Genomic DNA, 72,089 nt, shown 5'->3' with positions numbered 1-72,089 from the left:
AAATATATATATTTAAAAAAGATCGATTATAGTCTTATACGAAAAAAAAATCGATTTATCGAATCCTAACAAAAGCCTGTTTAATTTAGCCGAAGACGCTTTCAAAAACCTTAACTGTCTTTATCCGGACGCCTGGCAACCCTACGCCCAGCAAATGCGTAGGATATAGGTTTTATATTCATTTTTACTAAAGATAACGTAATATTTAAAAGATCGTTATACATATTTAAAAAAAAAACTCATCGTTTTTCACCGATCTTTTGACTTGAGTCTTGTTATTTTGTATAAAAAAAATAATAAGGTTTATTTAAAATGTCTTCGTCAAGAAATAAAATCAGGTTTTGAACATTATTAAGAGACGAGTGATCGGCACTCTGATGAATTTCGGTTTATGTTCAACGCCGTGGAGTCTTTGTGGCTCTTTCAGCAACACAATAGGGACAAAAGTTATTCAACGACAATGCGAGCACCAAATACCGATCGTCCAGCCCCCTACCCCCCTTTCCCAGTAGGTGCCTAACCATTGTTTACTTTAATACTCTTCTTTTATGTATATTATCGACGGAGCCATCAACGTAATCGCGAAATTGAATAAGCGAACTGAAAATATTAAGATCTAAATCTAAACTAAAATTATGTTAGTTCCTTAAATTTTTTATATTTTTTCTAAAAATAACATGCTTGAACTCATACCTTACAATTAACTGATTCATTGAGAATTTTTAATTTGATATAGTGTTTTGTTTAACTACGCTCTAATAGTCAACTTATAGTTTCAATAAAATTCGCGTTTTGCGAAGTTAAACAAAAGTGAAATTATAAAAGTGAAAACGTCCAGCTTAGTGCTCCACGTTATTCAACTTTAAAAGTATACTATTCTTATTTTCGCCGGAGTGAAATCTTAACTCATTACAGTTCCACGGTTTTGAACAAAGCCGCGTCGAGATGATATCATGCTTAACAATATTTCGTCAGTTACTATTCACGACGGCGGCCCGCTACAAAAAGCGTGAACGTTCCTACAAAAGCTGCAAAGAATGAATGGGTGTGGGTGGGTGGCGGGGGTATGTCGATTCAATAGGAGAAAAGAGGGATGTGTAGTTACGTAAGTATGTTTTGTGGTGCGTGCTGGGGAACGAGCGCAGGAAGCTACTTTTTAAAATGTGAACTGTTTAAATATTTACGCTCGCGTGAGGTGTTACTTACGAAGTGGTTCGTTGTTACCAATGTTTCGAAATCTGCGATGACCTGTTGTTATCATTTACAAATTAGGGTCATTGCGCCTGTTCGCGTCCACCGCCCAATTCGCGTCCATTTTACGGATCTCACTTTGAAAAGTCTCGAAATTAAGTATACTAAGACACCAATAAGTCGAAAAATAATTACCGGCTAATACCTCAATGTATAAGAGGCACGTACGCATAGACAAAAGTTCCGTGCGTCCAAGCAATCCTGGGTAAAAAAATAGTTAGTGAGGGCTGTTCAACAAGAGAGCGCGAAGGCACGGAATAATGAGAAGAAAATAGTGGGCAGTGGTTCGTTTGAAGGTGAGTCTTTTATTGTTTTATGTTTATTTTGGATACATAGCTGTTTCTAGGCGTTGGTTATGATAAAAGGAATTATAATAATTATGAATTTGCTTTTTTTTTTTTTATACTTAATAGTTAAAATAAGGTGGACGCGAACTGCTACACCGAATTTATAAAACTTCCACTTTGCGTCCGCAATGGACGCAAACTATACCTAAAGGGATTAATAAGAAAACTAAATCGCGTCCATTTTTTAAATTAATTCTATAAGTTTAATACATGAAACTAAAAGTTTAATAGAAATTACTTATTTTATTTTTTTCTGTTTAAGATGAGTTCTTTGCAGATAAGAAAGAAGAAGGAAAAAAGAACATACACAAAGGAAGATTTAAGGGAAGATTTGCATGACATCCAAGAGAAGAAGAAATCGGTAAGACAAGCATCTATGCAAAAAATATGCTATTACGATATTGGATAAAATCAGTGGGGGCAGACCAAGAGGGTACAAAACTTATCTACACAAATGAATAAAATTGGAGTGTCTGTTTGTAATATTAAAGTAACACCTTTTTACTAAATGTATATTGATTTATACACGGTACATATACCAAAATAAGCAATCTCTTTACTGTATGATGCCCTAATAAGAAGTCAGCTTGAGTATAATGCGGTAGTATGGTCTACACATGAAGTCAAATACAGTCTCATACTGGAACGTGTTCAAAATAAATTCACGAGGTTTCTTTACCATAGGCTTTATGGCGTGTATCCCTTGTATCCCATGATGTATCCAACATTGTTTGTATTGGGCATGGTTGGATACAACAAGTTGGAGACTAGGAGAGAGCTGGCTCTGGCAACTTATATTTTAAAATTATTTCGCGTTATTGTCAATAATCCAGGGGTACTGCAGTGGATAGGTTTGAGCGTACTCGATAGGTATCATCTACAACGAAGACAGCGACCGAGCTTATTTGCAGTACCCCACGGCAGAACCGAGCTAGTGCGCAACGGCCCCCTTGCTCGTTCAGTCAGAACGCTAAACTTGGTGGCTGACACACTAGACCTTTTTCTTATTCGTGGAGTGAATTCGCAAAAGTTACTTTGTATATAATATGTTATGAGAAATGAATTTAATATTTTTATATTTATTATTGTTTTGTTTTTAGTATTATGTTCAAGTCAGCCAATTCTTTTTTAATTATAGTTTAACATTTTTTTCCTTTCGCTTTTTGTCTCCTTTACTATATCTAATGAATTGGGTTATGCCTGTAATATTAGATGTAAGAAAATAAAATAAATAAATAAATAAAAACATTTTTTAGAATTTTTGTCTGTCTGTCTGTCTGTTTGCTCCGGCTAATTACTGAAACGACTGGACTGATTTTGACGTTACCATCTAGATAGCTAATGAAATAAGGAGTAAATTAGGCTACTTTTATTTCAGAAATTTATTTATTTTGTAATTCTACGAACAGAACAATATTTTTTTATTATAATTATAATTATAATTACACGCGAATGAAGTCGCGAGCCTAGCTAGTATCAAATAAAACCAAGTAACGAAGAAGAAAACAGCGGTATTATTAATATTTAATGCGAATGGAGATATGTGTGCACCTCGTATTTTGTTTCCATAATTATTATTAATCAAGGCTGATATTTGTGGTGCTGTGTGCTTACGGCATGAAAGAATATAAACACCCCCTCTCTTCCCGTGGGTGTCGTAAGAGGCGACTAAGTTCCTGTACTACCTCGGAACTTAAAAAGCCGACCGATGGCGGGATATCCATCCAACTGCTGGCTTTGAAATACACAGGACGAAGACGGGCAGCAGCGTCTTCGGTACGACAATGCCAGGCCTGCGGTCACCAACCCGTCTGCCCAGCGTAGTGACTATGGGCAAAACACAGGAGTGAACTTGTCGAGGCCTATGTCCAGTAGTCGACTGCGAAAGGCTGCTGTGATTGTAATTACAGGCTGATCTTTAGCTTGCTTACATTTCTTTAAAATTCACAGAACAGATAGTTGAATTTTAAAAGTGGAATTACTATTTACTGACTACATAGGTACCTAATTTGTTTTTTAATTTTAAGTTCTATCAATGTTTAGAAGAGTAAATAGGTGTATTATTTTCTTTATAGTGATTTATTAATGTTAATATGTTGATTTTTAAATAACAATAATTCTTCAATAAATAAATTATTAAAATCCAATGTCTCTTCACATTATTATAAAAATATCACCTCTTTATTCCTTTTCTAAGCTGGTGGACGCGAAGTGGTCCAGCGGGTGGACGCAAATTGGATTTTATGGACGCAAACTGGGTAAATCGCCTAATTTTGACGTTTGTATTTAAATAAAATAATAACAAGATGTTTCGAACAAAACTGAAAATTAATCTTTAAATAGACTATATAACGAACACAGTAAATAAATTTTTCATAGAAATTAGTCCGGGAACATTTTTATTTTCTTCTTCAAACTTGCCAACTGCACTAAGTGGACGCGAACAGGCGCAATGACCCTATTTAGACTTTGGGCATAGATACCTCAATTGTTTTATAAGGAAAGTATTAACAATACGTCAATATTGACGTTTTTAGATCTATATTATCTTTCTCTGATTGAATCTGGAGGCCCATGCACAGCAGTGGAGAGCAATAGGCTGAACTGACTGACTGATTGAATCTTTGTGTTCAATTTAGGTACTATGTCTACATTATATTTTTTGTTATTATAAATTTATGTTACTTTTTAAATGTGACTCCCTTCCAATATGTGAATGATATATATATATATATATATATATATATATATATATATATATATATATATATATATATATATGTATATGTTAATGATATATATGCCTTAAGACCATATTAGATTCGTGATTATTATATGGCAATGTGTTGCAAAATACGATTTTGTAAGAATAAAGTGTAAGAAAGCTTGTGACCGCCAAAATTTGATTTCAGTTTTCTTCTGCACTAATAACGCTATAATTTTTTGAGTTGCAAGAATACCTTCCATAGTAACTCAGACTATTACATTTTCAAATAAGCATGACTAATGAGTTCTTGACAAGTAAATAGCAGGTTCTTTTTAGTAGTCCCTCCGTCGCTGGGCTTACAAAAGTCGTATACTGGCGGTTTCACGAACAACTTTGAGTGTGACCCCACAAAGCTGTGGAACGTCATTTAAATGCACACGTTTCATTGGCTCTGAATGCTTCAGGGAAGTTGAAAAAGAACGGGCCAATTACGACGCTTTTGTGGCGACGCGACCTCTCGAAGTCTTGAGTGTAACTTTATTTTGTAGGGATCTAAGGCTCCTTTCATTTTCGATTTCAAAAATGACATATCAAAGACTAGGACAGCCACAAGGGCATGAGTGCTATCATTCTAAAAATTGCGTATTTTAACCAACGTGTTGGGAAGCTATCAATAATAATTACTGGATGGAGTTTTAAATCTTAAAAAATATGATAAAATCCATTTAGTTAAAAATAATGCTAAAAATTTCCTTTCGGTAAATTTAAAGAAAATCTCTTCTTAAAATAGTGCAGCAAAGAAGCTCGCGATCCATTGGCTGACCGACCGACTGAAGCAAAATCTTTGCGGTTACCTTTCCGTTTCTTCGCCTTCTTTGAATCGAACTCTTTTGACTGAAAATGTAGATGGACGTGGTACTATAAATAAATATATTATTGCTTTGGACTTCCATTGATATCCAGCCTTCTTTAAGGAAATACTCTTATAACTAACTATAAGATATTTTCAAAGAAATATTTCTAGAATAATTAAACTTCTTTTTGTACATTTTATAGTATTTTATTTGTATACGTGAATGTTTTCACTTTTATTACTTATGGTTATTATTACGTTGTTAATTCGCAAAGCTTTAATTTAAAGACTAAATACAAAAAGAAATAATTTAAGCTTGTATAACATATGAAGCTTAATTATAGTTGTCTACTGCTTTTAGATGTTATAAATTTTTGATAATAATGTAATCTATCGTAGTGTTTTATAGAGTTTCAGTCTAACTAATAATTAGTAAAAGACACAGATAAATAAAAAATAAAAATAAAAACGCAATATTTTTATAAGAACTTTATTAAAACATCATAAGTACTCGTACATATAATACTGTCGTAATAAATACGAGATAATTGAAGCTCAGTATGTCGACTCAAGATGTGAATATGCTACAGAATGAGATGGCGCCTTGAATTTCGATACATCGTATTAGCTTAGGTGTACTAAATTATTTAGAATTATACTCGTAATAATGAATTGTTGTCTAATTCTGGTTTCTTATTATTTTGAAATCTCAATTCTGTGGTTCGGACTTCAGATGTTTTGATATATACGTAAATACGCTTCTGCGTCTATCGATGTATGCTTCAGTTTTTTTTTAATTTACTTATTTAAAAAAAACATAAAACATAATTTATTTAAAGACAACTGGTAAATTAGAACTTTTCATCAAATACATGCCCAAAAAATTAAAGTAAGTCTTACGGGTGGGAATTTCCATGACATAACTACTTTTACACTGTAGTAATAAATAAATAATTGAACAAAAGTAACTTAAATAATTATATAATTTATAAAAACAAACATTTGATCCCAATCAATTTTTTGATGTAATCAACATGTGGAAGGTGCGTCAACTGCGGACAAGCAAACAATCGTGAATGGGTCAGCGTCATCGATTATGAACGGACCTCTGATCAAAATGCATTTATGGCGTTCGGTCGTTCGTTAGCGGGCCGTCAATGCGGCTCGGTCCACCCGCTATAAATTCCGTATTGAGCGGACACACAACAAAGCACGTTTTGTCTTGCAAATGAAAACGCGCACATTTCGCGGTATTGTGCGCGGCTGTTTCGGTGCCCGCCATTATTAACGGCGAACATGAAAGACAAAAGGTTCGTCTGCAGCACTGAGGCTGGCCTAGATAGCAGATTATTGTACTAACACAATAGAAGCGTTAATTCCCCGAGTCTACCATTATTTTGCTGTTTGCAAGTTTATCGCGTCAATCGATTTCATCGCGATCGGCTTTTGTTTTGCTACTGTTGGCGCCATTCAGATGTACACGGTCAAATTGACCAATTTTATTGTTGATTCGTTGTTGTAATTTTCATGAAATACAATTTAATTTACTAAAACGTTTATACGTATTACGTCAATACATGCAATATGATAACGTAATATACGGGAAAAATGTCATACCTATATTAGTATATTTTTATGAATTATGTAATAAAATAATTTTTAAGTGAATAATCATTTGAATGATTGAAAAAAAAATAAGTAGTATATGTTCGTAAAATATACTTTAATAGCCTTCCCTTCAAACTTTACTTGCAAGTAAAAATTATTTGCTAACTTTACTATTGAGCTTAATTAGAAAACTGATTTAATTAAGCTTATAGAAGTATATTAATCATTTAATATTAAGTGTAAAAGTACATTTTGTAAATTACAATACTGTATTCTTTATCGCAATATCCAAAATATTACAATTATATTTGTAATATTTTACTTAGAAAATAATTAGCGTATAACAAAAATTTTATATTCTATTGTTTTTTTTTTATATAAAATATAATATCTCATATTCTAACTAGACATATAGATCCAATAAGAAACTTACCAATAAAAGTTTTCTCAGCGTTAAATTCCATTATTTCCAATTGGTATGACACAATCACAACACATTTCCACTGCACGAAAATAGTTCTGACCCACAGATTTCGATATCATTTGGCGGGAATTCGATGCTGGCGAAAAAGTTGAAACAGACTAGGGTCGCTTAGCTTACAACCAAGCGAACGCTTTCTGTGAAACACTGCGGTGGACTGTGAGCCGGCCGGCGAGTGACGTACTCGCTTTCCCGCGCCGAATCCTTGCGCACTACGCTTTTTATCTGTTTCAATCCTTAGTATTCAACCTACATGCATTATTGCAAGTATGCATAATTGAAATGAAACTTTTTGGTAAACAGTATTTCTTTTTACTAGTAATATTTTCATTAACTATAAAATTAATATTTTTACAAGTGGTTTCGTAGCATTGAGCTTTTTAATTCGAACTTTACAATAGAGATTTGAAATTATTGTATATTATAAGCATTTAATACTAAAACAATGTAATGTAAAATAGTGTAAATAAATCAATTTTCGCATTATTTGCAAACTAAAATATTTAATATATTAATGTTTTTGGTTATAATATGAATATATTAAACGATTTTGTAAATCTTGCTTATGAAATTTCGTCAATAGACTCGAAGACAGCGGAAGTTGGTATAAGGTGAAAACATTGAGTAATATGTCCGATGACAATGGTGCGAATGCCGCACAAAGCAACGTACTGTATTGTGCTATTCCACACAATACACATTGCATACACGAACATAACGAATTCTCGTTCCTATACAATAACACTGCCCTACAGTTAACAGCCTGACGGTGTTAGAAAAATGTTCAGACTTGTCATATAAGATTTTAATCTTATGTGATTTTTAGTTTCTCTCTTTATATGAGAAAAATTTATTTCTTACGAATACTTAATATTTTTCAATGATTTTTTAGGTAATCATCAAAATAAAATAAATTAGAAAAACACTAACTACGAAATCCTGCAAATGCGTATGCCATTACAAAATTTTATTTCAGTGTTTTAGGAAATAATATAAATTTAATATATTATACGCGATACTCACAGATTTACATGTTTTGTTAAACATGCTTAGCCCGGTACTTCAGTAGTAGTAGTAGTAGTAGTAGTAGTAGTAGTAGTAGTAGTAGTAGTAGTAGTAGTAGTATCTGTTCGACAAAAAAAAATCAACTTTACATATATTTATCTACTAGCGACCCGCCCCGGCTTCGCACGGGTGCAATGCTGATACTAAATATACTACAGAATGGCTTTATTTATAGTGTGAAGCTAGCTTATGACATTGTTATTAATATAATAACAACAACATTCAAATATGCGTCGTTAGATTACACGTTGTTACAAATGCGTTGAAGAAATAAAGATTCACTGCTCGTTCCCCGTAGGTGATAGCGTGATAATATGTAGCCTATATGTTGACCCGACTTCTTAATAATATTCGTGCCAAATTTGAAGTAAATCCATGTAGTACTTTTTGAGTTTATCCCGGACATACATACAGACAAACAGACAAAAATTCTAAAAACTATATTTTTGGCTTCGGTATCGATTGTAGATCACACCCCAAGTATTCTTTAAAAAAAAAAATTCAATGTACAGTTTTGACTTTCCTACCATTTTATTATATGTATAGATTAGGTAGTTCCTTATACTAGTAGTACGTAGTCTTATGGTACTTATTAGCATGATGATGATACGTTAAAAAATTCTTCTGTTTTAAAATGTAACCGACTAAGGGGAATGTATAAACCTCGTCTCAAGATGGACACTATTTCTACGCATTTGGTGACATATCACATGATTAATTTCATATAGGTACGTACCTATATGAAATTAATCATTTAGGAGGCAACACATCACATGGCTGGCACCACTACACCAGAGCGGTGTCATGTGCATGTGCACATGACACTCTGGTGTATCTACTGGATACTATATAATTCTTGAGATGAAAGATTCGTTTTTAACCGACTTCCAAAAAAGGAGGAGGTTCTCAATTCAACTGTATTTTTTTTTATGTATGTTACATCAGAACTTTTGACTGGGTGGAGCGATTTCGACAAATTTTCTTTTAATCGAAAGGTGGTGTGTGCCAATTGGTCCCATTTAAATTTATTTGAGATCTAACAACTACTTTTCGAGCTATATCTAATAATGCGTTTTTACTTGACGCTTTTTTCGTCGACCTACGTTGTATTATACCGCATAACTTTCTACTGGATGTACCGATTTTGATAATTCTTTTTTCGTTGGAAAGGAGATATCCTTAGTTTAGTACCATGACAAGAAAACCAGGATCTGATGATGGGATCCTAAAGAAATCGAGAGAAACTCTTGAAAATCCGCAATAACTTTTTACTGGGTGTACCGATTTTAATAATTTTTAATTTAATCGAAAGCTGATGTTTGTCATGTGGTCACATATAAATTTTATTGAGATCTGATAACTACTTTTTGAGTAATCTTTGATAACGCGCAGTTACTTGACTATTTTTTCGTCGATCTACGTTGTATTACTCGTCGATGTAATTGAAGTCGGTTTTTTTTCGTTTGCGAGCAAACACAATTATATAGATATAATTAAAACCTAATGCATCGTTTTTTAAATTCTTTCATCAGTAGAATTCTACATTATCACTAAGTGATAAAATCGTGTAACCCACGCGGGCACAGGTACGGGCGGAAGGCTGGTATACTAAATACAGTGGCGTAGCGTAGTGGGAGCAGGGGCGACCCGCCCCGGGCGGCACTTTTTAGGGGGCGGAAAAATTGAACAACACTTATAATAAACAAAATAAGTAAATATTTGAATTATTATATTATATTTATCGCAACTACAACTTCGGACCGATCGGAATTTTTCATTACTTATTTTGAGGCGAATTCGGGGAATCCCTTTTCTTTTAATGATATTTTATGGACATGGGCCTCCCCAAGTTCGTACCAAATCCGCATCCTGGTTTTCCGTAATCCTCATCCAGCCCACACCGGTAATCTTACGTAGACCGTCCGTCCAACGGGCCAGAGGACGTCCTACACTGCGTTCGCCAAGACGCGGTCTTTACTCCAGAACCCGTCTGATCCAACGGCCATCGGTCCTGAGACACAGATGACCAGCCCACTGCCACTTAATTCTGTGGACTACGTCGGTTACCTTCGTTCTTTCGCGGATAGTCCATTTCTAATCCTATCTTTGAGAGAAACCCCAAGCATAGTCCGTTCCATTGCACGTTGAGCGACTTTAAACTTGAGAACCAGTCCCTTCGTCAGTGTCCACGTCTCGGCTCTGTATGTTAACACAGGCAGGACGCATTGCTCAAAGAGTTTTGTCTTCAAGCATTGTGGCATATTCGAAGTGAAGACTCGACGAAGCCTGCCAAACACCGCCCAGCCCAATCGAATCCTCCTATCGGCCTCCTTCTCGAAGTTGTTGCGACCTAGTTAGATAGTATGGCCTAGGTAAATATGTATAATCCTGAACAAGAACGTGAACTTTGAGAAGGGTACCATCGACCGAGACCGGTTTTGGTATGACTTGGTTGTTAAACATAAATTTCGTTTTGTCCAAGTTCGCACCGAGACCGACCCGTCGGGAGGACTAGCTTAGGCCGGTCAGCATTTGGCCTAGCTTATCCAACGAAGGCGACGAGATGTATCCGCCGTTGACGTTGATGCCTCGTTCCCCCCAATCCAAGGTCTTAAAGACATCCATCCATTACATCTCCCTGTCTTAACCCATGCTGAAGGGAAATGGGTCTTGTTCTCTGACCCTGGACATGAACGGTCATCGTCACCGCGTCGTACATATACCTCAGTACCTCGATATATCGCCAGTCGATATGACATATCTGCAGAGATTCCAGGACAGCCCAGGTCTCGACAGAGTCGAAGGCTTTTTCATAGTCCATAAATTCCATACGCAGTGGCTGATTATATTGATCTATCTTTTGTATAATCTACCAAACTCTATAATAAAATCTATCTCGTTCCTCGTCATAGTTTCGGGGCTTTGCCATGTCCACCGCCTTTGGGGCTTCTTCTCAAAAAAATGAATTCATCAAGAAGAGCCCCTCTGACTTGTGGTAGTTGACGAGTATCTGCTCTCTGCGATTCCTGCACTCCTAACCCGTGTGGTCCGATCCTCGATTCGTCGCGGTCTTGTATTCCCACTTTAGCGTTGAAGTCTCCCATAACAATGTTGTAGAAGGCCGAAGTAGTCCAATGCATGGCCCTAGTAATATCGTTAGACAAGGCTTCGATTTTATCGTCAGTGTGTGCTGAGGTCAGCGCATAGACCTGTATCACATTCAGGGAGTACCTGTCAGTGAGTTTAAGTACAAGGTACGTTACCCAGGTCGACACACTGCTGACTTTCACAACGTTATTAATGAGTGTCTTGTGGATCAGAAAACCAGCATGCGTCAGTAGTATACATTAAATTGAAATACCTAAATAAGGGGGCGGCAAAATTTTCTTCCGCCCCGAGCGGCCGACAACCACGCTACGCCACTGACTAGATAATTATCGTATCAATAGATTCATAGAAGCCTTCTAAGGTAGATAAATTAAATTTTACGTTTCTTTTTCATACAAATACTTTGGTAGATATAAATTAATACATTCAAAAGAAAAAAGTTGAAAAGAAATCGTTACCTAGGCACTGGAAATAAATAAGTGTTGAAGAATAAAATAAGTTTCGCGGTCCACCATTGTGTGAGGGTCCGCCTTCCAGTCCAAACAGTATTTCTATTGTGTCTGCCATTACCTAGCCCTCTTTTCGCCTTTTGTATTCGCCTCTTCTATTGAAGTGAGACCTTCCCAATGACGCTTTATGGTCGCTTTGAAGTATGCAAGATATATACTTACGTGCTTCCACATAATTCTAAAATATTACGATAACTACAATGTTTTCGAGATATTCATTACTACTAGGTAAATACATAATATTACTCAACATATTATATGCATATAATGTAAAGATTTTTGAATATCATATCAAAAATTGACCGCTTCAGCGAGGATCGAACCCGCGTCTCCGACTGACCGTGTCGGCGCTCTAGCCAATTAAGCTATGGAACGATGTACCCGCTAGATCGAAATTTTTGATATGATGATTTTTATATTCGGTTTAAGCGAACCGTGGCGCCGTCTATAGTGAGTTCTTTACAGAAACCCGTAACTATTCAAAGTTTCATTTACAATGAAAATCTTTGACAAGAGACGACACCATGCTATTTTTAATATGTACGATTTTATTTTTGTGTTACCCACACATTAGGAATTCTAAACATTTTTGAATATCATATCAAAAATTGACCGCTCCAGCGGGCATCGAACCCGCGTCTCCGACTGACCGTGTCGGCGCTCTAGCCAATTAAGCTACCTACCTGGCTTAGAGATCTGAAACGTCGGAACATCTTATTCACTATAAGAACACAATACTACTTGAGAGTAATTTAGTATTATTTAGCTGTGATCTTCAGTAAGGTCCAAGTATTTCCCTAGGCGGGCTGCGCCAAAATTTCAGCAGGACATTTCCTGCTCATTGATTTTTTATTACTTTATAGTATACCAGCTGATCCAGCAAACGTTTTTTTGCCATATATATTATTAACCCCCTTAATTCCCCCTTGTAACTTAGGGGTCTGAAAAATAGATGTTGGCTGATTCTTAGACTTACCCGATATGCACACAAAATTTTATAAAAATCGGTCCAGCCGTTTCGGAAGAGTATGGTAACTAACATCGTGATACCATAGATCAAGTAAAAAGAATAGATAACGCACTTAGAACAAAAAAGTGAAGCCACTTTTTTAAATATGTGTGAGTGAGTGAAGTGTTGACACTTTTTAAAAAAAGTCCCTGAAAATTTTATTAAATGGGATTAAACACAATTAATTTAATATAGGTAAAATGGGTATGCGAAAATAAAAATCTGTTTATAGTTTTAAATATATTTACTCCTTTTTTGCTTCAAATTGTTAAATAAATCTATTGCAGCCGTGTTTTGATTTAATGAATTATATAAATCTGTGTCAATGAAAATTGCGTTTTTAAGTAATTGATGATTCCTCTGAAGGGCAAGTTCCTGTTTTAAAGACGTCTAACTCTTTGCTGTAATGATTTAATTTTTTTACATTTTTTTTTTAAATAAAGTTCCTGTTTTTTTAACTTTTCTCTTAGTTTATGTTTTCTAGGTGTATCAAAGATTGAATCTTGGTTAACGACTAATTTAAGACTCATCCGGTAGGTCCTAGAACAAAAAATTCAACATTAAAATACCTAGCAGTAAGTAGTAGTATATACGTGATGGTACTCTGCGAAGTCCACGTTTTGTACCGTACATGTCAGCTTTATCAAAATGGTTTGAACAAACCACACTAGATGAGGATGGCTGTCGTTGTAGTTCATTTCAGCTCAGTCGCACAGCAGCTACCTATTCTATCTATCTCCTATTAAAATATTCGTTGGAAACCTAAAATCATGATATTTAGTAGTAAAATATGAGTAGTTAATTCAGAAATTTAAACAGACAAAGAGTTAAAAATTCATATTGACTTCAATTTAAGTAAAACATAAAATCACACGATAAAAAAAAACACAATAATGATGTCCACTTTCTACTTAATTATTTTTCTATGATTGCCTACAATTTACTTACCCGCATTTTGGGCTAATGGAAATAAAAATTACTGGTAACATTCCCTCGGTACGTCATTTCGGGGCATAGAAATTATAAGTTCCGAATAACCTCAATATTATTTTGGAATAACAAAAAATATAAAGTTTTGTATGTATTTACGTGTGAAACGATATTTCTTCAGACTTTTTGTTCACTTTGGTATTGTTTTTGCACCATTTAATTACAAAAGAACGGCATTTTATAGGCAAAGTTACTGTACGAGGCCCCGTGAGATACTAACGAAAATGAGCGTAGTTTGATGCATATGTGTGCGTGAGCGCGTGTGTTTACTTGAAGGAGCCGAGTTTTGTGGCTTCACTAACAACAAAGGCCGCGTGTTATCTACTTTTTTTTACTTCATCTATGCGTGATACGAGAAATTTATACATAAGACTAGCTGTGCCCGCGTCTTCGTTAGCGTGGATTTAACAAAAAAGTTATTGTTCAGTTCGCAGAGTTATAAAATAAATTAATTTCTAAAATAAAAATAGCCTAAGTAAATCCTTACTACATCAAGTATCAGTCAGTGAAAGTCCCGTAAAATCGGTTCAGCCGTTATTATTTGTATAGATATCAATCCAACCCGCAGTAAAGCAGTGTGGTAGATTAAGCTCCTATTCTACACGAAGAAAGAGGCCTATGCCCAGCAGTGGGCTGTTACAGGCTGAATAGTTATACTATATGTATTAGGGGCGATCGATAAAATACGTCATGCGGAGTTTTGAGGTTGTGCTCTCCTTGCGTCACTTTGCCACGCTAAAAAACACTTTTATTAACCCCCTAAAAAATATAAGGTTAAAAAAGCTCTAATTCAGTAAATTTTTATTCTAAAATGCCGCTAGTGGGAAACTTTGGGGTAGTTCTGATTTCTTTCATTCTATACGTATTTTGATGTGCTGGATCCAAATCTAAAGTTTGCAGACAAAATTTCGTGACGCAACATTGAAAAAATCGCAAAATAGCAAAAAAAAATCTGCTTTACTCCTGTCTTTGGCTAAAGCTCGAAAACTATAAAATTTTAGTACCCACGGGAAGAGAGGGGGTGGCTATATTCTTTACTGCCGTAACCACAGCTAAAAAAATAGCACATAGTTAAAGTTATTTCGGGCAAGAGTCGTGGCCAAGACTACGTATTAAAAATAATAATTTAAAAAAAAACAAATTCTCGCCTGCGTGAAGAACAACTAGTAGAAAATCAACTGAAAAAGCTGGAACAAGATAAAAATTCAATATGCACACAAAGTCAGCGAAATAAATAGAAACAATATCAAAATTTTGTGCTGTACATTTAAAATATATTAATACGGTAGTCCTTCGAAACTTTATGCAACGTCGTACATAACATGCAGTCGGAGACATGCACAAAGAGAGAATGATTTGACTTATCCTTCAATTTGTTACAGTATAATACAAACATTAAATTACTTACTTTAGGAACAGACGATCGTATGTGTATTGTGTAGATATTAAAAAAAAAGTAACACATATGAAAATAAAGACAAATAAAAAGCAAGCAAATAAAAAACAAACACAGGTTTTCATTATAGCACCAAAATACTACTTTTTAACAGCATGGTGCGAAGTCGTCTGGATATGCCAGCTCAATTTGGAACCCTTCTTATTTGGTACACTCGCAAAGAATTGAGAACATCCAAAGATCCTTCACTCAACATCTTGCGTATACGTGCAGCGGCATCTCTCACAGGAACCCTTACAGCCAGCGCCTAGCCTTCTTTAAAATGCCTGAACCATGACCTCCTTTTCCACAGACTGGTTAACGGGCGGACCGGCTGATGCAACTTGCTATTGCATTTTTCTGTCAATGTTCCGTTCAACTTGCCTCGTTGTCCAATTACTAGGCTTTTTCGTGGCCCCTTCTCCAGAACTAATTTGGGCAAACAAACCTCGATTACAAGAATATGTAATGAGTATAACGTAGTATGCGACGCCATCACCGACATCGACATTTTTCACGACACATTAAGTTGTTACAAAACTAAAATATTACAATATTATAACATTAAACCTTAGATTAATATTTTATCTCCGGCTCAATTCGGTCCAATTGGTATTCCGTGTTTATTATTGTTTATTATTGTTATTTTTGTGTTTGTTTGTTTTACTGTTTGCATTGTCTTGCATTTCTTTGTTAATTTACATTTACTCAATTATTCAAAAATACTTAAATTCTAATCAATTGTTCATAATTATTAATTCTTAAAAAAATATTAATCAATATTGTTTCAATATTAATCAAAATTTTAATCAATTGTTCAAAATTATTAATTAATAAAAAAATTATCTGACTAGCTTTGACATGTGAATGCTGTGTCACCTACAAAGGTGCACACATCAGAATTAATTAGCATTATCGTTTACAAAAGTGTTATCATGTGTGTACTGCTGGTGTTCTATTTAAATAAATAAAAAAATAAAACAATTAAAGAAATCTTTAATTCGTATAATAAATAAATAAATATATTCAACCTTGTAGATATAATTGTAGAATTGTAGAAGAAGATAATAGAATAGATAAACATTATTTTATGCCATCACGTACTTTTTTGTAGACGCAAGGAGATTAAGCTGGGTTTGTGAAGATAGCTCCAATTGGCTTGATTTTTTAAAAACTCTTTAATATTTTTCGTTAAGTATATGTCAACTGATTTTTTTTTTTTTTATTTTTTTTTTTATTCTATTTATTCAGAAAACTAACAGCTTATAACATACTATTCTTATCATAAAGCATATAACAAATAATATAGCCAATACCAGGTTTCCCTAAAGTTAACAAATTGGTATTATGGAGATATCGTTGACATAAAAGAAAAAGAAAACAACCGTCACAATCAGTACATACCGATACACAAAAAATGCTTAAGAGAATTTTGATGTTGAGACACAGTTAACTAACATTTAGCAATACACATATATAAATAACATAGTAAAAGAGGCATATATAAATAACATAATAACATACACAGATACATAATATATACTTATAGTTTATACATTGTTACGGTGACTCACGTAGTATTTTTATTATATTGGCTTTGAATATCCTTTTAGACTTTGTGAAGATGTCGACGTTTTTAAATAATGTTATACTTATGAGGGAGTCTCAGTAACAGCGAGTTTTTTAAATAATTCGAATAATGTTGAGAAACTTTCTAACATAGATGTATTACGGGTACGATATTTAGGAGTTCGAAAACCTATTTTAGATACTAGGTATGGGCAATCAATCTTACTATTTATTATGTCATAGAGCAGACCCATATCCAAAAGAATACGTCTCTGCTCTAACGAAAGCATTTCATATTCCGCGCAACCATCTTCATAATTCTCACAAATTTACGACACCGAAAGTTTAAATGTTTTATGTTTTTTTTTTTTTATATGTTCTAGGCGGTTTTGATAAATGCGGTATTGAGGTGACCATATAGGGCTAGCATAGTCCAAAATGCTCCGTACATAAACAAAATAAACACACTTAATAGCTGATATATTTGTAAACGGTTTACACACGCGAACAACAAATCCCAGGTTTTTATATGCTTTCATTAGTATATTTTCTATATGATCTGATAGTATCATTTTTTGATCAAAGTTGACTCCCAAATCTCTCAAACTTTGTTTTCTGTTAATTTGTTCGCCATTAAAATGATAGCTATATAGAATAGGCTTTGGTTTCCTTCATTCAACATTCACACTTGAAAGCGTTGATTTGGGTAAAATAAACCTAAAAAAATATACAAACAATTTTAAAAACTATATAGCTGCATAAAAATCCTTTTAGCAGCGTTTGAGTTTATTTCGAGCAGATATAGAGAGATAGAAAGATGCGGCGAGGCAGGGTACTTTTATTTGCGACATGTAGTGAAAATAGCTGTAATTGAATGATTTCAATTTCAATTTTATCTATTTGCTACTCTTGTTGTATATAAAGGCCTTTACACACAACATTACAATGTTTAAGATCAAACAAGAACTCTATAAGGGCACTGCATATTTTACAATATATAAAATTCTCGTGTCGCGATGTTTGTAGTTAAACTCCTCCGAAACCGCTTTACCGGTTCTCATGAAATTTTGTGTGCATATTGGGTAGGTCTGAGAATCGAACAACATCTAGTTTTCATCCCCCTAAATATTAAGGGTAGTCCACCCCTAATATTTTTTTTAATTTCTAGATAAATTATTATTTTTTAATTATAATTTAGCGTTGAAAAATACATAAAACCCTAAATTTTCACCCTTCTACCACCAACCCCTATTTTAAATAGCATTTAGCGACAAGACAACGTTTGCCGAGTCAGCTAGTATAATTATAACTTTTAAACTAAAGTTACAAATTTAAGTACAGTTTATTTTAGTTTATAAATAAACAGTTTATTATTATTATTATTATTAGACAATTACAAACAAACTTTTTATTAATTTACAAACTTAAACTAGAGCTAATCAAACATAATAGTTAGTACAATTAAACGAGCTACGTCATAAAAGTTAATAAAAATTTAACAGAATCATTCTTGACTATCTAATATCTATATGATCTTGATATCTTATGGTTGTGATAAAAAAAATTCACCACCCACAAAAAAACTTCGTAATTTTAAACCCATTGTGGCTACCTACCACATCGAACTATTATTACTTAAGTAGTAATAGTAATTCAATGAGGCTACTAACAGATAACTTACCTGATACCGATACCTTTACCATTTAACCTTACCGATACCTTTACCTTAAAAATACCTTCACCATTCATAACCTCAAACCATTACCATTACCAAGAAACATTGACGCGTCCGTGAAACAGAAAGCACATAGCTCTGTAAAGAGCTGTTTTAATGTTCGTGAAACAAGATTTTTAGCTCTGAAAGAATTTTATATAAATATTACCATTTTTTGTTTAAATATATTCGATCAACACCTTCTGATCAAGACTTTCATTCCGACACTACAATAGTCCCTAAACTATTATAAATTTGTTTACTTACAATATATTGTTAGTGTTCATTACGCTTATTATTAATTTAATTTAATAATATTATTTTTATTATAGTATTTTGCGATCGAAGTAAAATAAATAATTGTGTTTGCTCGCCAACGAAAATTACAAGTGATACAACGTAAGTAGACGAAAAAAATTAACAAGCTCAGTAGCCGTCACTATGATTTTCGAGGGTTTACTCGGTTTTTCTGGGATTCCATCATCAGATTCTGATTTCCTTACTATACTGGTACCACACTTGGGATATCGCCTTTCCAACAAAACAAGAATTATCAAAATCGGTTCATAAAAGTAGGTGTGTATCTTTCTATATTATTGGTAACTCTGATCTGAACGCTAATTCCGGTTCAATAGGCATTTTATAATTTTTTTTAGTGTTGATATTTGTAAAATAATATTTAACTATGTAATACAAGAAATTAAAAAAAATATATGCGCCTACATGAAACAAAATTTATATTTCCTATTGTATGCGTTTTATTTATTCGTAGTGTGTTTCTATCATAGATAAAGTAAAAAATATAGATAACGCACCTAGAACAGAAAAGTGAAGCCACTTTTTTAAAGATGTGTGAGTGAGTGAAGTGTTGACACTTTTTAAAAAAAGTCCCTAAAATTTTTATTAAGCAATTAATTTAATATAGGTAAAATGGGTATGTGGAAATAAAAACCTGTTTATAGTTTTAAATACATTTACTCCTTTTTTCGATTCAAATTGTTACATAAATCTATTGTAGCCGGGTTTTGATTTATTTAATTATATAAATCTGTTGAAAACTTGCGTTTTTAAGTAATTGATGATTCCTCTGAGGGGCAAGTTCCTGCTTTAAAGACGTCTAACTCTTTGCTGTAATAAATTGATTTTATTTTTACATTTTTTTTTTAATTAAGTTCCTGTTTTTTTACATTTCTCTTAGTTTATGTTTTCTAGGTGTATCAAAGATTGAATCTTGGTTAACGACTGATTTAGACTCATCCGGTAGGTCCTAGAATAAAAAATATTACATTAAAATACGTAGTAGTAAGTAGCAGTATGTACTTGATGGTACTCTGCGAAGTCCACGTTTTGTACCGTACATGTCAGCTTTATCAAAATGGTTTGAACAAACCAACTAGATGAGGATGGCTGTCGTTGTAGTTCATTTCGGGTCAGTCGTAAAGCAGCTACCCATTCATCTCCTATTAAAATATTCGTTGGAAACCTAAAACGATGATATTTAGTAGTCAAATATGAGTAGTTAATTCACAAATTTAAACAGAAACAAACGAGTTAAAAATTCATATTTAACTTGATTTCAATTTAGGAAAAACATAGAAATCACACGATAAAAAAAAAACAATAATGTTTTCCACTTTCTACTTAATTATTTTTCTATGATTGCCTACAATTTACTTACCCGCATTTTGGGCTAATGGAAATAAAAATTACTGGTAACACTCCCTCGGTACGTCATTTCGGGACATCGAAATTATAAGTTCCGAATAACCTCAATATTATTTTGGAATAACAAGAAATATAAAGTTTTGTATGTACTTACGTGTGAAACGATATTTCTTCAGACTTTTTATTCACTTTGGTATTGTTTTTGCACCATTTAATTACTTATGAACGGCATTTTGAAGGCAAAGTTACTGTACGAGGCCCCGTGAGATACTAACGAAAATGAGCGTAGTTTGATGCAAATGTGTGCGTGAGCGCGTGTGTTTACTTGAAGGAGCCGAGTTTTGTGGCTTCAGTAACAACAAAGGCCGCGCATTATCTACTTTTTTTTACTTGATCTATGGTTTCTATATATATAATAATAATTGTGTTGCAGACGAAAAAAAATCGACTTCAATTATATCGACAAGTAATACGACGTAGGTAGATGAAAAAAATAGGCAAGTAAATACGCATTATCAAAGATTACTCCAAAAGTTTTAGTCAGATCTCGATGAAATTTAAATGTGACTACATGATAAACATCGGCTTTCGATTAAATTAAAAATCATTGAAATCGGTACACCCAGTAAAAAGTTATGCAGATTTTCGAGATTTTCCCTCGATTTCTTTGGGATCCCTTTATCAGATCCTGGTTTCCTTATCATGGTACCACACCGGGAATATCTTCTTTCCAACAAAAAAAGAATTATCGAAATCGGTTCATAAACGACGAAGTTATCCCCGAACATACATTTAATTATATATATATATATATATATATATATATATATATAATATATACTAGTATAACTGTTTCGTCAGTATTGTTTTTTTATAGAAGAGGGGCTAAACCTTACAATTGGCTCACCTGGTGGTAAGTGAAAGCAACATCCATAGACACCCGCAACATCATACTGTAAAAAAACAGTATTGTAAGTTCCTTATATAATTGTGTAAATGTGTGTGTTTTTATTTCATATTTTTTGTGGCTATAATCCTCTAATTACTACATGCTTAATTTGCTTAATTTTACCAGTCTATGTATGTTTGAACTTTTGCGGCACTGTGCCACAGTGCTGTTTCAAAATAATTAACCACGCAAAGGCATGGGCCGATTTTGATAAACAATACGTCATTTTATTCTTCATGACGGTTCGAATGTCATAGAAAGCATAAAATTTAGAAAAATCAAAATGACGATTTTTGACACTGTATTGCGAAAAATAAAAAAAATGAAAATAGACCAACTATGTCAAGTGATGAATGTTGAATAGGGAGGTATATAAAAATTATTTTTAGGTTTCTCATATTGTTTTTAATCAGAATTACCGTTTAGGATCTAAAATTCTCACATAAAAGCATGCCAGAACTGATATTTAGCGTTATTTCATGAAAAAGAAAAAAAAATGAAACAAGTTATTCAAATTTTAAATTTTTATTGGCCTTTGAATATAATCAATTTTGTGTACATATTTCTTATATAGTCAATTTTGTTTTTGTCAAGTTTAACATTTAAATATTTTTTGCTTATTGATTTAACTAAAAGAGAGTAATGGTTCTCAAAAATGGATCGATCTGAATAATCATGTTCATCATTAAATAATTTGAGTCCAATACATTTTTTCAAACATTCCTGTACAAGGTAATGCAACGGGTTTTTTTTTATTTGTAATTTTTTTTTTTTTTTTTTTTGAAAACTCCTTCGGCTATTTCGCAAATTTTTACTACGGATTTTGAGGGATACCGCAGACCACCCTTATCTTTTAGGTATTGAAGGGTGTCCTTCATTTTTTCATTACTGTGCAGTGAAGATATGCATTTTTCGCATTTAATTTGTCCCTCCAATGCTTTGATGACAAAACTTGCTATATAAATTATAACTTTTTGGGAAAATTCCGTCAGTCTTATTGGATCAGCTAAATAGTCATGATCGTTAGGTACAACAAGATCATACGTTAGAGATGGCTGAATATCCTCATTACCTTCTGTCAATCTAATGTGATCCGTTGTGTTGTTGATAGCGATTTCGGGTTTCGTACAAGTTAATATATTTAATTCCATCAGAGGAATGCAATTACCCTTTGTTAAATGTTTCAATTGTCCATGAACAAGCATACGCTTATAAGCAGCTAGGAACTGACTAGCAGTGGGGTTATTGTTAAAACCCCATTTTGCCCGGATAGCCCCGAAAAAAATTCTAGGTGATCTTGGCTGAGTTTGTAAGTAGACAAAAAGTCTAATTTTTTGGTAATTATGTATTCTTCGTACAAAAATATGATACTTTTTATACAAATCTGGAAACCCAAAAATCCTGTTTTCCTATTTGTTTGAAGTATGTTGAACATATCCATTTTTAATCCAAATGCATTGAAACATATTTTCCAAAAAAAGCTTTACATTTTCAATGTCACCGGGATTCAAAGGCTTTTTGAAACCAAATGCATTTAAATTGCGCATGTTCGTTATGTCGAACAAGGTATTAAATCTTTTAATAACATCTATAGTTGGTCCACAGTTACTATATTGTTCTAGTTTAAGTATATCTTTACAAAACTGAAGGGCATCTGCTACAGATTCACTGAACAATTGCGCAGCCAGTTTCACCTTCATTTTTTATTTTTTGAAATGAAGGTGTGCACTTCTGACTTTGTTGGCTAGATGAAATCCTTCATTTTCCTGAAGTTCGACCAAAAGTTTTACGTAATTCCACGAAATAGTCGCTTCTTCAGAATTTTTTAAAAATAACTTATCTCCCAATCCAAATCCAAATTATAAATAATTATCCCCTTACCAACTTTAGCATGTGGCATGGGTCGGGGAATATAACAATTTTTCTGTTGTGGTGATTAAACTGGAGATATTGTTTAAAAAACGTTTTGCAGTAGAGTGGTTTTAACTGATCAGGTAATCAAAGTACTGCGAGTACCTTACCTCGAAAACGCCAGTGCTCACAGTAGAATATGGCGGTGATTTATGACATCATGTCACATTTCCCTACGGTACTGTGACAGTATACTGACAGTCCACAACGGAACGAATTTTTCTACAGTGATAGCACTGAGGAGTACTCGCAGTACAAATCGGAACATACCTTTTCTGTTGCAAAATGAAAATATAGTGGAGCTGGCAACACTGCACCTACTTCTCGCTTTTTTTTCCCTGTCAAAGTATTGAGTAGAATTATGCGTTTCGAATTTCGTTAGACGCCATTTTGATTGTCGGTGTGTGATACGATTTATAAGTGCAAAATGTTATTAAATCTCTAACAAAGATTTTTTTTATGATTTTCATGAAATTGTATCATCCGTAATATAAGAGAAGGTAATACATACATTGACATATATTATTTTTATAATTTTTTAGAATTTGATCAAGATGGCGTATTTAGCCCGATGGAATTAATTTTCACATGTGGTGTGGATTTTTTTTTATAAAATATTAAACACTTACAGAATTTTACTATGGAGACAACCCTGGATGCGTCCTTAGTGGCGCAATCCATTAATTATCATGGACAACAATTACAAAAAACGTGGGAGGGCGAGAGAGGCGAGGAAGACTTAGCAAAGATCGGCGTAGGTCCCCTAGATTTTGCTGTATACCAGTCTAGGCATAAGCATTTAACTTTCCAAGACCGTGGGAAGAGACTCAAGCTACACCAGTTCATTGCAAAAGAAGCTAATGCGTTGTTTGATGCGTCGCTGTTGGAAGAAACTCCATCATCCTCTAGTTTAGGAGCTGATGCTACTACGCCAGAAGATAGTAAGTATATACGTGAATGCTACTTAGGTAGCGTTTGCAACTTTCTTTTTTAAACTTTACATTTTTAAACAAAATTGTGTCAGCCAATAAAAAGATAAGAACATGCTACCATATATGGTAGGCTTTTGGTTTCGACTAACGCCTACATTTATCGACAAATTTCAAAAGATAGAAATCTAGCTCTGAATTTGCTTACTAGAGAGAGAATTTTGTCTCAATAGATTATTGAAAATGAGCTGGCTGAAGGCCGTATAATTTGACATTAAAATTTCGTTTTTTATTTCACTATCCTGTTTAGGTTTTCTGTAAATTATTAAGGATATAGTTGTTATCACTAATATCATTATCATGAATCATATTGTAATCATTACAATTGTTTTAATGTATTTTATTTTTCCTTTTAGATTTATATGCACTGATGCCACCATTTGAAACATTTTTAAATGTTGATAAATCTGCCAGATTGAGACATTTTTTTGATGTGAGTATTCATATAACAGTTGATATGCTTTTGATCATTAATAATCATAGAACTGAAACTAACCTTGATTTTTATTCCAATTAGGTTTTGACCTCTGTTGTAAGATTGAATAAATTATAAAATATTGTTGAGTAAAATTTATATGATAAATAATAAAATAAAATTATTCAACAGATTTTAAGTAAATATATATTATCTTCTAGGTAAGTGTGCTCCATCCTAGACCACACTCGCTTGACATCAGGTGAAATAGTGGTCAAATGCAAGCCTAATGTATTATATATGTAATCTATAATATTAAAAAAAAAATTGAAATCCTGATCTTTCCAGTACTTCAGGGACAGTTGTAGCTTATTGTGAACTATAGTTAGGGAACCCAAACGTATTCAGTGAGCATTTACATACAAAATAATACTAATTTCATATTATTTCCTTTCAATAGAATGTGAAGACAGGAGAGCTTATCATAGGTGCCGTGATCAACAGAACAGCTTCAGGAATGATGTTGAAGGTTTTATGTACGGCAGGGCCTACATCTCGATATGTTGCTGATATAAATGTTAAGGTAATTTTTCTAACAATTATGACAAATTTTTCTTTATATATTAAACTCACTGAGTTTTACTATTGCTAGTATATAGTTTTGTGTTTTGTACCCTGTGGACCTTTCTCAAAATGGTATAATAGTGTTCTAACTAATATTTAAGATATGTTGTTGTAGGATACTAGCACAAATTGTACGAGACAAAAGATACAAAAAAGATTGTCAAACAAAAGACATACTACTACTACTATAATTATGTTTGCAAAGCCTACTTTGGTTTGAGTAACATATAGGAATATATTACATATTATTTATCCAGATTTTCTTTACTTAAAAAATATTTATTTGAAGGTTACAAAGTTAAATCTTTTTGCATGCATATCAAAGAAGATATTTACATAAATATCTGTAATATGTATATACATAATGTTTGAATTTATGTGTTATAACTTGTGTAATTGTAAAAAATCTGAAATAACTAATTATTCTAGTACTATCAGTAGGCTTACTCTTGACTTCAATCCCAATCCCACAAAAACACAAATTCAATATAGTTCCAGTTCCAATCTGTAATATTTTGGTACTCTTGACCAAATCAAGCTTTCAATTGAATTGAAAGTGGAATCGAATTACGATTGGTTTCCGGTGTAGCCAAAATAATAAGAAAATAAAATTTAACTCACGAAATTTTATGTTTTTTAAATTATAATGTGTCTCCAATAATTATTTATTATCTATTATATTGTAATTCCTTAAATTAAACCTAAAACAGATTTTTTTAAGCATAAAAACGCAAGATATGTTATACATTCTGGCATAATGTGTGTTGTTGTTAAAAAAAAAGCTCACGACTGGCGTAATTTTGAGACTTCTAAATTTCAAATTATCTTAATTACGTATTTTCTTAATTTCTATTTATAATTAACTTATCTTCTTTTTTTATTTACATCTGTAATTTATCTTCTTTTTTTAATTTCTGCAATTTTACCAGTGTTAAGCTTAAATTAGTGAATACAAAAGTTTATTAATGTAGTTAAAACAAAAGATATTAGAGACCTTAATACTGTGATTTTTATTTAAATATTAGAAACATAAATACTGTGATTTATATGTAAATATTAGAGATATAAATACTGCGATTTATATTTAAAAATTGCTACCTTAGGTTAAAAGATGATAAAAGGCTAATTGTTAAGTATTTAGTTCTATTTTAATAAATACTGTGATTGTGATATTGTTGATAATATAAAAATATACATAGTTAATATACTGAAAATAAGCACCAGTCGTGCCATTATCTTTATAAAAAACACTTTAAGATACACAATCGAACACTAAAAAGTTAACTTTATTGAAATGAGTAAATTCAATCCCAAACATGATTTCCAAGTCGATAGTCAACGTCAAAATATTGTCAAGAGTGCAAAAAATGTATAAGATCGAGAAATCCCAATTTCTATTAGTTACATAAAATTCCACTGTAATTGAGTCAAACCGTGCACTAGGGTAGTGTTCAAGAGTACCGATCGACAAATTCTCTATCCCAAATTTCAAATAGGACTGAGTTTCAAGAGTAAGCTTGCAGGTCTGTAATATTACAAAGAACAAGTTTTTAGTACAGTATCTTAATATATGAACAGCTTTGAATTACAAAATATTGTGCAATACTTGTTTGTGACTTACTAGGCAACCCATATAGCAAAGTCATGTTCAAATTTGCTGCTACAGATTTACTATCATAGCATGATATGTTTTATCCGTATAACCTCCTCGATAAACAAGCTTTTTAACACTACACTAATAAAGCAAACTTTCAAAGTCTAATTATTAAAACTTTGCACATCAACATACAACTCACTTATTAATTTTGCCTTATCAGTATAATCCTTACATTTTATATACCATTTTTGTCAATTTTTTTTTTGTTGATTTAAGTAACATCTTTATTATGTCGCCCATTTGCGACAACAGTGTGATATATCAAAAAACGTAGTTTTACAAAAAACGACTTTTTAACTTTTGAATGACCATAACTCTTAAATTATGGTCAGAATAGCTTAACTGTGTATGAAGTGATTAAAGATAAACTATTAATGAATTAAAATATTAATAATGGGAAATAAATTTGCGTCTTAATTAATGAAATTATAGCGATTGAAAAAAAAAGAGAAAACATATCGCATTGTTCTAGTAAAAAAATATATTTTGAAGATGGTAAGTTTAGTTGTCACGTTGAAGATGATGTAAAAAATATATTTGCCCGTGTTATTTTTAAATAAAACGTTTATCTTGAAATTTTTATTTTCTTTTAAGAACAATACAATCAGTTAAAATGAGGTAATTATTGGAATAGGCGGACGTTTTGCTTCGCTATTGCAAATTGCACTTGTAAAAATATTATTCAAGTAGGCAGGTACTTTAGAAGGTATATATATATTTACGTTTTCTTATCCTAAAAACTAAAAATTATTAAAATAAACGTCAAACTCTTAAAACTAACAATTTCGTAAAGTTCTAAAAAAACAAAGGAAGAGGAACTGTAGGTATATAATATGTATACCTCAGTAGAAGAATATGTACTTACTAGTTTAATAAGTCAGTATAACAGACTAGTTATCACAATTAAATACTAAAATTATCAACGCAGTCGCACACATTACACACTTAGGACTATTATAGATATTCATCAGTTCTATAAATTCATTCTTAATTGTTATGCTTCGCCTTTAGTATAGTCATATAATAAATAATATAAATTTAACATTTTTAGTCAACGTTAATATAATAGTATCAAATTAAAAAATGTTATAGTAGTTCACTTCAGCTTATCGGAGTCCATTGCTGGAATAAGAATGGCGCAAATATTTTTGGCTCGAACTTGTGGATGCCTATGTCCAGTAGTGGACTGCGAAAGGCTGATGTGATGTAATTATGACGCGAATTCATGTGTTTTTTCCATAGTCACCAAGCTGGGCAGGCGGGCTTGTTGACCGCAGGGCTGGTTTTGTCGCACCGAAGACGCTGCTGCCCGTCTTCGGCCTGTGTATTTCAAAGCCAGCAGTTAGATGGTTATGCCGCCATCGGTCGGTTTATAAAACTTTGTTATCTCATAGTCGCCTCTTTAGACACCTACAGGAAAAGTTTTTTTTTAAAAGCATTCTTAAGTTGGATCTCATTAACAGCTTTCTTTTTTATTACCACAGCTTTTTTTCATTTGATCCGCGTCAGAAGTACAGTAGTACGAGTAAATCGCATTTGGATCATCTTTTTGCACTCGAACTACTTTGATTTTAGGTGTTTTAATGACCTTTTTATCTTGACTCTTGTGAATTGTAAAATTCATTTGATTAAGAACAGCCTTAAAATCATAAATGTCACTTCGTTTACATGCATTGGTGGTGTCTTTTTTCTTGCAGCTTTGATGGCCCTAGGTCTATTTCTTAGTTGCCTTTTGAGTCTCCCTCATTGTTTGGAAGGTTCAGCAGAGCATAGAGGTAAATAGCAATCATGAACTTATCTGTGTAAGAAACAACACCCATTGCTCTTTGCCTTCCAGAAATCTTTTTTAAGTACTCGTAAACACAGATGGCAATCTCATTCACACCGCTATGAATATGTGATTTGAGATCATAAATTGTCAGGCTTAATACGTTTAGTTTTATAATAGTAATAGTATAAGTAATTTTATAGTAGTAATTGTCAGGTTTAATACGTTTAGTTTTTTAGTTTAGGTTTATAGTAGAAAACGGAAATTTCTTCTTGGGGCACTGACATAAAGCTTGTAAATCAAATACAACTACAAAAATATCCTTGTCTTTCTTATCTTTTTTCTTCTCAGTTCGCGACATCTTCTTTTCTTCTAGGTGTCTTAGATATTGCTCTTTTTTACTATCCCTGTCTTCATCTGTACTTATTTTATAAGCTTCGCAAAGTTTGCGTGCATCATTTTGGGAGTAAAAAAAGATATATTAAAATCTTGAGTAAATAAGCGAGAGAATATTATGTAATTTGCGTATAAAACGTTCTGGGTATATGTATATGGGAAATGGGTTTACTTCCATCAATGTAATGTCTCTTGGAATTCACACTGGATGTAATGGGACTTTATTTTTGGTATAGCTTCGATGAAAGCTTTGACACCAATTTTTATAATTTCTTCAACCTAGTCATGATTACTGTGACATCCAAGATTGTATTTAATCAAAAAAATATTTGTATTTTTATTTTATTTTTTCTTTAATGCGGTTTTTATTGGTCTATTGTTAACATTTAGTGTATTTTAAAAAAAAGTTTTTACAATTCTTATCTTAACAATCAATTTTGACATATCGATACTGTTGTGGTTTATTTACAGTTTGTAAATACAAGTTGTTAGAAGCGACTAGGTTTCCACTGAGAAAATCTTCATCCATGTTGCTTTTTGCTGTTTCATGATTTCATCATCATTCACAGTTTGTAACGAACTGATAGAAGAGACCAGGAAACTGCTGCCGAGCCAATCGTCGGCTATATTGCGTTGTGCTAATTGTAATATTCGTTTAGGCCTAGTCCCCATCTGCAAAAATAACTGGAGTTTAGTATTACTGTTTAGTGTATATAACGTGATAAACAGAAATACCATTCAATTTCATTAACATACTTTCTGCAATAACAGAACATCAACAAAAGACCTACAACATTTTTCCGATATAAGAAAAATATTCAGCATCTACAACGTTACTATTCAACATGTCCGATGGTACCTTGATTTTCTTACAAGAATAACGTGACATTAAAAAAATGTTTCGTTAACTATGCTTTTTGTTTTACAAGAGCATTGTGACAAGTATGACGTGCCACATTGTCGAAAAAAATAAAAACATTATAATATACTTACCTTTGTCACCAATATCGCGGTATCCTCGAATATCACGTTTTTTGTTTAAAAACTAAGAACATCTCACATCAAAGTGCAGGTGGCAACTGAACTGTCACGGTGTCGAAGCAAACTAGATCGTCAAACGAGACAGTGCTATAAAGTAACATTTTGTCTTTTTCTCTCACAGTATTTTTGTTTTTGGAGTAACAAATACCATATTTTTGGAGATAAAAGAACACAAGATCGCGATTCAGAATTTCTATAAAACAAAAAATCGTATAATTCGAGATGTCACACTATCGTCGCAAATGGGCGATGTATGCTGTTGTAGTAGAGATCAATTTTTAACCAGTTAACACCACCTCAATTCGAATAAATTTAAATAATATTTTATGTTTGTGAGTTTACACTGTATATAAAACAACAGTAATTTTGTTCAAGGTATACTAATTTCACAGATCATTCAGAACTTTTAAACTTAAAAGACAGTCAGTTGCTTTCGCATTCATAATAGTAGTATGACTAACAATATAATATGCGGTTACGTTTTTAAGTTCGTGCAATGATAATATTAGAAGAGGGTAGCTGGGCTAGTTATAATTTCAACATGTCAAGTGACTATTATTTACTATATCTGTATTCAAGTTTTGTTGTAATTGGATCATTAATCCTTGAATTATCATTAACCAAGCAACTTAATTGGGAACAAAGTGCAGAATTCGGAGAAAATCGAATAAATAATATAGATAATACAAATAAAATTCCTTACCAAGCTAGGAAAGTCTGTTTAAATCATACTGAATGATATGTCATTGGTTTACAAGGACTCTTGCCCAGAAAAACAATGATTTACAAGTGGCATAATATATTTAAGCAGGGCACGGTCACTTGATGACGATCCAAGGCCGAACCACTTTGATGAGGTGACCACATCAAGACTTATTGCAATACTAGAAAATTTAGTATTGGAACATCTTCGTCGAATGGTCTGAAAAATATACTCGTCTCGCATGCAATACTAGAAAAATTAGTATTGGTAGATCTTCGTTAACAGGTCTGAAAAATATATTCGTCTCGCAAGTAAATAATATATTAAAGAGAAAAAACATTTTGTGTTTTTATTTTTACTCGATTCCGCGAATATAAAAACGTGCCCTCATATGTAAATATTTCAACAAAATTAAAATACTTGTAACATTCACTGATATTTATTTCAATGACTAATGTACATAACATTAGAATATAATAGAGTTCACGCTAATTACCTAACTTACTGTACTTATAAAACATTAAAAAGAACAAGAATTATAATGACAACATAATGAAGACCTAAAATTAAATTAAGACCTTAAAACCAGTAATAATCTAATGATTATAATCTCATATATAAAATTCTCATGTCACAATGTTAGTTACAATACTCCTCCAAAATGGCTGGAACGATTTTAATGAAATTTCGTGTGCATATCGGGTAGGTCTGAGAATCGGTCAACATCTATTTTTCATACCCCAAGTTACTATATCGGCAAACAAGCGTACGGCTCACCTGATGGTAAGAGATTACCGTAGCTTATAGACGCCTGCAACACCAGATTTATCGCAAGCGCGTTGCCGACCCAATCCCCCCCCCCCCCCGGAGCTCTGGTCACCTTACCAACAGGAACACAATACTGCTTGAAAACAGTATTATTTAGCAGTGATCTTCTGTAAGTAGGAGGTACCCCAGTAAAAATGTTCAATAATGACTATTTTTAATAATTTGTTTATTATGTATTTTAGACTACAAATTTTTTTTTTATTTTTCTAGTTATAAAAGTTGTCAGACTACTTATTTTAAATAAATTTTGTTCCTAGGCTTTCTTACCGGTGGCTAATATCATACCAGCAGTGGATAAGAAAAATGTGTCAAGAAACTACCTCATGAATGACACTGTCTGCTGTGAAGTTATTGAAGTTATTCCGGACACTGACAAAATGGTGTGCGGCATGAAAGGTGTCACTCGGGGACCGGACGACCCCCCACCTAAGCCTCCTCTGGGACTCCTCAGCACCGATGACTTTCCTCTCATATACAAGTATGTATCAATTTCCTAGATAACATAGGTGGATCACAATTTTGCTACACTTTTGCAGGATGTTCAGATCACATTTTTTTATTTTCTTTTTTTCACAAATTTTATTTGTGTTTGTCATTTCAATTGTGAAGATGTCATAACCACTTATTATTGTAAAGGAAATAATCAAAATACTCGATGAAGACTTATGCTGATCACTATATAAAAGTATGGAATTGATAATTTGAAGACACCTTTCCATTGACTAGTCGTACCACAAGAAAACAAGAGGACTTAAAGTAATGACACTGACACATTCAGAGATTTAAAAAATACTGATTTCAAAATGATGCTTTTTGGAATTTATCACTATTATTTCTGTTTTGTGTTGTGAATTATATACATAGATGCTATTTTTTATTTTTTGAATATTAATCAAGCAATGGATAGGAAATTTCAACAAGTGCATTTTGTGGAATTTTTTCACTATTTCTGGTCACTTTTTTCAGTACAGATTTTATACATGACACCCATTGTGACTGATTGCACATAAAATTGTTTTAAACTAGACAAATTTTTTTAAAACTGGACAAATATGGATGTTATTTATAAACAATCTTTGGATGTATGTTTAGCTTTAATAGAGGATTTAATCTGATTTTGTCCTGCAAAATCAGTTTTTTACTGAAAATAAAAAGGTCAGTACATAAACTAGGGTCACCTCATTGATGTCTGTAAACAGAAACTGTATTCTGTATTAAACTTATATTTAATATTGCAGCATTAAATCAAAAATTCATTGGAATTTAATGTAATCAGCATATGTTGGACGTTGGCGTTATAATTCGTTAAAACTGGAGTAGAACCGGCCATTAATATATTTAGCTGATTGAGGCTCCAAAAGATGATTCCATAGTTTGACAAGCAGCAGCAGTTCACTTCATTTAGTAATGGATCTTTATGCAGGCTATCGAAGGATGCAGCTTCCTTGGTGATTTTAGGGTGTTCTGTTCTAGGTGTAGCAACAATCCCCAAGAATTATTTGTAAAACCTACATTATATTGTGACTAGCTGAAACATTCTATTTTTATTAATGTCACATTATCGACGCAGCATCACCTAATGTATGATGTAACATTTATGTGTGAAAGAAATAAAATTCAAGTAAATAACATTTTTTGAACAGCTTCAAAGGCTCAGGTGAGAATGATGTATGTGTGACATTATGACTGATATAGGATCTTGATTTGTTCAATTCATTTTGAGTTGTTATAGTTAAGTTATAAAATGACTGGGTTCAAAATTAAGAAAGGAATATGAAAATTTTTAAGCAAAATTTCCATTTTTCTAATAATTTTTGTTTAAACAGGAAAACAATGGAAATGAAGGGAGAAAGCTATGAAGCTATTTTGGAGAAGAGCCCTGGCTTCAATAATCCTAACTGCGTCCAATACCTGTCTGAACTTCTTGGAATCTCCAATATGCACTGCACCAATTTTGCATCTTTAAGGTATTTTTTTTTTGCAATTGAGTAGGCAATTGTTTTGTTGTAGACAAATTTTATTTGCTTATACTGATTCATAATATTATCGGTCTTAAAGGACAGCATAAAATAATTATTAACATTCTAGAAATATTCTTATGTATTATTTCTATTTGTGACATGTACAATATTCACAAAAGAGAATATTTTGTAATAAAAATTTATTTTGTTTTAACAGGGGAGGATTCTCAATCACTGATTATGCTGATGAACTTCGTCAGGCTCAAGCAAGTAAATGGGCATTTAGGTCTGTTGCTGAAGGGATTGAGCATTTTAAGGCAGGGAGACACTCGGAAGCATTCCAATGTCTCAATAAAGCTTTGAGTATAGATCCAAGAAATGTAGAAGGTCTTGTGGCAAGAGGAGCACTATATGCAAACAGTGGAACATTCAAAAAAGCAATAGAAGACTTTGAAACATCTTTAAAGCTTAATCCCAACCATGCTAACGCCCGTAAATATTTGGGTGAGACTCTGGTAGCTTTAGGGCGCAGCTATGAAGATGAGAATAAAATAGCAGAGGCACAAAAAGCTTACGAGGATTGCTTAGCTATAATACCATTCCATGAAGAAGCTCAAAATTCGTTAGATTTTCTTAAGAGTAAGACATCTGCAACTAAGCCATTAATTGAGCCAGCTGAGTTACTATTGCCTGGATTGACAGGAGCAAAGTCGTTTGAAATGAAAGAGACTTTAAAGCAGTTGTTAAATTTGACAGAGAAGAAGGATAAAAAGAAGAAAAAGAAGAGAGGAAAAGGAAAAAAGAAGAGATCTAGTAGCTCTTCATCATCTTCTAGTGATTCATCAAGCTCTAGTTCGTCATCAGAATCTTCATCGTCATCTTCTGATTCTAGTGGTGAGAATAGTTTTAATTTTAAGTACGAAATTTTATGAGTATCATAGTGCAGCAGTATCGCAATTTAAACTCCATTTCTTCTCCTCAATACGAAAGACTTTATTAGATAGGGGATTTGAAATGTTTTGCTATCTCAGTGTACTATTTCACAATATCTAACTACGACATACCCTATGTGCTTAAAAGATAATTGTGAGATAAGATAAAGTTCATAAAAATGTTAAATTATACTATAAAAAACTCAATAGTTACTACTACTAATTTTAGTTTCATATTTATACCTGTTTTTAGTTTTGACTGCTATTAACTGGTATGAAATTTGTTTGCTAAATATAATATACATATTTACCAAGAGATGATATAAAGAAAATCTTAATTCAGAAATTTAAACAAAATCTACTACATATCCATTAGTCAGATAAATAGTACATAATTAGATGATGGGTAGACAACCCACTCGACCATCCCATATCATCCATATATAGATACAGAAAGGCACGAATTTCAGAATCAGAAGAGCCGAATCGCAAAAAGAAACGTCGCTCGCAGTCAACGAAGGCCCGTCAGCGCTCCCTGTCGCCGCTCAGCAAGCGCATGGCCGTGCTGGGCGAGTCGGACGCGCGCACGCACAACTCGCAGTTCAACCACCCCTACGGCTACCAGCCGCCGCCGCCCGAGGAGCACGCGCACGCGCAGCACCCGCCTGTGCGCTCGCAGGCAGACATCGACTACGAGCTCAAGGTCAGGGGCTGCACCACACTCTCAGTACTATTTACTAGTTGGCTCGTCTAGTGGTCGAAATTCGACCATAATAATATAAATTTGTTTGAGAATTGTTAAGTTTCTGTTATCAAAGACTTCAAAAATAAGAAACAAAAGAGTAATGTATTTATTATTTTTTTTGCATAATATATCTATATAAACTATAAGTGTGCGTAATTCCATACTCCTCCGTCCGCGCAATTTTCGTTGTTTGCGTCGTTGTTTTGCTTCGCGTATTAATATATAGATAATACTCATGATTTCACTTTATATAAAATCTATGTTAACGTTTTTAGTTACCATAATATCTAAAAACTTATTTTCATCATCATCATTTCAGCCTATCACAGTCCACTGCTGGACATAGGCCTCCAAAAGTTCACGCCAAAAATAGCGTAAAAACTTATTTTAATGTAAACTAATTTGGTATTGGTTAATTGCGTCATATTAAATTTAACTATTTCTTAAAAAATCAAGGAACTAGCAGATTCGGTAAAAATGTCATGCCAGAATTGGTTTCTATGTTTAATATTTTGCCTTTTAATTTTAATTTCTTAATTATAAAAAAATTTCTTATTTATAATAATGTTACAACATTATTATAAATTACTACAAAATGTACATTATCAATGTTACTGAAATTATAATTTACAAAATTTATTTAAATAACTTGTACTCAATTAGTATATGTTAAATAGGTGCGGAAGTTCCTTGATATGACAAAAGAAGATTCCGACTATGAAGAAAAAGTAAGAAACTTTTTAGAAGAAACAGCTCAATACAAACGCAATCGAAAGATGCAGGAATTAGGTCAGCAGACGCAACCTGGCGCGGCTGATCACGATAAAAAGAAGAAGAAAAAGAAAGACAAGTAAGTTAATGTCAATTGTTAATTGTTCATAATATTAAAATAAATTATGTACTAATAAATTTGGATTTCAGAAGAAAAAAGAATGCAAAATATTTATTTCCTCATTTTATTTTGCCCTAAATTTGCATATTATAATATGCTAAATAAGAATACATCTAGGTCCAGTTAGGTTTAAATAAAGAAAACAATAAAAAATATCTTTTTTATTATTTTCTTTATGTACTTTATTTTGCGCATTTAGAATAATTTGATGTCATTAATATTATTAGGAAAAAGAAAAAAGAGTCGAAACGGAAGCGCAAAGAACAAGAGAGAGAAGAAAAAAGAAAAGCAAAACTAGCACGAATGTCAAACAATGCAGATTATAATCTCCGTGACTTGGAGAATATTGGTGACAAAAAACTAAGAGATGCTATAAGGTACGTAATTGTAATAATTATATTAAAACATTTGATAAAACTATCTGCTACTAGTGTAACAACTATCTCATCTTACAGGAAAGAGTTGAAAGGAAAATCCAAGAGAGATTTAAGTTCTGAAGGAGAGTATGAACGAAAACACAGTGAGAAGAGGTAAAATTTAATAAAAAATTGTTATTTTCTCTGTAATAAAAAATAAATAATTTATTACAATCTTATAATTTACTAATTTTTTGTAGAATTCATACATTTGTTATGTTTTTATGAATTTTATAATAATTTTTTTTTTTTTTTAATGTAGCCGAATATTAGATGATATGGATGGTTTGAAAGAGCTGGAATCAAAACTTAGCGCGTATCACGTGATGGTAGAAAAGGAAGTACTTGGAAAGAGAGACGGTCGCAATTCAGTCAGTCCCATCGACCAGGTGCCTCCACCGCCGCTTGAAAAACCTAAGTGGAAAATGTCTATGAACGCTGTTAAAGAGCCGTAAGCGTTTTGTTTGTAGATAAAAGAAAAAAAAACATCTAAACTAAACAAAGTTAAATTTACCAAAAAGATTTTCAAAACATTTTTTTGGATTAGAGAATATTTAAGCCTACTAAAACATCTAGAATGACAATATCAACTTCATATAATTATTATCTGTAATAGTTTTTATACTATGGTTTTTTATGTATGGTTGGTGAGGTTGGAGTTATAATTGCTAGATTGTTTATTTATACTAATCATATATTAAATTTTAGGGGTGTTAAGAAAAAAGACACACCTGTACAAAAAGGATATAAGGAGCGCTATGCTTTTGAAGACAGTTCTGATGATTCACAAGACCATCATAAGGTAAATATTTGACTTAAATTAGTCATATTTTACCACATAATATTTAATTGTATTTCACATAAAAAAAAATTATTTGTTCTTACAATAAATGCTAAATAAAATTACTTTGCATTATTGTGCTTTATTTCAGATAAATAAATAATTTACACATATTATGAAATACTTAAATCAATTTTGATAAATTTGTAAATCTAATATAAGATTATATCGAACATAAAATGCGAGTTCCCTTACAAAATTTCAATCTACATAAGTCATAATCTATCTTTCTTGGTTATATTCTCACGTGTCATACAGCATCAGGTACCTAGTGAATATAATATTGTGTAACATATTTCAGCCATCCCCATCGAGCGGCGACAAGAACGTGTCGGTGCGGCGCGCGATGGCGATGAAGGAGCCGCCGCCGCTGCCGTCCGCACCACCGCCGAAGGGCCGCGAGCCCGACCCACCCGGCACCGAGCCGCACCCACCGCACCCGTCACACCCGCAGCACCAATCGCACTCGCAGCATCCGTCACACGCGCCAGTGAGAGACAGTTTAAATGATATAGATCACCCGCCGCACACGCAATACCCGTCGTACCCATTGCACCCGCAGCACCAGTCGTACGCTCAGCACCCGTCACACGCGCTGGAGAGTGATCATCATTATCAGCTCAGCTTATTGCAAACCACTGCTGGACATAGACCTCCCCAAGTTCGTGCCAGACGTCCTGGTTTTCCGCAATCGTCGTCCTACACCGGAAATCTTACGAAGATCGTCGATCCAACGGGCCGGAGGACGTCCCACACGGCGTTTTCCAAGACGCGGTCTCTACTCCAGGACCCCTCTGCTCCAACGGCCATTGGTCCTGCGACACAGATGACCAGCCCACTGCCACTTTAACTTGCTAATTCTGTGGGCTATGTCGGTTACTTTCGTTCTCTCATGGATAGTCTCATTTCTAATCCTATCTTTGGGAGAAACCCCAAGCATAGCCCGTTCCATTGCACATTGAGTGACTTTAAACTTGTGGACCAGTCCCTTCGTCAGTGTCCACGTCTCGGCTCCGTATGTTAACACAGGCAGGACGCATTGCTCGAAGACTTTTGTCTTCAAGTATTGCGGAATCTTCGAAGTGAGACTCGACGAAGCCTGCCAAACACCGCCCAGCCCAATTGAATCCTCCTATCGGCCTCCTTCTTGAAGTTGTTGCGACCTAGTTGGATAGTATGGCCTAGGTAAATATAATCATGTACAACTTCGAGAAGGGTACTATCGACCGATACCGGTCTCAGTATGACTTGGTTGTTAAACATAACTTTCGTTTTGTCCAAGTTCATACAGAGACCGACACGTCGGGAGGACTCGTTTAGGCTGGCCAGCATTTGGCCTGACTCATCCAACGTCTCCGCAAAGATGACAATATCGTCGGCGAAACGAAGGTGAGAGATAAATTCACCGTTGACGTTGATTCCTCGTTCCCCCCAATCCAAGGTCTTAAAGACATCTTCCAGCACAGTGGTAAACAGTTTCGGCCATATCTTCCCCATCATATCTATCCCTGTCTTACCCCACGCCTGAGGGAAATAGTTCTCGTTCTCTGGTCCTGGACATGAACGATCATCGTCGCCGCGTCGTACATACATTTCAGTACCTCGATATATCGCCAGTCGACATGACATCTCTGCAGAGAGTCCAGCAGGCCTAGCATGCATACAACGAGATATCTCTTGACGAGAGAGAGAGATAATGTCTACATCGAGTATTTTCTCGATTACCCTAACACGCGCACTACGAGAGACAAAATTCTCTTCCGAAGACTTCGCCTTGTCGAGTAGAGAAACATTATCAACCATAATCACAACTGAATATCATTCTTATTTCTTATGTCGTAAAGTTGAATTTACAAGGTTATTGACCAATCGTGCCAAACCGGGATGAGCCAACGTTTGTATAATTTTAAACGAGTGACACATGTTTTATTTAACAATGTTCTCGGCCTTTTGGCTAAGATAAAAAGTGTATATCTAATTTAAAAAATCTAATATGGAAAATAAAACGGCGTAAGTAAATGAATTTAATTATATATGTAAAACAATATGCTCCTGTTGTGCTTTATATCTTGTCGCACATTAGATAATTGTAATTCTATCACGCATTGTTTTTTTTTTATTTTTATTATTGATTTTTTTAATATAATTTTGTTTTGTTTTTTATTCTGAATGTTGTCTTGTCTTGTTGTACTAACCCAATATGGACTTATACTTTGGTCTGAAATAAAGTATTATTATTATTATTATTATTTAGAATAAGAAGCAACAGGGTGCAAATACGTTTTTTTTGTCATTATATGGCACACTTCACTCGACTTTTCGCATTTCCCGCTCTTCGTATACCGAAATTATATAATTATAATAGGGAAACGCCATGGTATACAAAAAATAGGCACCCGGTTTTATTTATTTTTTATTTATCGTCTTTCTCGTCGATAATATTGAAAACGAGAAGTTTCTCTTCCTAAAACGACAAAATTCGACAAAATTACCATGTCATGTTAGCTTCCGTAGAGATAAATATCACAGATCACTAAAATTTAATGATTATCTCTTCTATTGACGTAACGAGAAGAGTATCGCGTGCACGCATGTTAGCTACTGTAGACATAGAGAGATAATACGAGAAAAGGGGTAGACAAAATTTTGTCGTGGCGCGCATGCTAGGCCTGCAGGACAGTTCTCGTATTTCACAAATGCTATACATAATGGTTGATTATATTCTTCTGTCTTTTCAATAATCTGCCGAACAGTATGGATGTAGTCCACGGTGCTGTAGGCATTTCGAAATCCAGCCTGCTCTTGTGGTTTGAATTCATCGAGTCTTCTGGCGAGACCATTCGTAACAACACTCGAAAACAGCTTATAGACGTGGCTCAAAAGTGAGATCGGTCTGTAATTCTTCAACAGAGACTTATCGCCTCTCTTGAAGAACAGCACCACCACACTCCTGGACTCCTCTCCGAATAATGGCGCAACAATGGTGCTCGTGGATCTTCGGTGTCCCAAGTCGCAGGCTTACGTGCGCTCGACGAGTACAGCTGTTCATAAAAATTCTCAACCTCTTCTCGGATTTGAGGGCGAGAGACGGTTGTACCATCCGCTGATTGAGCTTCGCAAAATGGCTTCTCCCCAATGGTCTTTGGAAAACTTTGGACCCCCTATTCTGCTCAATCAGAGTAGCAATATCTCTCGTATTTTTTATGCAGCGGAGGTCTCGGTGTGCAAGTTTCCGTATCCTCTTTGAAAGAGCCCTCTGTTTCTGGTGAAGCAGCGGGCAACTCGCGCCTCTGCCGCATCAGATCCAAGGCTTCGGAAGAAAGTTTGGTCTGCTTCGTTGTCTTTGTTAGTGAAAAGTGCCTGCGACCCAGTGTACACCACGTCTTCACCACGTTGTCGGTGTTAACTCGTCCACGTCGCCAGTAGTTTCCAGCGAATCGAGTTGTTAGTGAGAGTCTTGTGGACCAGAAAACCGACGCCACCGTTTGAAAGCGCAGCACCTTCACGGAAGTAGAACAAGTGCCCGGAGTCCAGGATCATCGTGTCTTCACCCTCTCTTCGGATTTCAGACAACTCCAGTATGCTCCACTTAATGTGACTCGGTTCTACTTCAAGTTCGGTCAGGTGATAGTCCAACCGTAGTGTGCGTCCGTTAAAGTGGTGAGTGATAGTTTACACGCTTTAATTTCACCCGCTGCATCCGTGGCACCCGCGGCATCAGTTACACCCCCAGCACCTATAACACGCGCCAGTGAGTAATAGTTTACATGATTTATTTGAACCGCCGCACCAGTCGCCATGCTCAGCACCCGTCGCATGCGCCGGTGACCGACAGTTTACGGTTTAAAGCGGTCGCAGAACGGGCTACTGGTGGGTTGCCTTGGCAATAACGGGTTCGAATCCTACTAATAGTAAACATTTGTATTAGTTATACAATTTTTTCCCGTGTTCTGACCGTTCAACTTGTGTGTTGTGTGTTTGCGGATCCCCATCTGGAGTAAATTCTAGTGAGTGCCGTTGCTAATGTGACGTTTATTTATTTCAAGCCGGTTCGCAAGGGCAACATAGTCCTGGACAAGTTCGGTTCGTTCCGTATCGCGCAAGAGGGTGAAACCCCGGTCTCGGTCGGTGACGGGCGACCCGAGCAGTTTGTCACTCGCATCAAGCCGCCCACGCCGTCCGGACGCAGACCTCGCTCTCCGCCGTCTCCTCGTCGACACTCGTCTAACTCGTCCGACGAAGACCGACGTTCGCCTAAACGATCTAGAAGCAGGTGTGTACATTGTATATGTTTTTTATGTACTTTAGTTTTTTAAAGAAAATAACCTTGTGTTGTGTAATAAAATAATGAGGGTTCCTTAAACTACTTTTTGTCATTAAGTCATTACCGATTTATACAAGTATCTGATATTATCTTTTGTAATACATAAATGAACAAAAATACTTTGAAAACAAAAATCAAAACTATTTATTTGATTTTGTGAAATATTAACCAACAAAATAAAAACAATATTTGTCAATGATTTTGGTTTATTTCTGGAAACAGCAGAACTATAAGCTAAACAAAACACGGGCTGATAAAGGTTAATATTACTTTCGGCATATAAAATATTGGTTCATTTTTATGAGAAATACTGGTCTTACTTTAAATTACATTATAAACTTGTTACAGCATCGGATCCTACTTTTCTAGTTTGTTCTTTATTTTAGTTCTTATTTTTAATATACATTACACTCATTATGAAATCGAAACTACTTTTATGCCTTACTTTCAATATACGTAACCTTTTATAACTAATTTGATTCTAGTAGTAACACGTAACTTGTTTATCGATCCGCAGGTCTCGTCCGCGCAAGTACCGCTCCCGCTCGGGCTCGCGGTCGCGGTCCGGCTCCAGCGCCAGCGGCTCGGTGGCGTCGCGCCGCCGCCGCTCCGCCTCGCCTCGCTCTCGTTCACGCTCGGACGCCAGTCGTTCTTACTACTCTCGGAGCCGTTCTCGTTCCCGCTCGGGCTCCAGGGACAGGTGACTATTATATATTTTTTTTTTTTTTTTGTCAATTCACCCAGGAATATCTCACAGCCGAGAGTAAGCCTCTTTCTCGATCTATCTTAATGTTATTAGTTCATTTAGTGAGACAATGTACACAATTTTAGACTTGTTGTCCAACTAAAAACCTAAAGAAGATGAAATTGCACGTATTGTGGACAGGATTGATTGTAACCACCATGAGAAAAATCAGAAAAAAATCTATCCCATGCAGTTTGTAAATTATGGACATTTAAGAAAAACCTAGAAATTTGGTCAAACTGTAACCATTTTTCGGTTATTGTGGTTAATTTTTTATTATTTTTGTTCATTTAAACTTTGGAACCGTAACCTTAAATAACATTTCTAGAACCACAGTAAAAAATAATGACATAATTGCCCCAAGTTTTTTAGAATTAAGACTATTAGTCAAACTATGAATTTAAAATTTTCAAAATTTGTCGACTTTGAAAGGCAAGGTAGGAATTAAGAACCTACCTAAGAGCTTGTGCGAATTAAAAACAATTGAACTGAGTAAAATGGGGTAGCAAAAATCGGGTTTCTTGAGGTTTTTATTTTTTTTAATCGTTTTTTTTTTTAGTATGAAACTAACAAGTATTTTAAACATTTTACAATCTTGATTAAATGCGCAAATTTTTAATGGCTCTTGCCAAGGCACTTTAGTACATTTTTTTTTAGTCGACAAATTGATGATGATTACAATCAATCCTGTATATATTTGAAAACCCTACTGAATCTCAGCTTAAAATAAATGTGACGAAATACTCATAAAATACACTACAGGTGAAAATATGGCTGTGTCCAATCTCTTAAAGATAAAATGAAACTTAATTGAAATATGATATAAATACTATGTAGGTACAATATTCTAGGATTATTTTTATTTTACAAGTTTTATTTTATTTTTTTTAAATATATTCAGATTCCGTCGCATCAACCGTCGAGGCAACTGGCGCGGTCGGGGCGGTTTCGAGCGCGGTACATACTATCGTCCGCGCTTCCACACTTACAACGGAGGCGGCAACCGCGGGAGGGGTAGAGGGGGTGACTTCCGGAGGGATGACGGGCGCCGGTTCCAGCCGGAGTGGAGAGACAACCGCTCCCGAGGCGGAAGGCCCTTCCGACCCAGGAGGGGAGGAGGGGGGCGCGGGAGACCATTCAGGTATTGAATGAAAAAATGTAAACTTAGTTTATTCTTTAGTTGAGAATTCTTGCCTACTTTACCTTTCCATACCATGACCATCAAGCTATAAATGTACCTATGTTGTCACAGGATATAATTCGTGTAATATTGTCTCTATTAATCGTAATAACAGATTCTCAGTAAGAACTAAATTTGTGTTTTTTTCATTACAGAGGTGGTTTCCGTGATTTTCGTGACAGACGCGGTGGAAGATATTCTCGTTCCCGAAGCCCCGATAGGACTCGTAGATCTAGATCGTACAGTCCCGAAAGACGTGATAAGGAAAGAGACAGGTTGGTTTAATGTTACAAAAACTACTACTATATGTAACAATTACAAGCTATTTACTCGTTTTTTTTTTTATAACTTACTAAACATATTTTGTTTATGTCTACAGCCACCGTAGCGAAGGCGAATATGAGGAGGAGAGGTACGTAGACAGGAAAGAGTACGACGGCAAATGGGCGGATGGAGGCGAGCCAGAGAGAAACCACGCCGAAGAGAAACAGGAGGAACAACCACCCAAGGAGTGAACACATACAACCACCGCAACTTGGATAGCTTTAGTTTAAGATGTAGATCCCTTTGAATTAAAGATAACCGTATATTAACTTAATAGATGTAAATATAGATACGAATATTCCTATTTTCATTTATTCTAATAATGCAATGTTTGCCTAAATTGACTACTACAAGTATTCAATGTAGCTGAAAGTTTTTTGTGTTATGTGAACAGGCACTATCATAAATAAGAACCATTCCATGTTTAGAATTTAACAGATTTGGGCTTAAAGTTTTGTACACTTCTGTTTTTGTGTGAAAGTGCAAATTAAATAAATGTTTACACATTAATATTTCATAGTTTTATTATATTTCCTTAGCCATTCATAAATACATAATATAAATAAAAGCACACATTCTTATCTCAATTAAATTTGGTTATTACTCGTTCGGCTCATTTCTCTTCCCTTCGCCTTCGAGATAACAAATAGGCGCTGATAAATGTGCTGATAAGATATGCAAATTTAACAATGATACTACTTTATTTTTATACGCTGAATTGTACCATTTTCTTGACCAATAATACAAATGGACAAATGAAGGTAGATATTCAGTTAGCTTTTTTCCTGAGATTTTAAAAAGATCGCTAGGGGCAGCACCGGTCGGGGTACACATGTTTTGAATTCTCTATTTTACGTTTGGTGGGATAGCTGTGCATCATAACCGTAATGTACTGTGTAATTCTCAAGCTTGTATTCTCAATGTAAAGCTACAATATGAGAGCAGTTTTTTTTAACCTTTTGACCGCCACGCCTCAAAACCATTCCCGTGCCCTGTACGCCAAGGCATAAAATAAACAAAAATATCTACGAAAAAAATAGTGCTGCCAAGAGTCGTTATCGAGTACCACACAGTGACTTGTTTTTTGCTGGTTTTTATGCAATAAATTACTACTTATATAATCTAGGAAGGTTTATTTTTTAATATCTTTCTTGTGTTATCTTGCACTCGTTATATATACTTACAACAACATAAATAAAAAACAAACATTACAAAAATAATCGTAGTAAAGCACAACACTCTTTTCTATCGCCATGACGTCATTGTCACGACTGGACGACTACGGCGCAGCTGACCTACGGTTATGAAACTCTCTTTAGAGACGTGCTGTGTCGCACGCAAGGAAGCCGCAGGCTATATATCGATTTCGAATCGAATCGATACATACATGAAAAGTAATTTAGAAAAAAATTAACCAAATTCAAATTTGTAATTTTTTAACCGACTTCAAAAAAGGAGGAGGTTACTCAATTCGACCGACCGATAACTTTGTCGTTTATAAAACGATTTTGATAATTCTTTTTTTGTTGGAAAGGAGATAACCCCGGTATAGTACCATGCTACGGAAACCAGGACTTTATAATGAGATCTCGAAAATCTGCATAACTTTTACTGGGTGCACCGATTTTGATGATTTTTAATTTAATCGAAAGCCGATGTTTATCATGTAGTCACATTTAAATTTCATCCAAACCCGATTACAACTTTTTGATTGATCTTTGATGATGCGTATTTACTTGACTATTTTTTCGTCTACCTACGTTGTATTACTTGTCGATATAATTGAAGTTAGGTTTTTTTCGTTTGCCTGCAAACACAATTATTATCTTATTAGATAATAGTTTATTATCTAAGGTTCATTAGAACAGTATTCCACTGTGCCCCGTTCCATAGTGCCCCATAAGGCCAACGTTTTAAACGAGTTTTATAAAAAATTAGGTTATTTTTTGAACTTTCCACACAATTGTCTCAAATAGACAAAATGATTAAAATTAATGAAAAAAAAATTATTTACCTATTCTTTAAACTTTTTTACTAAAAAGAAAGTACTTTGAAAAGAAATCTCAACTTTATAACAAGAATAATTGTGTTTGCTCGCAAACGAAAAAAAACCGACTTCAATTACATCGACGAGTAATACAACGTAGATCGACGAAAAAATAGGCAAGTAACTACGCGTTATCAAAGATTACTCAAAAAGTAGATATCAGATCTTAATGAAATTTATATGTGACCACATGATAAACATCAGCTTTCGATTAAATTAAAAATTATCAAAATCGGTACACCCAGTAAAAAGTTATTACGGATTTTCAAGAGTGCCTCGATTTCTCTGAGATCCCATCATCAGATCCTGGTTTCCTGGTTGGTACCAAGCTAGGGATATCTTCTTTCCAATAAAAAAAGAATTATCAAAATGGGTACATCCAGTAGAAAGTTATGCGGTATAATACAACGTAGGTCGACGAAAAAAGCGTCAAGTAAAAACGCATTATTAGATATAACTCGAAAATTAGTTTTTAGATCTCAAATAAATTTAAATGGGACCAAATGACACACACCACCTTTCGATTTAAAAAAATTGTCGAAATCGGTCCACCCAGTCAAAAGTTCTGAAGTAACATACATAAAAAAAATACTGTCGAATTGAGAACCTCCTCCTTTTTTGGAAGTCGGTTAAAAATGGAATATTTTTCTATTCACAGTTCCATCGTTGTCAGGCCGCCATATTTCACTACGTCCTCGTTTTGACGCAGGACGCGCTGTAATTGGTCGAAGCGTTACCACACGAAGTAGTTTAGAATTCAAATTTTTATCGACACTGTTCCATAGTGCCCCGTGTTCCATTGTTCCCCAACTCAGTAGTTGATCCGATGAAGCAAATTAATATAATCGGTGCGGTCGATGCCAGCCTTAGTTTAAAAGAAATATTTACATGCGTTAAATATTTTTTTTTGCTTAGGTAGCAAATAGTACTAAAACAGAACTGAGTAAGTAGCAATATTTCAAATCAAATATTTCACGATACACGACACGACATGGGTCTTAGAAAAAAAGCTTTTATGAGAGTGGGGGTTAGAGATGATATTGATGCTGCCAGATGATTTTGAGAATGAGAAAGAAAATCTTAATTTCGCTCCTTAACCTTAGATAAAAAAAAATATATATTTTTTTTTATTGGTAATTGTATATTATTAAAATCATCGACGCCTTCCAAAATGCGACGATGTTCTAAGGTATCGCTCGTCTTGCACTTCACTAGTTTTCTCGCTATTCGCTTATGACGTCATCAGCGTGTCGTCTATACTTGACAACGGCGTGTAGAGAACGGATTAATGACTACGCGCAAGAGATGCGCCAGATTTGAGATATCAGATTTATTATGGCGATTTGATTGATTTTAGTTGATTTGATTTTTTATTCATTTGCTATTTATGTGTTAGCTGATGATAGTTTTATGTTTTTTACCTTTTGTTTTATTCAAATATCAAATTATTTATAGAAAATATAACACGTTTGAGTTGAATTTTGAATAGCTAATTGCAAAAATGACTTGTAATTATGATTTTTTTAAAGTGCAATAAAGAATATATAAATCATCTATACCATTTTGACTAGCCCGTTGGCGCAGTTTGTAGTGATTACAGGTCAGCAGGTGCTTTCTGCTCTGGAGGTTATGGGTTTGATTTCCACCCCGAGTCTGGGTATAATATATATTTATTTATATGTGTATTATTTATATGTATGCTTATCAAAAAAAAAAAAAAAATTAGCTATACCAGTCAGCTGTTACTTATAACAAGCATTGAGTTGCTTACTTTAGGAACAGATGACCGTGTGTGTATGTTGTAAATATTTATTTATTTATTTTTTATTTATACCTCTTGCGTCACATCCCTAGCGGTCAACTATAGACGACTTCGGCGTTCTGGACATATCATTTACGTGGAATAAGAATGCATGTTTTTATTTCAATGTTTCTCAGTACGTGTAGCTCTAAAAGACTTGTTTTTTCTACTCAAATGTTGCGGGGATATTCTATTTTCATAAATGTTGAATTCAAATACTAGAAATATTTTTTTAATAATTTTATTTAATATTTTTGTGGTCCGGGTTTTTTGTCACCTATAGACGTCGCTGGCGCACAGGACTCGCGAGCCCTTGTCAAGTATAGGTGACTACGGCGGTCAAAAGGTTAGGAGAAATGCTGGACACGAACACTACATTTATAATTTTGCTACTCATTTTATTCAAAGCAGTATCTACTTATTTTATACATCACAGTGACTTGAAAAGATTTTACGTCTGCTCGTAAATAATATGCTAAATCATTCTCGTTACATATCTTCCATATTTAAGACTAAGTCACTTAAACAATTTTGTCTTCCTCTTTGCAGAGCTTTCGAGTTTCCACAATTCGGAAGCTGTTCATCATCGTTAGATAAAGTAGCATTTCAATGTAAAGTGTCAATAGGACCGGTAGTAATATATATCATAGCATAGAAAAATGAACGAGGGATAGCTTGGGATGGAAAATTTGCCCAGTTTGAAGAAGGAAAAATGCAGGATGTTGAACTTGGAGTTGGATTGACTAATTTCATGCATTACTATTTATCCGCTAGACATTTACCACCAACAATTACAATGATTTTTTAACCGACTTCCAAAAAAGGAGGTGTGTGTCAATTTTCGTGTCAATTTTTATTCGTTTTTATTTGACGCTTTTTTCGTCGACCTACGTTGTATTATACCGCATAACTTTTTACTGGATGTACCGATTTTGATAATTCTTTTTTTGTTGGAAAAGGGATATAGTTTGGTACCATGATAAGGAAACCAGGATCTGATAATGGAATCCCAGAGAAATCGAGGAAAACTCGAAAATCCGCATAACTTTTTACTGAGTGTACCGATTTTGATAATTTTTAATTTAATCAAAAGCTGATGTTTATCATGTGGTCACATTTAAATTTTATCGAGATCAGATAACTACTTTTTGAGTAATCTTTGATAACGCGTAGTTACTTGACTATTTTTTCGTCGATATACGTTGTATTACTTGTCGATGTAATTGAAGTCGGTTTTTTTTTTCGTTTGCCTGCAAACACAATTCTTGTTAAATTATAACCGACTAAAAAAAGAGGTTAATATGTGTTTCCTCAACTTTTTACTAAACGTACTGATTACGATGATTTTTCTCTTCTTCGAAAGATGGTTCTTAAAGTGTGTTGTTTTTCAAGTTTCAGCAAGATTTGACCAGGGGCGGATCCACCGTTGTGGGCACGGTGGGTATACCCACAACCTTCAGCTTAAACATTTACTCATTATTTTACCTTAACTTGATTATTTTATGGAATTATGGAAAAGCTGGCCTAAAAAAAGGTCAACAGGATTATATTCCGGATATTTCCCTCGATTATTTTATGAAATTGTAAAACGGTTGGCCTTAATGAAAAAAAGTGAGAAAAGTCATGATTGTTCATTATAAGCGATTTCGTGCTCCGACTAGTACTTCACCGATTTTCGGATCGCTCTGACCACAACTTTTTTTGAGGGCTTTGACCTGACTTTCTGTCTCTATCTCTAAACTATAAATTCATCATTTTTAAAGCTGAAAACATCAAATTTTAGTTCTGGACTGCTAATTACAAATGAGTGAACACGTATAGTACATACACGTACTAGCTGTGCCTGCGACTTCGTCCGTGTTTTGGGTATTTATATGTTCAACGTGATTCTATTTTTTTATTTTTAAGCCGATTGACATGAAACAAACACTACGTATATGTTAAGTGAAGCTTATCACAATATATTAGTGAAAACTGGTATTTGCGTTGATAAAGGTTCCAGTTATATGTATTGATTATTATGGATTGCGTCATCGCCGATATACACTCGCGTGTAACTGAATCGACTCAAGCCGTATATTGGTACATAAGTTTGATTTTTCGAATGGCTTATCCGATTTTTGTTTTTTATTCGAAAGACATTTTTTTTTCATAAATATAGCAATTTTCAAATAAACAATGACAAAACTTTTTAAATAAATACGGTCAAACATGAGCGTTACAGAAATTACTCGTTGCGGTACCCACGAGTTGCGAGACTAAATCATGTATAAAAGCTCACGTGACCCAGATTTCTTATCGTAGGTAGAGGAAACTTACAGACCGTACAAAGACGTCCCATGCACGTCTTAACCGACCCTGACGATAGGATCACGGCGCTTAACGCCATATACACCACGCACAATACACACACACACCGCCCCCGCCGGCGAGGGCGAGATCCCCGCGTTCTTACGGCTCGCACGCGCCTAGGCGCGTAGCGGACCGTCCGTAAGCCGTCTCAGCGCTCCGCATAGCGCCTCCTTCACTCCGACGACGCTCTAAGCCGAGGTGCGATCTCGCTAGGAGACGTTAGGGCGTGCCTCTTCCCCACGAGCCCTCCCCTTCTTCCTTCACGGCCGGTGTCTTTAGTACCCGGCCCCCCTCACCGGTGACGCTGTAAAGGCCGCTAGGGCCAACAGCACTCCACAATTCGAAAAAAAAAAGATTTCTTATCAGTCACTCGTCAGACGTTGACACACTTCCAAGCTCCCAGTATTTTAATCGCGATCCATTGGACACTAACTCAGAAGTAGCGGCCCAAGTTGTAGCATTGTTGCATGCGGGCCATAATCAACGGCAAGTCGCTCGTGAACTTAACATGTGCCAATCAGCTGTTTCACGAGTATACAGGTTTCAAGAAACTGGTGGCTTCGTTCGGAGACTACAAACCAATAAACACCGGAGCACATCTGAGACGGACGACCGCTTCATTGTCTCAACTTCGTTGAGAAATCGTCATCTCACGGATCGGATAAGCCATTTTCCTAAAAATCGAACTTTTATACCAATATACGGCTTGAGTTGATTCAGTTGCACGCGAGTGTATATAATATATATTGCGATTACCAATGAAGTTTTCACTTCTGCCGGGCGGTCTTAAAAACAGACTATTTTTTTTGAAATAAGGTTTTTTTCATCTTTATTATTAGACTCGGTTAGGTATTGGTTAATATAATATACATCCATAAATATATAAATAATCAAATATAACTTTTTAGTCTTGATGTAATTTTTACACATCAATTTAACAAGCGTACAGCACCTTACTCACAAACAGGAACACAATACTGCTTGAAAACAGTATTATTTAGCCGTGATCTTCTGTAAGGTCGAGGTACAACCCCAGTCGGGCTGCTCCATATTTTGAGGAAATTCCTGCTGTGCCCTACCTCAGTTAAAACTAAAATATATTATTTTAAACATTTTCGTCATATCAGAAGTAGAAATTTTAGAAGCTATTGAACATTAAGAAAAAAGTGAGTCATAGCTGTCACTTAGCTTTGCCAAACACCTTGGCCAATTAAGCATAGTTACAATGCTGTGTTCAAATTGTCTATTTGAGTAAGCCGTTCAGATAGGCTACTACTTTTTCCGGCTAATCAGAATATTAATCATTTTGAAAATGACTTGATTTGAACATTTAACAAAGAGTAATTAATAGAATAACTACTTGTTAATTTTCTTTTTAACTCACTTTATTGACTCCAGCCACAATATGCCTTATGTCTGTCTAAAATATGATTGTAACTAATAAACCTCATGATATGGGTTAACCTATGAAATTCATGTTTCAAAAAAGTTTTTCATCTACTGTAGGTACTCATTTTCCTGCTTGTTTTTGCATTTTCTAAACGAAATACTTTTTAAATCTCATTTGTATTAAAAGTTACATTTTTAAAAGGGATTGTGAAATAAATAAATCCAAGTGATAATCAAAGTATTTAGTCAACCCCATAAACAAAACTCAATTAAAAAAAATGATATAAATTATGCTTAATAATATCAATTGACTATGTATTCTTCTTCTTTTTCTTACTAATATTTTTGGCAGTCTTGTCAACATTCCAGTACCAGAAAAGTTGCATAACCAAGGCACCATTAGCAATTGTTGTTACACAGTATGTTAATATGATAATGGAGTCTCCAGTTTCTTGAACAGACGTAAATATTCTTGCAATGCTGCCACCAAACAGCAACATACAAGTGATAGCTGAGAGCTGGCCAGTACTTCCATTTTTGTAGTTTGTTATAATTTGAATTGACTAAAAATGTAAACAAGACATAAATTATTATTTAATAAAACAAAATCTTGTACGATAAAATTAGATTTTTTTTCTTTGATTTTAGATTGATTGATTGGTTTAATGGCTTTCAGTTGTGCCAGAAAGGCATGGTTGGTGTTCAAACTTATAATTATGAACAAACAATTTGCTTATTATTTGTTTATCATTGCTAATCATCATTACAAAGATAAAATACAATTGGTATTTACACTCCAATATAAATTAGTAATATGTTCAATCAAAATAAGGATAAAGTTATGGTAAAACTTACTTTTGCTGCCAATATAATAGGAATATTAACAGCTTGCATCATCCATAGCACATCCTTTGGTGTATATCCACCGACTAGTGCCGATACCAGCCCTACATATGTTGCTAGGAATATAGTAGCTTTTACTGGAGCTCCTCCATAATGCAACACTAATGCAGCAATTATAGCCGTTTGAATAGCAAGGAATGTTCCTTCACCCCAAGCACTAAAACATGATTTATATATAATTATTTGAAATAAGAATAAACTAGGCATATTGTATTAATTTCAAAAAAGTTACAATACATACCTAAAAGGAAAATTCATAACATAACTATATGCAAAGTTTGCAGTAATTGCAAATAACTCTAAATATACTCCATAAATATTAATGCCTTCAGCACTCTTGCTACCAAGAATTTTTAAAATTTGTGGAACTTTAACCAATATGGAACCAAGTATTATACCAATTCCAAGGCCTTTGCTTAGCGTTGCCTTAAAACAGGGAACTAAAATGATAATAAAAAGTTAAATTCAATTTCATGAGATGGGTCAAAAAAATGTATTGTCTGTTGTTTTATTACTTCACTACTTACGGTCAAAAAAATTATACTCATTGAAATATTCATTGTAACACTTTTCAGATAAAACCGACAATATTAACCCCTTTAAAATATCTGCCATTTTTAGGTGTTGTATGTTAAAATGTTTATCCAATCATTAAAATAAAAATGAACTTATACATGTATATCAACAAATTACTGTATGGATAGCGTAATATACTTCTTTCTTCTTCCTTCTTTTATAAAACCGTAAAGCAAGACACAATAATTGATAAATCGTTTTGAAGTTTGAACTCTGATAGGAGTAAATCAGTAAATTGACTTGACGTGACATAAATTTGACAAGTGCCATTGGGACGTTGACGTGGTAAAACAACCATGGAGCTTAGAGAGAATGCTCCATGAGAAAACCGAAAACGTAAAAGTACAGACTTAGTCTATGGACTTAGTGACCTTAGCGTAGAAAATAATATATTTTATTATGATTTATGTCACTTTTTCAATTTATTTACTATAGGATTTTTTTTGATTCTCACTATTAAGTACAATGCTCGACTTTATATAAATGTTCGACATTGTACAAGTGCTCGATAGTGTACAAGTGCTCGACAGTGTACAAGTGCTCGACAGTGTACAAGTGCTCGACAGTGTACAGATGCTCGACTGTGCATAAATACTTAATTCCCATGATGTCAAATCAGGATGTCTCAAGTCTTCCAAATAAATAATTATGTTTGCTCGCAAACGAAAAAAAAATCGACTTCAATTACATCGACGAGTAATACAACGTAGATCGACCAAAAAATAGTCAAGTAACTACGTGTTATCAAAGATTACTCAAAAAGTAGTTACCTATAAGATCTCGATAAAATTTATATGTGACAACACGATAAACATCAGCTTTCGATTAAATTAAAAATTATCAAAATCGGTACACCCAGTAAAAAGTTATTGCGGATTTTCGAGAGTTTCCTTCGATTTCTCTGGGATCCCAGCATCAGATCCTGGTTTCCTTATCATGGTACCAAACTAGGGATATCCCCTTTCCAACAAAAAAAGAATGATCAAAATCGGTACATCCAGTAGAAAGTTATGCGGTATAATACAACGTAGGTCGACGAAAAAAGCGTCAAGTAAAAACGCATTATTAGATATTACTCGAAAGTAGTTGTTAGATATCAAATAAATTTAAATAGGACCAAATGACAAACACCACCTTTCGATCAAAAGAAAATTTGTCGAAATCGCTCCACCCAGTCAAAAGTTCTGAAGTAACATACATTAAAAAAAAATAGTCGAATTGAGAACCTCCTCCTCTTTTGGAAGTCGGTTAAAAAGGGAAGATATAAAATAGATATAGTAGTAGGGCACAGCAGGAATTTCCTGCTCAAAATATGGAGCAGCCCGACTGGGGCAGTACCTCGACTTTACAGAAGATAACAGCTAATACTGTTTTCAAGCAGTATTGTGTTCCTGTTGGTAAGGTGATCAGAGCTCCTGGGATTAGGGATTGGGTCGGCAATGCGCTTGCGACGCTTCTGGTATTGCAGGCGTCTATAAGCTACGGTAATCTCTTACCATCACAGGTGAGCCGTACGCTTGTTTGTCGACCTAGTGATATAAAAAAAATATTATTTCTAAATTATGAAATAAAACACTTTTTTTTATCTTGTAACTTTATTTTGATGTTTTTAATCTTTGACACAAATGATATTGTGCCTTTTTGCAGAAATGTAAGCAAAATATAATATTATTAAAATTGTGTAGATTGTATAAGCTGTAAAAGGAACAAAATGGAATTTAATTAAATTTACTTTCGAAAACTATTATGATTAAGAAAGATGGAAAATCTAATTTTACGTGGAATAATTTATGCAATTGGAAATAGGGGGACAAATAGCGTCTTTTACGGAATAAATATTCTAATGACAATGAATATATAAAAACTTGACTAAATATAATCTAAGATTATTGATATTTTAATGTACACCGAAGATTTATCTTCGGTTTACAGACAACAGACCAGACAAATTTTTGAATATTCACTGATTTGTAACAACCCTTGATCACACCATTGTTTATCAATATTTTTAAATTTATTACCTATTTACTTTGCAGTAGGCTTTTTTTATTTAACAAATATCTATATCTACATAACAACTATCAAAATATCTAAATTGTCTGAAGTAGTACATCCAGTCAAAAAAAGTATCGGGAATGTATAATTTGTTTATGGTTCCAAATTCAAATTTTTGTTTTTTTCTTGTTGTTGTTAGATTGGCACAACTATTTTCCATTTTGGCGCGGAGTTTGAGTTGCATCTGTTATTTATATTAAATACAGTGCTGTTTTTAGTTATATCATATCTAGTATGTATTTCGAATTTCATAATGGACAAAAACATCGAAGAAAGAGTGTCTTACATTTTGCATCACCAATGGAATTTGTCCGAGAATGTTGTGGAGATAATGAAAATGTTACAGAAGGCTTACGGTGAATCGGTTTATCAAAAACTCGTGCTTATGATTGGTACAAAGCGTTCAAAAGCGGTTGAGGTGTGATGGATTTGCCTCGCTCTGGTAGGCCATCAACGTCTGCAACTAAAGTTAACATCGCAAAAGTGAAGGAAACAATGACTGAAAATCCTCATTCAACTTTTGAGAGAGATAGCCGCCTAACATTCCGTATCTCATGAGTCGATCCGTACTATTTTAACTAATCATTTGGGTATGAAACATGTTGCCGCTCGGCTAGTTCCAAAAGATCTGAATTTTCTCCAAAAACCCAATCGCATAGAGTCGCTAAGGACATGCTAGAACGAGTCAATTCCGATCCAACACATGAAACGCATTGTTACTGGTTGACAAGACGTGGGTTTACGAGTTTGACATGCAAACTAGTCAACAAGCGTCGGAGTATCGTCTTCCAACTGAACCGAAACCGAAAAAACCATGCTGAACTCGTTTTAAAGTCAAAGTCATATTGAGTGTTTTCTTTGACTATCGCGGGTTTTGTGCACTCAGAATTCTTGCCAGAAGGTCAACTGGTAAATAAGGAATACTATTTGAGCTTTATGCGGCGTTTAAGAGAACAAATTCGACGAAAAAGGCCACATTTGTGGAAAGAAAATTCTTGGATTTTGCACCACGACAATACGCCTTCGCACAAGGCCATCATTGTGAACGAATTTTTGACCAGACACAACAAATACCATCGAGCAACCACCATATTTATCAGATTTGGCTCCAGCCGACTTCTTTCTTTTTCCTAATCTCAAATTACCACTTCGTGGCACACATTTTCAATCGACATAAATAATAAGACATAAAGAATTCACGGCGAGAACAACTCAATTCCGGAAACAGCGTTAAAAAAATGTTTTGATGATTGGATTATTCGTTGGCGTAAGTGTATCGTTTCTGCAGGAGCATACTTTGAAGGTGATAAAATAAATTTGCATGTATAAAAAACCGTTTGCGTATTATTGATCTTTTCCCGGTACTTTCTTGACAGAGTGGTATAATTCTCAACTTTTTATTAACTCTTTCAAAATTTTAAGGCATTTGAGAACTGATTTGTTTTTGAATTCCATTTGATGAATGACAAATTTTAAGTAGACTCCAAACATTGCATTCAAATATATTTTTAACATGAATTGTGCATGGAAGTGAAAAAAATCCTTTAAATTTAATAAATATTACTTTGACAGGAAATAAACAAACATTCTGTATCAATAATTCATTTCTATACATAAAGAACCCATAACATTCTTGTTCATTTTAGTTCTAACCAAAATCAAACCAGCTACTTTGCCTATGCAAAAGTTATTGAATATTGCAAGATTAAAAAATCCGAAGCACTTTTTTTTTAACTAACATTTTGTATGAACAAAAGGAGATAGGCCTTCTAGTCTTATCGCCTATTTAAATATTTTTAGTAAATGCTGAAGTTTTCAAATGAATAATTTTTTAATACATTTTTGAAGTTAAAATAATAAACAAAAGTTTATCCATCTGAACTACATGAAAAGTTTCTATGTGGACGGATCTCAATGAAGATTTTATTGTTCTTTCAGTTGTCGTGATGTTATATTTTTTTTTAAATAAAAACACTTTGTATAGATAAAATAATGTACGAAAATCACTTATTTTGTCATTCTTATTCTTTTTCCCTTTTACTGTAATTTTTGAAATTGTGGGCTTGAATGTACCTATATTTATAACATAATGAAAATTTGTAGCAATGATTTTTTTAATGAAATATTATATTACAATTTTATAAAATGGATAAGTAAGCAAATATAAATTATCAAGTTACTAGTGTAATTATCAGTAACCAAGAATGTTGTCTAGGGTTCCCATCTCAAATCATATAATTTTTAGGGTAATGAAAATGTGACATTAATTTATTGTAGTTTTAAAGTAACTCTCATTACCAATGGTATTTTTTTTTTGTGTTTTTAAATTATGGGATTGACACCCTCCACCCATTTTATGACACATGGAAACTCTACCTAACTCAAAATTTATATTAGTTTAACTTAGCTTAAATCCAAATTAGCATAACCCATCAAAGTGGCTTCAGTGAAAAAGACAATTTGGGTCTTGAATTATTTTTCCCTAAAATTTTCTTTTGTTCTTCTTTTATTCTCTTTTCTTGTTCTTTTTTCAATTTTTGTCTTTCTTCATCCATTTTTCTTTGTTCTTCAATCATCGCTAGTCTTTCTTCAGCCTAAAAAAAATGATTATTTTTTATAATTATTACTATAGTTAAAATTGCTGATTTTTGTCTACATTTGATGGTTAATAGATTCAAATATCTGTCCTTGTGAGTCTTCCCACCGTGCCTCGGAGAGCACGTTAAGCTGTCGGTCCCGGTTGTTATCATGTACGACTAATAGCGATCATCCAACAAGAAGCTGCAACCACTGCAGTAAGACTAAAGACTCACAAACTACTGTGTTCAACAGGCACACCACACATTAAGATTCTGGAAGACATAGCCAAAGACATTCCGTTCATGGAAGCACCAAATGACGGAATACAGATCAAATATATTTTTGATAAAAAATACAAAATACAGCTGGAAGAGGATTCACGTGTAGCCTCAATTGGGCGAGACCTGAGTATCTTCACGGATGGCTCAAAAACGAAAACAGGGTCAGGAAGCGGTATCTTCTCCGAAGACCTAAATATTAATATATCACTACCCATTGGTACCTATAGCACAGTGTTTCAAGCAGAGTGCTTGGGTATACTTGAGGCAGCCAGAACAATCGGGAGGAGGAACGTAAAGGATTCCCACATCCGTATACTATCGGACAGCATGTCAGTATTACAGGCACTGGATAGTAACTCGACCACGTCAGGTATAATCTATGAATGCCATAACACCCTGATGCAGGTAGGTGAAAATAATGACATCACACTGCAATGGATCAAAGGTCACAACAACACACGCGGTAACGACAAGGCAGATGAGCTAGCAAGAAGGGGGTCAAGTATGACGGCTATAGGGGCCGAGCCGATTATACCGTTACCTTCTTGCTGGCTCAAAGGCCAAATTCGACAACGCATGAAACACAAACATATCACACTATGGTCCGAAATTGAGGACTGTAGGCAAGCCAAGTTGGCGCTGCCAGAAATTGATGCCAAATTGGCAAGAATTCTAATAAATCTGGACAGACGCCAACTGAGACTAATAACTGCGGCACTGACTGGACACGGTCCGTATAACAAACACCTATTCAATATGGGCATTACCGACAGTCCCCTGTGCAGAGCTTGCATGGGAACAGAAGAAACGGCTACGCATGTACTTCTTTACTGTCCAGGTGTAGCGGCTTACCGGGCACAACATCTTGGCACCCTGAAGACACTTCCGGAGATCTTCAAGAAGCCAAAAAAGCTTCTGAAGTTTCTGGAGGAGCTTGGGTGGCAAGAGTGAACCGAATCACTCCCACACACGCAAAATAGGCGCAAAGTCGTCGAGTTGCGGAAACCAGCCCGTGTTAACCATACCATACCATACCATACCATAGCGATCATTACTATTGTAAGGAATATATTCGCCAACCCGCATTGGAGCAATGTGGTGGATAAACTCTGATCCTTCTCCTACATGGGGAAAGAGGCCTATGCCCAGTAGTGGGATATTACAGGTTGAAGCGCGTTAAATTTTACTTACCAGCTTCCGTTGGGCTTCCTCAATCTTTCTGTTATTTTCCGCCATGATTTCCTCCAACTCTTTCCTTTTACGTGATTCTTCCTCCTGTATGATAGAAACATTATATTAATACAATATTTAAAACATATTTAAATGCAACAAACATGAAATATTGTATGTAATATAAATTATCAAAAATTATAAGAACATCAATGTTTACATAATTATGATTGTAGACAAATCATTTTTATTTTTATATTTTTGAATTGCCTGCTCTAAAAATATGATTTTGTCCCTAAAACTATTTGTATTTGTTGTGCAATACAGCAAAGTGTTATCAATAATTTTATTTTACATACCTATAAAATTTTTGTGTCCTACAACACCAGTATAATATATGACGCTACTATGCAATCTGCCTGAGTATAACATAAACAGTATTGGTTTACAAAAAATATTTAACAAAAATACCTTCAGCTGTCAGGCCTGGGTCCTCAAGCTGCATCTCCTTAAAACGCTTAGCTCTTCTTGCTCTTGATCAGTCTTCTGACCTGACTTATAGACTACGTGACTGCCAAGGACAGTCAAGTGAACAATTTAAAAATGCTAGCCGGTCACCTTTATGGCATTTACGATACAACAGTTCATACAAAAGGAATCTGTTTCGTAGGTGCAAATGACATGCATGTTGTTATTGAATGTAAAAAATGGCAAGACATTAAGATTTTTCAATGAGTGAACAATTAAGAATTCAATAAAAAATTCTTGTAAGCACTCGAACTACACCTGACTGGACCTTTAACAGATATGATCGAAAGAATACTTTTATTAGTCTCTTCTGTACAAAGTTGGTATAATAAACATTCAACATTATATGCAGTTGTGTAGGCTGTGAGAACAAATCAGATTGTTCCCTCAGTGTGTCACATGTAAGAGCAATGTATCATTGCTTTTACAGATGACTGACGGGTGGAGAGCATAATTACCTGTCGTGCGAGCTCCTCCTGTCGCTGCTGTTCTCTCTGTCTCTCAAGTTCTTCCATCATCTCTTTTTCCATCTTTCGCTTTGCCTCTTCTACTCTTTTTGCAACTTCTTGTTCTATTTCATCTTTACGCTTCTCTAATTCTTCTTCTACTCTCTTCTTTACAAGTAGTTCTATTCTTTTTGCTGCCTCCTCTTCAACTACCTGAAATTAAAAGAGATTAATTGATTCTATTTAATTTTATATGATTAACATAAATTATTAAAACTATTTTATGTTTTAAAATTACAAACAGAGAAAGTTTTGAATTTATTTATATGTATGTACATATTATGCAATGTATAAAAATATTTTTAAGAATAATTTTTACAGAAATAAGAATTTGCACTTATATAAGAATGGTTTTATTTTAGCTAATTTTGAAATTTTAAATTTAGTTTAAAAAATTAGTTCATCAGATTCAGTCAGAATGTGAAAATGTGTTACAAACGTTTTTCTCAAACATGCCAGGTGAAATTTAAATTAAAAAAAAAATTAGAATAGTCCAAGAAGTGTCCTTATCTTTTACTGACCTATTCTTATAGCTACCAAATATACACGATAAATTTCATATAAATCGGTTGAGCCATGTTTTTTAACATATTTCTATACTACAGTAGATTATAGATTACCTCAGAAAGTTAGTCAAATTATTGCATTTCTTCAATTGGTATTCAGTTAAAATTCTTCATAGCAACTTTTACTGATAGTAGGGAATATATCCATTAGCCTACATAGGAGCAGCATGGTGGAATAAACAATGAACCTTCTCCTACATGGGGAAAGAGGCCTATGCAGTGGGATATTAGAGGCTGAAGCTGAACTATTCTTTAAATTCCATTTTAACTAATTTATCACACATATAAAGTGAAATGAATCAAATGAATACACTTTTAACACACTAACTGACACAGAACATGAAATACTAGAATTTTAACTTGTATTTCACAACAACATTTTAACATATTATAGATGATGGCGGAAATTTTTTATTAAAAATGTTTATTACGCATGAGGAACAGATTTCAATGTAAACTTTATTTTATTAACAAAAATAGCCTTAATAGGTCGTAAGTTATAACACAAAACAATAATTGTTCAGTTGACTTAAAACGAAATGTTTGAAATATGAATGTTTTTATTTTTAATATTAGTGCAAATATGTAAATATTGTCATATGACATCATATACTTGTATGTTGAGGTTAAAACTGAATACAGTACCTTTTGTTCTGCTTCTCTTATACGTCTTTGCCTTTCCATTTCAGCCAGTCGGTCTACTTCGTCCATTTTACTACGTCCTTTGGATTTCTTTCTACTTGTTCTATTTCCATCGTATGAACCGCCACTACTTGTCGTCGATGATGCAGAGTGCGATCTCTTTCTGCAATATTTTAAGTATATCTTAAAGTAATACTCAATTAGACGTATTTATAGAAATTTAAAACTAGTTTATGCGTTTAATTACCTTGATTTGGAACTCCTTTCTCTAGTTTTCTCAACATGTTTAGAACTTCTACTTCGTGATGATGAGCGATCTTTTGAACGGCTCTTCTTTCTTGAATGTTTGCTGCTTTTATGATGCCGTCGTGGTGTTTTACTTCGGGACCTCGATCGACCCATTTTCAGTATATTATAATTCGTATAAACTTTAAACTATTCACATGAAATAACAAATTGCCAAAACACAATTATTGAGACAAATCAACGCTTCCATTTTTTACAGCTTAAAACTAACTTCACTTTAGATAGTTGTACTAGCATAATATAGTAGGTATAACAAGAAAATCTATTATGAATAAAGCTGAAAAAGCGCGGGTAATTATAAAAAGAATAGTATGGCAACATTCATTTAACATTCAGTTGAATACTTTTTGATTAATATAAAGGTAAAAGCCTAGTAATTAAATGTATTTATTTTACTCATTCTTTTTACCGAATAAACAAAATAAAAAATATATAATATAAAATAGAAATTTGGTTTGGTTATTTGCATATTTCCTTAAAGTACATAATTATATATTGTTTAAGATATAGTTTAAATACTAAATTTCTAATTACACAAAACAAGAAGTTTTAACGTTTAGTAAATTTGTTATTTTTAACGTCAGACAATAATAAACAAATATGCCTAGATTAGCATCGAAATTAAATTCGTTATATTATAATGCAATGTAATCTATGACTAAAATATAGTAATTGTTGTTTTACTTTACAAATCTGACATTATTGAGAATGAAGTCTGATTTCAAAGGCTCATAATTTTAAGTCAAAATACTATAAATTATAAGATAAATCATTCTGGTCCACCGTCCATTTATTTATACTAAAAAATAATTAATGATTAGATAACAATTTTTAATAATACGAAAGAATATAATTTCAAAAGGATAAAATATATTAGAAATAGCAAAATACATTTTAAGATAATAAAATTTATATTAAAATTAGTTTGACAAGATAATTTGAACTATACATAATTAATATAAAACAAAAATGTGGACTGATGTCTGCAAAAAAATGATTATTATTATTAATAATAATAATGTCTTGATATGTAATAGTATTTTATTTATTTAGTAGTATTTTCTATTTTAACAAATAAAAGTTCTTTATTTATATTTTCCGTTAGAACATTCATAAATAAATAAGTTTTACTTGTTACGTCAATCTTTTATGAGCGCCTTTCGAGCTTTTTAAACTATATAACTCGTACGTTCATTATATTGTTTATAACCTGAGAGAGCTTACTATGACGTTAATAATTTTACTGTATCAATCTGTTGACTGTCTCGCAGCAGGGTAAAGGTCACATTTTCAATTATTTAACAAGCCTTATATTCTTTTTCTTTCTTATTAATTAAATGTACAATTTTCTTTGTAGTACTAATACTTCTTCGGAGAAACCAACGCAATTGCTTTTAAGTAGCCATTCTTCAATTTTAGAATAACAGGTCTGATTTAACATTTCTTCACTTGAATCTAATTCTACAATACTACCTTTGCCCTTTGGTCCATCATCTAGTCTACTAAAATTAAAACGATTACATAAAGTTTTAGAAGATGTTAAAGGACTGTTAGTAATCTTTGATAAAGTTTTGCCGTCCAAGATATGGAAAGTATTCTGAGTTGGGTTAAAATATTTATTTAAAGTTTGTGGCAAATGTGAAACTCTTTGAAGAAATTCCTTAGTAATCACATCCGCTGTTTCATCTATACCATGTGCCGGCGTAGTTTTATAGGCGTCTCTTTCTTTTAATAAGCTGTTATCTTTTGGTAGATCTTTAGTATTATCATCATTATAAAATTGTTTAATCTTTTTAAATACGTCTTTAATGTCCCTTTCGTTCGTTAAATTAGAATCGATACAAGATTCTTTAAACTTTTTATTACTATTATTTTCTCTAGAAAAGTACTCATTTGGGAGAGAATACCCGTATAACACTAACTCTGCGGCATTTCTATAACATGGTAATGTTAGAGGCTGACGATAAATACATTCGAAGTTCCCAGTAGAAGCCTTAGGATCTTTCGCATAATCAATTACAACTGAAACAAATTCACTTTTAGTTACATTATTCAAGTAGGTTTATTCTATTCATTCAGATTAATGGCTTCCAACAGTGATAAATTAGCGAAGATGATTTGTGCATACAGATGAAGTAGGTAACTCTAATTAATAAAGTAACTGCGATTCAGTCAATCCATACTTAATTAATCGTCCTTATCCTATTTTTTAAGTATGTTTGAATTAAGCACCAAAAATTATTGTAAGCTACGTTTCTTTATTATAGGTATTTCTTTAATGAATTTAGATACTTGATGAGCGTAACGATCGGTATATTTACCTTTTATTATATCGGACACTACTGCGGGACAGATTTTTGTTGTAACAGGAGTTGTATGGTGCAAATCAGGACATGAATTAATTTCTATAAGCCAGGGGTTGTATTCTTTGTCTAGTATAAAGTCGCAACCATAAAGTTCGAAACGGTTTCTGCTAACTGTTAGTGAGTCTTGGCAGCTTAACATTATACCGATAATTGATTTTTTCATACCCGGATATATAATATTTTCCCAAACATCCCCTTTTTCAATTTCGGTCAAGTAGCATTTATATTTTTGTAGATCCCACATATTACTAATTGGTAATTCTTTATTTCTCTGTTTACAATTTTTATATTTTCTTTGAACTGCATTATTAGTCAAATGGATGGATTCATGATAGTTTTTCAAGCTGTATTTTTGAGAACTAAATTTTAAGTAACAATCGGTATACATCCAAATAATTAAAGGATATGTACTTGTGACTAGGTAGTACTGCCTTATATCAAACTTTGTTTCGTGTATAAGTAATGGTTCCTCTGGAAAGTAAAATTTGAAATAATATCATTGTATTTTATGAATTAAACATACGCTTCAGCAAGTAATATCCCATTGTTGGGCATAGATCTCTTTCTCCATGGAGGAGAAGGATCAAAGCTTAATCCACCACACTGCTCCAATGCGGGCTGGCCGATATATGCTACTGTGAGTAACGATCGCTATCAGGTGTACATTATAACAACCGGGACCGACAGCTTAACGTGCTCTTTGAGGCATGTGGGGAGACGCACAAGGACTAACAACCAGACTGGATATAAATATTTATAGAAACACAAATATCCACTCCGAGCGGGGCTCGAACTCGCGACCGTCGGTGTCTAGGTGCCGCCGACACGGCACACGCACCATTACACCAGAACGGTCGTCAGTCGAATTAAACGTAAAAATTTGTATTAAAAATTCGATTTACCAATATATTTTTGAATTACATATTTCGTATTTGCCTTCTCTATTAAGTTCATTATTACACCTAATTTTGACGCCATTCTGATTCCTCTTCCTCTAGAACAGTACGCTGGTTTTATTATCCAAATGTTATGACAACCTTCGCAGCTTAATTGTGGACGATATCTATAAATTTCCTTAAGCAAATATTTGGCGTAACTTAAATATAAACTTAATTTATTTTCTTTATCAGTCTGAAAAACTTCTTCTTTTGCTATAATGCTACAGTATTTTTTCAAATATGAGTGCCACTGGCCAGCGTTTACAGTTGGTAAAGAACAATCAATGTCTTTATTTTGCTTCCGAAATAAATACTCCTTGCAACGATTTAAAGCAAAAACTATTACATTCATAGATATTTTACCCTCAGGGAGAAATACAGGTCGATCATTAGCGACCATAGACAGTATCCATTTTAACAAACTTGTACAAGATGTTATTTTATAATCCTTGACAAATCCTTCTATTTCACCTAAGTCGCAAGTGTTGTACGTACGTGGGCCATTAACCTCAGCTACGTTTTCTATATAAAACCAATAATTTCTTTTCATCGACGAACATAAACCCTGTTTCGAAGTCCACAGTGCGTCTGTCTCCAACTTGTTAACGATTGTATTGCAATCTCTCGTGATACTCAATGGAGTATTCCGTCTTTCGTCTCTAGTACGCCATATGAAATTTGGATTATACTTTTCCACTAAATTTGATAAAAGTAACACTTCAAGCTCACTTTGTATTTGAGATTTACTTGAGAAAGTCCCATTTCGTATTTTCGATAAATTCATCCGATTTGGTGGGATTTTTTCTACCCAACATCTATCCAATAGAGCTTTTCGTACGGCATTACAACTCCCGTAAACAGAAAATATTTTTTTTTCCTTAATAGCATTCGCTGCTAGATTTTTCAAATTTCTGTATCTGGTAGATTTATTTTGACAACTACATATAATGTAGTTTTTTTCTTTATTAGACAAACCCATTTGTAAGTTAATACTCTGATTCGCAATTATATTTAACTTTCTTTTGCCTTGTGAGACTATTTTGTATGTAAATTTGTTAAACGGGGAAAAGAGTCTTTTTACCCCTGTCTTGTCGTAGCTTGGTTTCTGAAAAGAGTACAAATGAGTACGCTATTAAAAATGAAGCTACAATATTGTTTTCTGATATTTACGCGAAATTTACTAACTTTTAAAAAACTTAATAAACCGCAATAAAATCCCAAAAAGTTGTTGCATTACAATGAAGCTACATTTTTTTTATATTTTTCCAATCACAATTATTTCGTGCAATGTCGGTCCTTGATTTTCAAGTGATTTTGTTAATGAAAATATTTACCTTTTTAATGAATATTAATCTTATCTACCTTATTGACAAATATAATGTTTTATTTGGAAAATAAGTATGCTTAGTAAAACTATCAAGACACATTGACTGAAGCCAAAAATAATTGCATTTTTAGCTGTAAGAGTTTGTACTGATTTTTTGCGTCAGTGCTTGTTAATAAAATATATTTACCTTTTTTCTTTGAATCTTCTTTCGTATTGGCATGGTTATGTATAATTACTACCAACTTAGCTAGGCCAGATCGTGCATCATTAAGTGACTAATATAATTATAAAAACAGAGGATGTAGGTAATGATGAATTTCGGTTTAAGTATACATATATTGATTTAGTTGTTCATTATTATAAATTCGTACGTATTAACAAAGTATTTAGTTTTGAATTACGTAAATTATGCAACGTTAAATTTTAAGTAAAAAATGGTATTTACTTTGGAAGCTACGTACAATGTAATATAAAACTAACGAAGATTTGAATAAGTGAACCTTTTTATAAAATTAAATACACCATTTTTATATTTTGATTCGTATTATTTTTGTAATATTTACATTTCCGTAACAAATTTTGAAATATGTCAAAATGATTAAAATGGCATTTTATTTTTCAATTAATAATCATCAAGACGGCAATTGAATATAGGAAAGTAGGAAATAATGGAACGGGACAGGACAAATCTGCAAAAAAAAAAAAAAAAAGAATTAACGCAACAAATAACGACTAGATATTTAATTATTAGAGACATAAAATTTGAAAATTTCAACATGAAACAAAATATCACCAAGTTAAATTTAGCAATTTTTTGGTAAGTTATATCGTGAATAATTTTTAGGGAATACAATCATGTATTTATACTCTAATTGTCATTCAGAGGCGTGACGGTAAACTGATAAGGTGTATAAATTGATGTACAACTTTTAGAAAACGTTATGGCTTTTTTACTTCTGATTTCATTGCGAGGTTTACAAATATTTCTTCCAATAGCACTTAACTTCTTAATAGTATTAGTGTTTTCAACACACCTACGGAAGTTTAACGGTTCCAGCAGAGGCTTATGAGTCGAATTAATAATTCCCGATTTCGTTTGTCGTACGGCAGGAATAACGGTTTCAGTTCGTGCTGATAGTTTGTTTTGTACGGATATTGTGGAACGTAAAATACTGGCTGTCTCTTTTTCCCATTCAATTGGATCTATATAACATCGTTTATTACCCACCGACCTGTCGATTTTCGGTCTGTCTGCTTTTTTTGCTGATTCGGTCCGATATTTACTAGAGTGAGTATTCGATTGAATATCCTCTGGGCGACAGCAGGAATGAGGAATAACTCTAAGTTTAGATTCTCCGTTTTTTTCTCGTCTTCCTCGGAGTGTCCTAAAAGATAGTGCAGAAGTTTTACGCCTTTTACAATTCTTTAGACTTTGACTCGATTTTACAACTGTAACAGCTTGGCGTACCGTAAGTGAGTCCTTCGGTCCTAGCACCAGACCATCTTTATTAATAGGTATGGCGTCATATGGGTTCAACCAGGTTAGAAAGTCTGTAATTATAGGTCCACTGTACTCTGATGGAATTGGTTGATCAGCATCCGATATAACGTCACTGGAAGGAATACGGGGCACTAAGGGAGTTACACTTCTGTGTTCATGTTTTCGTTCTTTTGATTTTTTTATCATGCGCTTTCCATTTATACATAATGATAATCCAAGATAAGCTGGTGCTTTTGGAACAACTTGTTTGTAGGCCAGTTCAAATGTTCCTGTATCAGCATCTGGATTACTACGTCTATCAAGTACAACTGTAAGTACGATAAATACTATAAGTAGGCTTACCTATATATTTATGAAACTAAATGGAACAAAATTATTGAAACTCAAATGTGTCTTACCTTTTATAACGTCTTCTAGGCATTGAGGGCACAATCTTGCTGTGACAGATGTTGTCGGTGCTAAATCTGGACTGGAGTTGATTTCAATGAGCCAAGGTGTAAAATCATCGGTTAACATGAAATCCGCTCCGTATAATTCAAAGCTATTCTGTCTTTTGTCCATTGTTTCCTGACATGCTAACATTGCTCCAATAAGACACTGCTTCATCCCTGGATATATCTTTGTGTCCCACATTTCATATTTCCCTATCTGTCTTCAAACGTTTTACATCTTATTATTTTATTTTGTTATGCATTTATAGTTAACATATTTCATATTTACCTAAGGTAAGCTTTAAAACTGTGACAGTCCCACATATTTTCATCAGGCAGTGCTTTGTCTCTTTCACCATTATTCTTGTATTTTGTTTGAATTGCGTTGTTTGTAAGATGTACAGATTCATGATAGTTCGACAAACTGAATATTTGGGAACTGAATCGCAAGTAACTATCTCTGAAATAATAAAAGATAAAATACATCAAAATTACTTATTTGATTTCGATTAGAAAAGTCAATTAAAATCCTTACTTGTACAACCAGATTGTTAGCGGTTGACAATTTGTGATTAGAAACCATTGTCGTATATCGAATTTAGTGTCGTAAATGATTAATGGGTTTTCTGAAAGAAAAAGGCGTAATTTAATAATGTTAAAAGTTATATACTTTGCATGTACCTTATGTTTCAAAACTACACTAGCCTTAACTTTTCAGTAAAATTTAAAAACTTTACCGATATATTTTTGCACAACGAATCTTGTTTTCTGCGCAGGAATATTAATGAGACCTATAATGTCTTTGATATTATTCATCAGCTGGATGCCTTTACCGCGGCACTTATTTCCCGGTTTCACGATCCAAATATTGAAAACTCCATCGATATCAATCTGCGGCCAAAATTTTGTCATAGTAGCCACGACTTTACTTGCCTTTCGTTCTAATTGACTGTAAAAAGAGGATCTAGAATACGAATGTGTTTGTAATTTGTAACACAACTTTAACAGTTTTCTAATTAATAATTAATGATACAATAAAATAGCTAATAATGAGTTATCGTTATAGGTATTTACACTTATTATTTATTATAGACGACACGTTGGCGCAATGGTCACGGCACTGAAGTGGCTGTTGCACTGGCGGTTGCGGGTTCAATCCCCGCACATGACAAACATTTATATTAGCCATAAAGATGTTTGCCGTGGTCTGGGTGTTTGTGGACTCCTTGTGGATCTCTTCACCGTGCCTCAGAGAGCACGTTAAGCCGTCGGTCCCGGCTTTTATCATGTACACCTGATAGCGATCGTTACTCATGGTAGGGAATATATCCGTCAACCCGCATTGGAGCAGCGTGGTGGATGAAGCTCTGATCCTTCTACTAAACGGGGAAAGAGGCCTATGTCCAGCAGTGGGATATTAAAGGCTACAGTGGTGAGCGATTTATTATAATCGCAGTATAAATACAATGATAATAATTATTTAACGTATTTATTGTATTTGAGTGACTAAAGTTGTGAACTCGAAGAAAATTTTTATTATTTAAATTTTTAAAGGCTAAACACTACACAGCTTACACTATATTTGTATTTTTGTCTTCCAAAAACTTGGCATTTTCATGAACCAAGAGATAATGATGCGTTAGAAACTGATCCCATTCATGTTCCCAAATATGTTGTATTTGATCGTCTGTGTCATCAATGTCTTTGTGAGAAAAGAACGAAATGTATTCGTTTAATCGAGATATAGCGAATTCAATCGCTGTAAACGGAACTTTTCCGTGGTTTTTTACTAATTCCTGTTCACAACTTCCCTGTAGCGTGTTAGAAAGCCATTTTAGAATGCTTATGCAAGCTGTTATTCTGAAGTCATCGATAAACTCTTCTAGACTATCGGAGTTGTGAATATTATAGCAACGAGGGAATTTAGTTAACGCCACACCTGGTTCAGTATACCAGTGCATTTGAGTCAAAGAATTGGTTAACCCTTCTTTGGTAGTGAAAATGGACCTGCAAAATCTAAAAAAAAAAACGACAAAAAAAGTATTATTGCAGTTTTACTTGAGTTGAACATATAATATTGTTAATGTACCTGCTTATCATAACATCTTTGTTGCTAAGTAGCCAATCGTATCTATCTCTTTTGGACGTCCACAGAAAATCAACAGAATGATGCTCCATAAATTTGTAAAGAATCATTCTTTCTACTTTTGATAGCTCCTTCCCTGAGACTTTCTTAGGATCTACGTTGGATGGTGGATGGCGAACCTTGAATTTTCAAGCTTTTTAAAATTAACTGCTTAATAATAGAAATATAACGAGTGTGCTTTGGACCACACGACTGAAGTAAAACTTCTTTAGCTCTATCTAACTTATATCTCCCTCTCAACTTTCGTTAGCCACGCCCGATCACACTTTTAGTAACGCTCTCGTCACATATTCACCAGCTTACTCCCCAAAGTTGTAAAACTTTGAAAGTTATTGTCTTGAAATTCTAAACTTTCTATTTCAATGTCATTAAATACAAAATGTTATCTTACAATATTTAAACAAATTACTCATAATATTTAATAGTTATCTTATCTTTATACTGTCGATTATATCGCCAATAACACGTTAGAATGTAATTTTAAATTATACCTTATGTGATTCATATTTTTCAACCCATCCTCTTTCAAGCAACGCGCGGCGCACCGCGGGGAATCCTCCTCCTTTTATCATAAATACTTTACGTTCCCTCATCGCGGTATCTGCGATCTTTTTAAGTTCATTCCATCTTTCATTGCTTACCCAACTTTTATATTGTTTCAACTGATCTAATGAGCTTGATGTCTCTGCTAAGAAAACACAAATAAGTATATTAATATTTATGTTGAATATGATATTACACATATATTACATAACTAAAAATTATATACAAAAGAGAGGATGAAATTATTTAATAAACATTAAAAATTGATTATCGACCTAGATAAATATGAATAAAAAAATTCTATTGTCATAATATTTATTCCATTTATTAATTTTTTAAACGAAAATATCTGACAAACCTGGTCCATGTTCAGATTTAGAAATAGAGACCGCACTAGATGGGCGCAATTCTTTTATTGCTATGCTTTCTTTGTGAAGTTTAGAGTCTGATGCACTCTCTTCCAACTCCATTGTTATAGCCATGAGAAATGCTCAAAGTGTATAGATATTCTGTAAATAAAAACGCTTGACACTAACATCTTTTTAAATTTTATCCATTGAGACGTGTAAGCCATTCAAGATTCAGTGATGAACTGGTAACTACACCAGATTACAATGGCAGGTAGTGCAATAACCTAGTTTAATTTAACCTACTTTGAGAATCCCTCAATATCATCAAGGTATCCACGGCGCACATCCGCGCCTGGCACAGTATCAGTGACGTCATAAACACAATCTGCCCTTCAAAAGCCTACAAAATGAATACGGAAATGATCAACTCAAATTATTTATTATCCTTACCCGTTTGCTATAAGTACGTTAATTTGAAATAATGTCAAGGTATCACAATGATTTTGAATCTAAAACGATGTTCTCAAATTTTTTTAACTATAAATTTGTTTTGTTGTACAAACGATAGACAACCATGACTTTGTCAATTTGTCACACAATGTTATTAAATTATTTCACGAAGTATTTAATTTAGGCAGCTTAATTTGTTGTGTCTATTACTGTTTAATAACAGGTAAATACTATTTGTATATATGAATCTAGGGAGATGTTAAAGAGCTACTGAACCATATAAAAATAGTTTTTAATAATTAAAGGAACCTAAAATATTCTTAATTACTAAACCAAAATACGGTCTGCTTACGACGCAATTGTATTTGAAATCTCAACTGTAA

The 72,089-nt window shown here is 33.8% G+C and overlaps 5 protein-coding genes and 1 long non-coding RNA gene across 6 annotated transcripts; 1 reads left to right on the top strand and 5 right to left on the bottom strand.

Moving 5' to 3' along the window:
- Nucleotides 1–23,524: 23,524 nt before the first annotated feature.
- LOC123669331 (tetratricopeptide repeat protein 14 homolog) lies at nucleotides 23,525–44,464 on the top strand. Its single transcript, XM_045602938.1, has 20 exons — nucleotides 23,525–23,671; nucleotides 23,803–24,112; nucleotides 24,517–24,593; nucleotides 25,036–25,158; nucleotides 31,850–32,070; nucleotides 33,419–33,559; nucleotides 33,771–34,447; nucleotides 34,956–35,188; nucleotides 35,908–36,080; nucleotides 36,350–36,499; nucleotides 36,578–36,652; nucleotides 36,801–36,989; nucleotides 37,247–37,340; nucleotides 37,681–37,856; nucleotides 39,772–39,778; nucleotides 41,426–41,652; nucleotides 42,221–42,403; nucleotides 43,350–43,589; nucleotides 43,784–43,903; nucleotides 44,008–44,464. The coding sequence occupies exons 2-20, from the start codon at nucleotides 23,812–23,814 to the stop codon at nucleotides 44,141–44,143; spliced, it is 3,543 nt and encodes a 1,180-aa protein (XP_045458894.1). The 5' UTR covers nucleotides 23,525–23,671; nucleotides 23,803–23,811; the 3' UTR covers nucleotides 44,144–44,464.
- On the bottom strand, nucleotides 29,425–30,300 carry LOC123669332. Its single transcript, XR_006745739.1, has 2 exons — nucleotides 30,014–30,300; nucleotides 29,425–29,692 (listed from the first exon to the last, which is right to left on the bottom strand). It is a non-coding gene; the product is annotated as an uncharacterized LOC123669332 (long non-coding RNA).
- Nucleotides 44,465–51,768: 7,304 nt separating the features above from the next.
- LOC123669102 (mannose-P-dolichol utilization defect 1 protein homolog) lies at nucleotides 51,769–53,264 on the bottom strand. The gene is made up of 4 exons (XM_045602739.1): nucleotides 52,972–53,264; nucleotides 52,686–52,884; nucleotides 52,397–52,601; nucleotides 51,769–52,104 (listed from the first exon to the last, which is right to left on the bottom strand). Exons 1-4 carry the CDS (start codon nucleotides 53,057–53,059, stop codon nucleotides 51,853–51,855), a joined length of 744 nt encoding a protein of 247 aa, XP_045458695.1. The 5' UTR covers nucleotides 53,060–53,264; the 3' UTR covers nucleotides 51,769–51,852.
- A 1,332-nt stretch (nucleotides 53,265–54,596) lies between these two features.
- LOC123669330 (UPF0430 protein CG31712) lies at nucleotides 54,597–61,899 on the bottom strand. Its single transcript, XM_045602937.1, has 5 exons — nucleotides 61,596–61,899; nucleotides 61,352–61,511; nucleotides 60,093–60,293; nucleotides 59,128–59,211; nucleotides 54,597–57,669 (listed from the first exon to the last, which is right to left on the bottom strand). Exons 1-5 carry the CDS (start codon nucleotides 61,748–61,750, stop codon nucleotides 57,508–57,510), a joined length of 762 nt encoding a protein of 253 aa, XP_045458893.1. The 5' UTR covers nucleotides 61,751–61,899; the 3' UTR covers nucleotides 54,597–57,507.
- Nucleotides 61,900–62,987: 1,088 nt separating this feature from the next.
- LOC123669723 (tubulin glycylase 3A-like) lies at nucleotides 62,988–66,505 on the bottom strand. Its single transcript, XM_045603314.1, has 4 exons — nucleotides 66,473–66,505; nucleotides 64,923–66,063; nucleotides 63,976–64,491; nucleotides 62,988–63,676 (listed from the first exon to the last, which is right to left on the bottom strand). Exons 1-4 carry the CDS (start codon nucleotides 66,503–66,505, stop codon nucleotides 62,988–62,990), a joined length of 2,379 nt encoding a protein of 792 aa, XP_045459270.1.
- Nucleotides 66,506–66,959: 454 nt separating this feature from the next.
- LOC123669101 (tubulin glycylase 3A-like) lies at nucleotides 66,960–71,388 on the bottom strand. Its single transcript, XM_045602738.1, has 9 exons — nucleotides 71,265–71,388; nucleotides 70,855–71,048; nucleotides 70,307–70,482; nucleotides 69,793–70,233; nucleotides 68,955–69,166; nucleotides 68,753–68,843; nucleotides 68,507–68,677; nucleotides 68,185–68,438; nucleotides 66,960–68,094 (listed from the first exon to the last, which is right to left on the bottom strand). The coding sequence occupies exons 1-9, from the start codon at nucleotides 71,386–71,388 to the stop codon at nucleotides 67,154–67,156; spliced, it is 2,604 nt and encodes an 867-aa protein (XP_045458694.1). The 3' UTR covers nucleotides 66,960–67,153.
- Between the last annotated feature and the right edge of the window lie 701 nt (nucleotides 71,389–72,089).

This window comes from Melitaea cinxia, chromosome 3 (genome assembly GCF_905220565.1).
Source record: "Melitaea cinxia chromosome 3, ilMelCinx1.1, whole genome shotgun sequence".
NCBI classification, from domain to species: domain Eukaryota; kingdom Metazoa; phylum Arthropoda; class Insecta; order Lepidoptera; family Nymphalidae; genus Melitaea; species Melitaea cinxia.
Note: the sequence above shows the minus strand (reverse complement) of the source record. Positions and strands in the feature narration are given on the sequence as shown.

Coding starts and splice junctions, on each gene's coding strand:
- LOC123669330 (XM_045602937.1), bottom strand. CDS start 61,750: ATGGGTCGATCGAGGTCCCGAAGTAAAACACCACGACGGCATCATAAA. Junction 60,294..61,351: donor TAAGAGAAGCAGAACAAAAG/GTACTGTATTCA, acceptor TTTTAATTTCAG/GTAGTTGAAGAGGAGGCAGC. Junction 57,670..59,127: donor AGGAAGCCCAACGGAAGCTG/GTAAGTAAAATT, acceptor CATTTTTTTTAG/GCTGAAGAAAGACTAGCGAT.
- LOC123669723 (XM_045603314.1), bottom strand. CDS start 66,505: ATGCCAATACGAAAGAAGATTCAAAGAAAAAAG. Junction 66,064..66,472: donor AGAAGATTCAAAGAAAAAAG/GTAAATATATTT, acceptor TACTCTTTTCAG/AAACCAAGCTACGACAAGAC. Junction 63,677..63,975: donor AGTGTCCGATATAATAAAAG/GTAAATATACCG, acceptor AATTTGTTTCAG/TTGTAATTGATTATGCGAAA.
- LOC123669101 (XM_045602738.1), bottom strand. CDS start 71,388: ATGGCTATAACAATGGAGTTGGAAGAGAGTGCATCAGACTCTAAACTT. Junction 69,167..69,792: donor GACAAAAATACAAATATAGT/GTAAGCTGTGTA, acceptor CTCTTTTTACAG/TCAATTAGAACGAAAGGCAA. Junction 68,439..68,506: donor AGTTTTAAAGCTTACCTTAG/GTAAATATGAAA, acceptor AAACGTTTGAAG/ACAGATAGGGAAATATGAAA.
- LOC123669102 (XM_045602739.1), bottom strand. CDS start 53,059: ATGGCAGATATTTTAAAGGGGTTAATATTGTCGGTTTTATCTGAAAAG. Junction 52,885..52,971: donor TGAGTATAATTTTTTTGACC/GTAAGTAGTGAA, acceptor TTATCATTTTAG/TTCCCTGTTTTAAGGCAACG. Junction 52,602..52,685: donor GTTATGAATTTTCCTTTTAG/GTATGTATTGTA, acceptor ATCATGTTTTAG/TGCTTGGGGTGAAGGAACAT.
- LOC123669331 (XM_045602938.1), top strand. CDS start 23,812: ATGGAGACAACCCTGGATGCGTCCTTAGTGGCGCAATCCATTAATTAT. Junction 24,594..25,035: donor GATTGAGACATTTTTTTGAT/GTGAGTATTCAT, acceptor TCCTTTCAATAG/AATGTGAAGACAGGAGAGCT. Junction 33,560..33,770: donor ACCAATTTTGCATCTTTAAG/GTATTTTTTTTT, acceptor TTGTTTTAACAG/GGGAGGATTCTCAATCACTG.